Source organism: Nannobrachium achirus (genome assembly GCF_963921795.1).
Source record: "Nannobrachium achirus genome assembly, chromosome: 11".
Classification (NCBI taxonomy): Eukaryota; Metazoa; Chordata; class Actinopteri; order Myctophiformes; family Myctophidae; genus Nannobrachium; species Nannobrachium achirus.
The window spans coordinates 63,808,317-63,880,405 of record NC_137820.1 but is presented as its reverse complement, the minus strand read 5'-3'; the positions used below and the strand labels follow the sequence as shown (position 1 = coordinate 63,880,405).

General features: G+C 42.2%; 2 protein-coding genes and 1 long non-coding RNA gene across 3 annotated transcripts; 1 reads left to right on the top strand and 2 right to left on the bottom strand.

The window, feature by feature from the left end:
- The first annotated feature begins 328 nt into the window (after window positions 1-328).
- LOC308293943 lies at window positions 329-1,059 on the top strand. Its single transcript, XR_013962504.1, has 4 exons — window positions 329-395; window positions 485-562; window positions 810-894; window positions 1,019-1,059. It is a non-coding gene; the product is annotated as an uncharacterized lncRNA (long non-coding RNA).
- A 19,436-nt stretch (window positions 1,060-20,495) lies between these two features.
- On the bottom strand, window positions 20,496-40,026 carry LOC308294534 (putative oxidoreductase YjmC; the record flags this gene model as incomplete). The annotated part of the gene is made up of 11 exons (XM_080737267.1): window positions 20,496-20,555; window positions 20,767-20,877; window positions 24,146-24,241; window positions 25,100-25,218; window positions 26,896-27,031; window positions 27,459-27,557; window positions 28,956-29,009; window positions 29,549-29,610; window positions 32,777-32,965; window positions 34,434-34,582; window positions 40,019-40,026. The coding sequence occupies 11 exons, from the start codon at window positions 40,024-40,026 to the stop codon at window positions 20,496-20,498; spliced, it is 1,083 nt and encodes a 360-aa protein (XP_080593393.1).
- Window positions 40,027-50,188: 10,162 nt separating this feature from the next.
- On the bottom strand, window positions 50,189-57,381 carry ifitm5 (interferon induced transmembrane protein 5; the record flags this gene model as incomplete). Its single annotated transcript, XM_080736707.1, has 2 exons — window positions 50,189-50,410; window positions 57,172-57,381. The coding sequence occupies 2 exons, from the start codon at window positions 57,379-57,381 to the stop codon at window positions 50,189-50,191; spliced, it is 432 nt and encodes a 143-aa protein (XP_080592833.1).
- Window positions 57,382-72,089: the final 14,708 nt, after the last annotated feature.

Genomic DNA, 72,089 nt, shown 5'->3' with positions numbered 1-72,089 from the left:
GGATTTTTTAAAAATTGAAACATGCTTTTTTAATAATTCATCAATTTGCGGTTTTATGCAAATTATTCTTCTGCTTCTAAAACAAACATTTAAAGTAATATTTTCTCACTGTGCAGAGCTGTGCATAGCTCACCTGGTAAGGCCTTTGTCTATCATTCCAGAAGTCCCCTGTTCAAGCCTTACCTCATGCATTTAAAATACATTTTACAACATTTTGCCGTGAAAACCCTGGTACTGCAACTGAACATGGCAACCCGACCAAACATGGCAACCTTCTTAAGCAAGGGTATAAATAGTGGTTGAGTTGAGGCCACTCCCCCCCTCTCAGATTGTTTGGAAGCAGCATGGTGCTGGTGGTTGCTGCTACTCACTGCTACATTATGCAGCAGCTGCAGGTCTGTACACTGTTCATTATTCCAACAACTATTCCAATTTCTAACAGTTTCATTCATTATACTTACCCATACTATAATTTGGCTTTTAGATTTACCTCACCTGAACATACCTACCTGATCCACTCGATACACTGGCTGTGTATGATGGAGGAACAATGTGTCACTTGGTAAGCTGACCATGTGCTCTGAAATGTTATGTTGTTTTTGGTTTTGGTATCTAAATGTTAAACGATTTCTTTTGGAATGTAATGCTTGTATGTTAGCTGCAACGTTGATTATTGAATTGATGTATTTTGAGTTTAATGCCAATGCCTAGTTGGGGAGATTAATGGAATTATTGTTTCAAGCCTGTAGTGCAGCAGATTATTTGAATTTGTTGTTTTTCTATTCATTTGGCCTTTTTCTTTGATCCAGGCCAGGTTTATTGCCTAGAACTGAATCTGAAAGATGGCGAGCCTGCAGAAAGACTGACACAATCCTGTCTGACCTATGGTTATGGGTAGGAAAAAGCAGCCGCAGTGACACTCATTCCTAGTTTGATTTGATTTTGAAGTAATGACTTTGAGTTTCTTTATAAAGTAATGATGTTTGAGTGCATTCATTTATTGTTTAAAACCATGCAGGGGAAGCTCAGCCTCACACCTGAAGCCCATCTGACAATCAGCTGACAATCAGTACCAGCTCCCAGATTGCTTCATTGAAGCCAAAGAACGGCAGTGTAAGTGGGTTCATTATTCTGAACTGTGTGGAACGGGCAGATTGAACACCTCTTCTCTAACTTGTGGCTCAACTGTAATTATTCTGAAGCTCACCTCATTTCTCTCTGCCTCCCCCACCTAGGCTGGCTGGGTTCCAACACCCCCCAATTGGAATCCATAGTCTGCTCTGCCCACAGGACGGCAGCCCCATGTGAGCGCCTAAAGTTCCAAGTTTTGACCCCCAGCCGCCTTCCCCTCAACGTTTTTCAATAAAAACAATTTAAGTTTAGTTAAGTCTGACTCTGCTAGCCACTTACAGAAAATAATGCTGCCAAATATTTTGCAATTGCAAATCCTTTGTGTAAATAAACTGAAATTCATACTATTGCATGACTATTTCTTTATCATGTTTCACAAGCATCTGGGTCTACAATGCCAGGGGTGTAAAAGTAACTGAGTACATTTACTCAAATACTATCCTTAGTATAATTTTGAGGTATTTTATACTTCACTTGTATAGTCTTACTTCTAGGCTACTCCAGTAAATGCTCATGCATTGCATTGCATTGTGAGCTTGTAGATCTGCTATTTTCAAAAAATGTCAAGTTGATGCCAATACCTTTGTACTTTTATTCAGTATTACTATTTATCTCTATATATTCATGTTATTCCTGGCACCGCCCCTGTTATCCTGTTCATATCCTGAAAGAGGCGGGGGCTGAAAAAGCTGTCCTGAAAAACATCATTTGATTTCCTGTTGTCCTTGCATTAAAGTGTCAGTAGTTGGCGTTCTGGGCTCTGAATGTACCTGGGTTGCCATGTCTGCTTATAATAAGCAATTTGTGTCTCGTTAAGATTTTTATTTATCCAGCCCCCACCATGCAGTTGTACAGTGAAACCCAAAATTCAAAAATGGCAAAAATAAACTTTGCCAAAAATCTAAAAATAGAGAACTCGGGAACGGGAACAAAAGGCAAAACTCAAGAAAAAGGCAAAAATAACAAACACTGCACTAGGCTATGGGGCCCTTGCAACTCTCACTGAGATTTGTTCATCTCGCTCTGCAGCTATAGACAGAAAATCACACAAATCAGTACACAGTATCTCTACAGTGATGTGATCATGACGGATTTGTCCGATATCATATTCTATCTAATTGGCTAAAATTGAATTCCAAGGTTTGCAGGATTGCTCCTTTTTGAACAAATTGTCTCAAACGCAGCCTGCTATGTGTGTGAGATTTTGCACACACATTCCCACTAGGCCAAGGAACAGATGCCACCCTTCTCACATTGGCCTGTTATAGAGTCACCAGTGGGCCAAAAAAAACACCTGACCTGTTCGGAAGAACACTGCTTCTAGTTTCTCTTTGATGTCTTCTTTGCTTTCCCTTGATGCTTTTGCCTTGGCCACTTTATCGCTGCTTGCAGCTATATTTATTATTATTATTCTTCCGCCACTTTTGCTCTAGCGGCTAGACCGTGCAGTCGCTTTTTACGAAACTCGGCAGTATGGCAGAGGACTATGCCAAACGGCTAAAACGCGAAGCTCGCAACAATCGGCCAAAGGGTGGCGCTGTAGGAAGCCTTCGAAAGTGCAAACTTTGAACTGGTGTAGCTCATGCCCTGTTTCAGGTACAGCAATGAAACCTGTATACACTTATGCGTCTCCTCATGCCGAACAACTTTTACGCTCTGACTTTTGACCTCTGACCTTTACCTCTCCCACAATTTTGAATTCTATGAAAAACAGTAAAAATGTATCTCCTCCTGGGATTTTCGCGTAACGTGCGCGAAACTTTTTTTACATGAACTTTGGACCAATACGGTCTGAAAAGTTAGCCGGATTTTCTTTAAAGCGAAACATTATTTTTTAATAATTAACCGTATAATGCAGTTTCATGCAAATTATTCTTCTGCCTCTAAATCATACTGCAAAGTGACACGTTCATGGCAGTATGGCAGAGGACCATGCCAAACGGCTAAAACGCGAAGCTCGCAACAATCGGCCAAAGGGTGGCGCTGTAGGAAGCCTTCGAAAGTGCAAACTTTGAACTGGTGTAGCTCATGCCCTGTTTCAGGTACAGCAATGGAACCTGTATACACTTATGCGTCTCCTCATGCCGAACAACTTTTACGCTCTGACTTTTGACCTCTGACCTTTACTTCTCCCACAATTTTGAATTATATGAAAAACAGTAAAAATGTATCTCCTCCTGGGATTTTCGCGTAATGTGCGCGAAACTTTTTTTACATGAACTTTGGACCAATACGGTCTGAAAACTCAGGCGGATTTTCTTTAAAGCGAAACATTATTTTTTAATAATTCACTCAATGTTGCAGTTATATGCAAATTATTCTTCTGCCTCTAAATCATACATGCAAAGTGACACGTTCATGGCATTTGGCAAATATGTAGAGGATTAGTCCAAATATCACTGAAAGCAATCTTACTCCAATTGGCCAAAGGGGGGCGCTATACGAAGCGTTTGAAAACTCAAACTTTAAAGGGGCATAAGTCATGCCTCGTTTGGTTTGAAGACATGCAACTTGCTTACACGCGTGCCTTGACTCAAGCTGAAGACATCTGTGTCTTTGTTAAGTAAGCTCCGCCCTTCGATTTTCCGCCTTTTGGAGCAGTTCGTAAAACACTTAAACCCGCTTTTATTCCGGAACTTTCGCGTCATGTGCACGGAACTTTTTTTACATGAACTTTGGACCAATATCTAAAGATCTGTCAGATCGGATTTTTTAAACATTGAAACATGCTTTTTTAATAGTTCAATCAACATTGCAAGTTGTATGCAAATTATTCTTCTGCCTCTAAAACATACATGCAAAGTAACATTTTCATGATGAACTACCGTAGAGGGTAAGTCCAAATATCACTGAAACCAAAAAGAATCATATTTGAACTGGGGACCCCCCACCCTGACGTGAGTAGGGTTTTCCCATGATCTGGTCCTTAGGCTAGATGCAGAATAGAGCTGGGACGTTCGCGAACGAATCAAATCTTTTGAACGGCTCTTTGAAGTGAACGTTGGGATCCGGTTCGCGCAGTAGAGAGCCGTTCATTTGGGGGGGAGACCCCCTCCCCCCAATTCAACATCTCCTTGCTACTCCACTGAGTACTGACTGAGTACAGTGAGTGAGTGAGAGAGAGAGAACAAGTGGAGGAGCGAGTTCATTGTTGCCTGCTTGTTTTTTTTTGGTGTTTTATGAATAACAACAGTCAAGGTAGCTTAATTTACACACACATTTTATGATCGATGGTACTGTCTCACTTCAAATAGCCATAAATCCCACCTCTAATGCAGAATGGTTAGGCACAGGTGTGTGTGTGTGTGTGTGTGTGTGTGTGCGTGCGTGCGTGCGTGCGTGCGTGCGTGCGTGCGTGCGTGCGTGCGTGCGCGCACGTGTGTGCGTTATTCTTCTGCCTCTAAAACATACATTCAAAGTCACATTTAAATCACACTTTGCAATAATGTAGGTTAGTGCACTGTGCACTTGTGCACTTGTAACCCACGGTTCAGCGGGAATGTATCATTTTATTTTATTTTTCAAATGGAATATATTCTTATTTTTCACATGCAATGTTTTGACCACGGTCCCTGAGTCACAGCTGCAGAGCATTCGTAATGACCACACCCTGTATAAAGCCAGTCTTTTTTCAGTTTGTTCAGTAACCTCATTGGAGCTGCTGCAGGTTTGTACACATTTCATTTCAAGACTATTCAAGACTATTTCTAACAGCATTGCTCCATGTTATATTTAACCCACACTATATTGCTTTTAGATCCACCTGACCAACTCTGATATTGACACTGAGGCTGCGTGACTAAGATAATTGGTAAGTGAACATGTGGCTCGGAAATGTTTGTTTCTGGTTTTGGGATTGGAATGTAAAAAGATTCATTTCGGTAATGTAATTATTGCTTGTAGATAAGCAGATTTGTCGACCTTATTTAGTTTTAAGCTTGTAGATCGGCTGATTAGTTGATTTTTTTTAGTTTTTTTGCCTGTGAACTGAATCTTAATTGTTTGGTTTTCAGAAAAACTACATTTCCCAGAATGCAGCAGCTAAGATGGTTGCTTGTTGGGCGTCGGCCGATTGAATCCATCTGAACAGTTTGAACAAAACACTGCTGAGTTGAGTGTGTGCTGCTCTGTTAACCGGTAAGACTGTTTGCTTGTATTTTGTATGGTCTCTTTTACCGTTTTACTGTGTTATTTTGGTTCTATCGTTTACAGTGAGAATGTGTTTTATATTGTCAGGAGTGTGCAGTTGTGGATTATTGCCTGTGTCCACTATTGTTTGGGGTGTGGCCTCATCTCTTTCTTCAATGTAAGCATTTAACTAAAGAGATGTGAGTATTATTGCGACTGTTAGAAAACCTCCACCGGCTGTCACTCTGTCCGTGTGACATCATACTTTTGCCCTATTCATATCTCCGTTACCATTGCCCCTATCCATGCCAAACTTTGCACACACTCCTTGGCTGCCTGATTTCTCACATGGCCCTCCAGCGCCACCATGAGGCCGATTCTTGCAAAACATTTGCGAACACTGCTCCTACAGATTTTGGCCTAAAATCACGCAAATTGATTGTCAAATCACAACCTCCGTCCCTGATTTCACACATGCCCCTCTCTAGCGCCACCATCAGACAGATTTTTGCAAAACACATTTTACAACACTGCTCCTACAGATTTTGGCCTAAAATCACGCAAATTGGATGGCAAATCACAACCTCCAAATCAGCAGATCTGTTGACTTTATTTTGTTTTAACCTTGTAGATCAGCTGATTAGTTGATTTTTCTTATTTTTTTTATCCAGGCCCTGTTTTTTGCATGTGAACTGAATCTAACTGATGGCTTTGCTTGGTTTTCAGAAAAACTACATTTCCCAGAATGCAGCAGCTAAGATGGCTGCTTGTTGCAATCAGTTTGATTTGTCAGCACCTGGCCGCAACACAGCTTCTCCGAGTCAGGCAATCCAAATGTTTTTGCTCTTAACCACCGAGCTCTGCTTCACTGTGTAGCTGGCTCTCGAAGGGACTCTTCCATCGAGCAGTAAGCAAAACTCCACTATGTTCTCCTCTGTCGCACATTTGCTCTGTATTTTGCCACATTGCTAATGGTGGTTCTATCTGTTCCCATTGTAGGCAAATTAGGAGCTGCATCTGAGTCTTGGAAGAGAAATGGCATGTGTTAATGGAAGCAACAGCATACTGTGAAACATATGTTTCGAATGTAACCCCTGTTTGTTAAGTTCTGGAAAGAAGCATATTTTGAGTTAAAAGCCCCGGTTTTGGGAAGAACTTTATTTCATGTTTTAGGGGAACGCCCCATTGAATAAAACAACGCTTATTGCGTTTTCACCTTGAGAACTGTTTCCGTGTGCTGGTTTGGGTTCAGACTTAACAATACTTAATGTTTAAAAACTTTATTTGAAGACGTGTTAAAAGCCCCGGTTTTGGGAAGAACTTTATTTCATGTTTTAGGGGAACGCCCCATTGAATAAAACAACGCTTATTGCGTTTTCACCTTGATAACTGTTTCCGTGTGCTGGTTTGGGTTCAGACTTCACAATACTTAATGTTTAAAAACTTTATTTGAAGACGTTTACTACTTGAATTATTTGAAAACATTGTGATTTAAAAGACATGCCTGAAAATGGCTAGGTTGTTAACCCTCTGTTTTGAAGGTTTACAACCTGATGACCAACTCTTAAACAAAGACAACTAATGAAAAAGTTGGAAAATAAAGATATTGAGTTAAAACCTTGAGGAGTTCTTTGGAACTATTTTATGTCTGTTGCATATAGTCTTTTGCATACATGTTGTGTAGAGGTCAATTTGTGCTTTCACCAATAACTATGCCGATTAGTGTAAAATCGGCAGAGTCTCTGTCATTTATAGCGCCACCAGAAGGCTGAAAACGCATTCTTCGATATTACTCCTTCAGATTTTATCCGATAATCACACAAATGGGCACACAGTATCTCTACAGTGATGTAATCATGACGGATTTGTCCAATATCATATTCTATCTAATTGGCTAACATTGAATTCCAAGGTTTGCAGGATTGCTCCTTTTTGAACAAAATGTCTCAAACGCAGCCTGCTATTTGTGTGAGATTTTGCACGCACATTCCCACTAGGCCAAGGAACAGATGCCACCCTTCTCACATTGGCCTGTTATAGCGCCACCAGCGGGTCAATTTTTGCAAAACCCATTTTTGGAACAAAATGCCTCAAATCCCGCATGCAGCGTCCGATTGCCGTGAAAGGCCAAAGAACACGTGGTACCCTTTTGACTTTGGCCTATTATAGTCACCACTAGGCCAAAAAAAAAACACCTGACCTGCCGGAGACCTGTTCGGAAGAACACTGCTTCCAGTTTTTCTTTGATTTCTTCTTTGCTTTCCCTTGATGCCTTTTTGCTTTCCTGCTATTTATGCCTTGGCCACTTTATCGCTGCTTGCAGCTATATTTATTATTATTATTATTCCGCCACTTTTGCTCTAGCGGCTAGACCGTGCAGTCGCTTTTTACGAAACTCGGCAGTATGGCAGAGGACTATGCCAAACGGCTAAAACGCGAAGCTCGCAACAATCGGCCAAAGGGTGGCGCTGTAGGAAGCCTTTGAAAAATGCCAACTTTGAACTGGTGTAGCTCATGCCCTGTTTCAGGTACAGCAATGAAACCTGTATACACTTATGCGTCTCCTCATGCCGAACAACTTTTACGCTCTGACTTTTGACCTCTGACCTTTACTTCTCCCACAATTTTGAATTATATGAAAAACAGTAAAAATGTATCTCCTCCTGGGATTTTCGCGTAATGTGCGCGAAACTTTTTTTACATGAACTTTGGACCAATACGGTCTGAAAAGTTAGGCGGATTTTCTTTAAAGCGAAACATTATTTTTTAATAATTCACTCAATGTTGCAGTTTTATGCAAATTATTCTTCTGCCTCTAAATCATACATGCAAAGTGACACGTTCATGGCATTTGGCAAATATGTAGAGGGTTAGTCCAAATATCACTGAAAGCAATCTTACTCCAATTGGCCAAAGGGGGGCGCTATACGAAGCGTTTGAAAACTCAAACTTTAAAGGGGCATAAGTCATGCCTCGTTTCGTTTGAAGACATGCAACTTGCTTACACGCGTGCCTTGACTCAAGCGGAAGACATCTGTGTCTTTGTTAAGTAAGCTCCGCCCTTAGATTTTCCGCCATTTTGAGCAGTTTGTAAAACACTTAAACCCGCTTTTATTCCGGAACTTTCGCGTCACGTGCACGGAACTTTTTTTTACATGAACTTTGGACCAATATCTAAAGATCTGTCAGATCGTTTTTTTTTTTAAATTGAAACATGCTTTTTTAATAATTCAATCAACATTGCAAGTTTTATGCAAATTATTCTTCTGCCTCTAAAACATACATGCAAAGTAAAATTTTCATGATGAACTACCGTAGAGGGTAAGTCCAAATATCACTGAAACCAAAAAGAATCATATTTGAACTGGGGACCCCCCACCCTGACGTGAGTAGGGTTTTCCCATGATCTGGGCCTTAGGCTAGATGCAGAATAGAGCTGGGACGTTCGCGAACGAACCGAATCTTTTGAACGGCTCTTTGAAGTGAACGTTGGGATCCGGTTCGCGCAGTAGAGAGCCGTTCATTTGGGGGGGAGACCCCCTCCCCCCAATTCAACATCTCCTTGCTACTCCACTGAGTACTGACTGAGTACAGTGAGTGAGTGAGAGAGAGAGAACAAGTGAAGGAGCGAGTTCATTGTTGCCTGCTTGTTTTTTTTTGGGTGTTTTATGAATAACAAAAGTCAAGGTAGCTTAATTTACACACACATTTTATGAAAAGGGTAAATACTAAATTGTGATCTCAACTGTCAGCAGAGGAATGTGGTGCCACCTTGTGGATTCATGTTTAAACAAATTCTTCTTAAAAATATATAAATATACAAGGAGCCAAATGAGCCAGTCTTTTGAACGGCTCTTTTTATTGAGCCAGATCGATGGTACTGTCTCACTTCAAAGAGCCATAAATCCCACCTCTAATGCAGAATGGTTAGGCACAGGTGTGTGTGTGTGTGTGTGTGTGTGTGTGTGTGTGTGTGTGTGTGTGTGTGTGTGTGTGTGTGTGCGTGCGCGTGTGCGTGTGCGTGTGCGTGTGCGTGTGCACGTGCGTGCGTGCGTGCGTGCGTGCGTGCGTGCGTGCATGTGAACTGAATCTAACTGATGGCTTAGTTTGGTTTTCAGAAAAACTACATTTCCCAGAATGCAGCAGCTAAGATGGCTGCTTGTTGCAATCAGTTTGATTTGTCAGCACCTGGCCGCAACACAGCTTCTCCGAGTCAGGCAATCCAAATGTTTTTGCTCTTAACCACCGCTTCACTGTGTAGCTGGCTCTCGAAGGGACTCTTCCATCGAGCAGTAAGCAAAACTCCACTATGTTCTCCTCTGTCGCACATTTGCTCTGTATTTTGCCACATTGCTAATGGTGGTTCTATCTGTTCCCATTGTAGGCAAATTAGGAGCTGCATCTGAGTCTTGGAAGAGAAATGGCATGTGTTAATGGAAGCAACGGCATACTGTGAAACATATGTTTCGAATGTAACCCCTGTTTGTTAAGTTCTGGAAAGAAGCATATTTTGAGTTAAAACTTTATTTCATGTTTTAGGGGAACGCCCCATTGAATAAAACAACGCTTATTGCGTTTTCACCTTGAGAACTGTTTCCGTGTGCTGGTTTGGGTTCAGACTTCACAATACTTATTTGAAGACGTTTACTATTTGAAAACATTGTGATTTAAAAGACATGCCTGAAAATGGCTAGGTTGTTAACCCTCTGTTTTGAAGGTTTACAACCTGATGACCAACTCTTCAACAAAGACAACTAATGAAAAAGTTGGAAAATAAAGATATTGAGTTAAAACCTTGAGGAGTTCTTTGGAACTATTTTATGTCTGTTGCATATAGTATTTTGCATACATGTTGTGTAGAGGTCAATTTGTGCTTTTACCAATAACTATGCCGATTAGTGTAAAATCGGCAGAGTCTCTGTCATTTATAGCGCCACCAGAAGGCCGAAAACGCATTCTTCAATATTACTCCTTCAGATTTTATCCGATAATCACACAAATGGGCACACAGTATCTCTACAGTGATGTAATCATGACGGATTTGTCCAATATCATATTCTATCTAATTGGCTAACATTGAATTCCAAGGTTTGCAGGATTGCTCCTTTTTGAACAAAATGTCTCAAACGCAGCCTGCTATTTGTGTGAGATTCTGCACGCACATTCCCACTAGGCCAAGGAACAGATGCCACCCTTCTCACATTGGCCTGTTATAGCGCCACCAGCGGGTCAGGGTTTTTGCAAAACCCATTTTTGGAACAAAATGCCTCAAATCCCGCATGCAGCGTCCGATTGCCGTGAAAGGCCAAAGAACACGTGGTACCCTTTTGACTTTGGCCCATTATAGTCACCACTAGGCCAAAAAAAAAACACCTGACCTGCTGGAGACCTGTTCGGAAGAACACTACTTCTAGTTTTTCTTTGATTTCTTCTTTGCTTTCCCTTGATGCTTTTTTGCTTTCCTACTTTTTCTACCTTGGCCACTTTATCGCTGCTTGCAGCTATATTTATTATTATTATTATTCCGCCACTTTTTCTCTAGCGGCTAGACCGTGCAGTCGCTTTTTACGAAACTCGGCAGTATGGCAGAGGACTATGCCAAACGGCTAAAACGCGAAGCTCGCAACAATCTGCCAAAGGGTGGCGCTGTAGGAAGCCTTTGAAAAATGCCAACTTTGAACTGGTGTAGCTCATGCCCTGTTTCAGGTACAGCAATGAAACCTGTATACAATTATGCGTCTCCTCATGCCGAACAACTTTTACGCTCTGACTTTTGACCTCTGACCTTTACCTCTCCCACAATTTTGAATTATATGAAAAACAGTCAAAATCTATCTCCTCCTGGGATTTTCGCGTAACGTGCGCGAAACTTTTTTTACATGAACTTTGGACCAATGTGGTCATCGCACAGCGGCCGGATTTCTTTTAAAGCGAAACATTATTTTTTAATAATTCACTGTATAATGCAGTTTCATGCAAATTATTCTTCTGCCTCTAAATCATACTTGCAAAGTGACACGTTCATGGCATTTGGCAAATATGTAGAGGGTTAGTACAAATATCACTGAAAGCAATCTTACTCCAATTGGCCAAAGGGGGGCGCTATACAAAGCGTTTGAAAACTCAAACTTTAAAGGGGCATAAGTCATGCCTCGTTTCGTTTGAAGACATGCAACTTGCTTACACGCGTGCCTTGACTCAAGCGGAAGACATCTGTGTCTTTGTTAAGTAAGCTCCACCCTTAGATTTTCCGCCATTTTGAGCAGTTTGTAAAACACTTAAACCCGCTTTTATTCCGGAACTTTCGCGTCACGTGCACGGAACTTTTTTTACATGAACTTTGGACCAATATCTAAAGATCTGTCAGATCGGATTTTTTTTAAATTGAAACATGCTTTTTTAATAATTCAATCAACATTGCAAGTTTTATGCAAATTATTCTTCTGCCTCTAAAACATAGATGCAAAGTCACATTTTCATGATGAAATACTGTAGAGGGTAAGTCCAAATATCACTGAAACCAAAAAGAATCATATTTGAACTGGGGACCCCCCACCCTGACGTGAGTAGGGGTTTCCCATGATCTGGGCCTTAGGCTAGATGCAGAATAGAGCTGGGACGTTCGCGAACGAATCGAATCTTTTGAACGGCTCTTTGAAGTGAACGATGGGATCCGGTTTGCGCAGTAGAGAGCCGTTCATTTGGGGGGAGACCCCCTCCCCCCAATTCAACATCTCCTTGCTACTCCACTGAGTACTGACTGAGTACAGTGAGTGAGTGAGAGAGAGAGAACAAGTGGAGGAGCGAGTTCATTGTTGCCTGCTTGTTTTTTTTAGGTGTTTTATGAATAACAAAAGTCAAGGTAGCTTAATTTACACACACATTTTATGAAAAGGGTAAATACTAAATTGTGATCTCAACTGTCAGCAGAGGAATGTGGTGCCACCTTGTGGATTCATGTTTAAACAAATTCTTCTTAAAAATATATAAATATACAAGGAGCCAAATGAGCCAGTCTTTTGAACGGCTCTTTTTAGTGAGCCAGATCGATGGTACTGTCTCACTTCAAAGAGCCATAAATCCCACCTCTAATGCAGAATAGACCCAAACACAGCTGCCCAGCAATTTGCAATCAAACCACACCCAGTATAAAGCCAGACTTTCTGCAGTAACTTGCTCAGTGTGGTCCACAACACTGGAGGTGTTACAGGCAGCAGGTATGTACTCTTTATTTATTTCAACAACTATTCCAATTTCTGACAGTTTAATTCATTAATTATTTATACTTACCCATGCAATAATTTGACTTTTAGATACCATACCTACCTGATCCACTCGCTACACTGGCTGTGTGAATGAGGAACATTGTGACTTGGTGAGTGACCATGTGCTCTGTAATGTTATGTTGTTTTTGGTTTTGGGATCTAAATGTTAAACAATTTCTTTTGGAATGTAATGCTTGTATGTTAGCTGCAATGTTGATTATTGAATTGATGTATTTTGAGTTTAATGCCAATGCCTAGTTGGGCAGATTAATGGAATTATTTTGTTTCAAGCCTGTAGTGCAGCAGATTATTTGAATTTGTTGTTTTTCTATTCATTTGGCCTTTTTCTTTGATCCAGGCCAGGTTTATTCCCTAGAACTGAATCTGAAAGATGGCGAGCCTGCAGAAAGACTGACACAATCCTGTCTGACCTATGGGTAGGAAAAAGCAGCCGCAGTGACACTCATTCCTATTTTGATTTTGAAGTAATGACTTTGAGTTTCTTTATAAAGTAATGATGTTTGAGTGCATTCATTTATTCATTGTTTCAAACCATGCAGGGGAAGCTCAGCCTCACACCTGAAGCCCATCTGACAATCAGCTGACAATCAGTACCAGCTCCCAGATTGCTTCATTGGAGCCAAAGAAAGGCAGTGTAAGTGGGTTCATTATTCTGAACTGTGTGGAACGGGCAGATTGAACACCTCTTCTCTACCTTGTGGCTCAACTGTAATTATTCTGAAGTTCACCTCATTTCTCTCTCCCTCCCCCACCTAGGCTGGCTGGGTTCCAACACCCCCCAATTGGAATCCATAGTCTGCTCTGCCCACAGGACAGCAGCCCCATGTGAGCCCCTAAAGTTCCAAGTTTTGACCCCCAGCCGCCTTCCCCTCAACGTTTTTCAATAAAAACAATTTAACTTTAGTTAAGTCTGACTCTGCTAGCCACTTACAGAAAATAATGCTGCTATAATATTTTGCAATTGCAAATCCTTTGTGTAAATAAACTGAAATTCATACTATTGCATGACTATTTCTTTATCATGTTTCACAAGCATCTGGGTCTACAATGCCAGTGGTGTAAAAGTAACTGATTACATTTACTCAAATACTATCCTTAGTATAATTTTGAGGTATTTTATACTTCACTTGTATAGTCTTACTTCTAGGCTACTCCAGTAAATGCTCATGCATTGCATTGTGAGCTTGTAGATCTGCTATTTTCAAAAAATGTCAAGTTGATGCCAATACCTTTGTACTTTTATTCAGTATTTACACTGAACAGAGGCCACCCTTCTCACATTGGCCTGTTATAGCGCCACCAGCGGGTACATTTTTGCAAAACACATTTTTGGAACAAAATGCTTCAAATCCTGCATGCAGCGTCCGATTGCCGTGAAAGGCCCAAGAACACGTGGCACCCTTTTCACTTTGGCCTATTAGAGTCACCACTAGGCCAAAAAAAAAACCTGCCAGAGTCCTGTTCGGTCCTGTTTTTCTTTGATATTCTTCTTTGCTTTCCCTTGATGCCTTATTGCTTTCCTGCTTTTTATGCCTTGGACACTTTATCGCTGCTTGCAGCTATATTTGTCTCTTTAAGATCCTTCTGCCGTGGGCCGGCAGAAGACTTAGGTGTGCGTAGCATTCCTGTGCACATCCTCATCATCCATCTACTACTACAATTCTTTGTTATCCTATGTTAAGGCCCAACAATACTATCCTGTTCAGAAATATTAAGGCCATGTTATTTAATGTTAAAGCAATTTTACTGTTGCTGTTTTTCCTGGGTAATTGTTTAATCAATCAGTAAAGTTCAGTACTCACTAATAGGTAGGTTAAAACACAGTTTGCTTTGACACATGAAGATATGGTCATCTGGTGTGACACTAAGTCATCTGGTGTGACATTCCAAATAGTGAGAAATCATACCTTTATTAATGATGAAACCGAAAAAATGTGTATGGTTTACATAGAAAATAGTATCAGGAAGAGTCACAAATATTTGTGTAATTTTAAAGAAAGTTTTTGTCAGAATAAAATTAAAATATGTTGAAAGATCGACAACATGGGCCTCACACAGAGTGTTGATTATGAAAAAAATATACAGATTCAATTAATTTTCACAAAACTATAGTGGATCACAGGTTAGTTATGATAAAGGACTTTGATAAAGTGAGTAACTTAAGAAAGGTGTACTCCATTTTCATTTTATGAACAATTATTGTCATGTCACACCAGATGACGGTTTTAGGCACAAGTACAACAAACTGCTCAATAAAGTCTGATTCCAATAAAATATCTAAAAACAAAATGTGTTTCCATAAAGTTGAGAGTGAGTAGAACAAAAGTAAATAATTTTTATGCCTGCTATTTAAAGGTTTTTAAAAAACATGTTTTTTGGGGCGTCACGTCACTGACCCAAATACTAAACTAGGGGAAAGACACTCACAGAAGACATTAACTAACAGACTTACAGCAGGGTTACATAAGCAGGAACACACAGCAACATTGTCTATAACCTGACAAGAGAACACTGAACACAGGGTGATTTAAATAGACACTGACTAGACATGATAGGCTGAAAGACTAACAATACTCAGGTGGTGACAAGACAGGTAACAGTTACAAGGTAAAAGGAAACACTAGGACATTACTACACAATAAAGGTACGAATCTGATACATGACAGTACCCCCCTTTAAGGGATGGATCCCAGACATCCCAAAACAAAACTAAGTAAAAATGCCAAGCAGGGTGGGTGGAGGGGAGTCGGACGGAGGGAAACCGGGACACATTGGACTGGCATCATAAGTCAGAACAAAAACATTGGACTGGGTTTTCATGACAAAAGTCACATAGAAAGGCAGATGGGGAGACATGCATACAGACATGTAGACAAGCACATAGGCAAAAAATAAGACGAACCCAAAGACTGACAAATTAACTGACAAACTGATAGACAGGCAGACCAACAAGCAGTCTGACACAATATCTGAGTAAACAGAGTAGACTTTGAGCTAGAGGACAGGGTGTTAGACAAATGTACAAGCCAACTGGCAGATAGACATGCAGACTACAAACTGGGATACAGGCGGACAAACAGATGGGTAGAGTGACCAACGGGCTGGTTGGTCCACCAGAGTTAACAGTCTGTGGTAACTGAGGGCCAGATCAGGGAACAAAAGGGCGGGCGGTTGGAGAAAGTGTGGTACGAGTGGGCTCAGTATGTGGGCCGCTGGGCAGCACAGGGGTGTTGGGGCGCACAGTCTGTGGACACCTGGGTGAAACAAGCTCTGTAGTGCTGGGCTCTGAGGTGCCAGACGACACAGGCTTTGGGATGCAGGCTTTTTAATACCTCTAAAATGACAAATTCAATACCATTACCGCGGCAAAGGAATCGACAAATGTAAGGCCACATTCATAAATCAGAGACAAAGCAGTGTTTGTCTGTGGCAAAGCAGTGTGTCAGTATAAAGCTACCACATATACAGTAGGAATAATCAAATGCACATGCAAACCTGGCCAACCAATATTCTTATTCCGGTCTCTTCAACAATTATGTGGGCAAATATTGACCTTCACTGTAACTTTGACCTTTTAAATCCAAAGGGAAAACATCTCTCTCAATTAATTTTAGTAACAGCAATCTTAACAATCTATACGCTGTATTTCATTTCTACCAGAGAGAGGGGGGAAGAGAAGCAGCAAGGATGGAGAGAGGGGGAGAGGCCTGTCACAATTATTACATGGACACGGTTTCCTTCATGACATGTGTCGTAGCTCAACTGCCTTATCAATTTCACCATCTATGGCTAAGATCTCCTCTCTTGTCCTTTGCCCGTATCCTCGTTGAGTTAGACTTTGTTATAAGTGTTGCCATTTGTTCTCTGCCTGTTCTGAAAAACTGTCTGCATCCTTTTGGAGAGACTGGCATATTAGGCTTGTCATGATACTCGATTTCTAACTTTGATACAATATTCCGGGGAAAAACATCGATACTCGATACCATTTTCGATACCACGCAACCTCTGTGAATTTAGTGCAAAAATGTAAATTTTTATTTTAAGAAAAATACAGAACTTCTTGAGGTAGATGGTAGTACACTTTTTAAAAGGCCTGCCTTTGATGTGTTCACATTCTAAGTACAAATAAGGCTGTGTAATCTGTATTTTCATAGTAACAACTACCTTTTGCAAAGCATGTTGACAGTGTTGAATGAACATTTCCAAATAAAACATGAATGAAAACAATGCTCTTGAGGTATTGCAATTCAAAAGCCTGAGATACTAGTCACATATTCAAAGGGCATTTACTGTAAGTTCAATTCAAAATGAAAATTGTAGCCTACATTCTTTTGATTGTTTTTTTTATAAACATTTATTTTTCTCTTTGAATCAGGCCTTTAAAATAACAAGGAATAAACCAAAGTAGGATACACATAAAAGTAACGTTGTGAAGCAGAAGCACAACGGTATCTAAATTAATTTCTTTCTGACCATAGTCACTACCTCCTTGCCCACCACTGGCCCCCAACGTTGTGCTTAGGTTCCTTGGGAAACGCCAGGTCGCATCGCTAACAGGACGACAACACACTCATCAAGTTTACTGGGCTGTGGGCTCGTGTCTTGTGCGGAGTTAAATGCTTCAAGTTAGTTCTCATTGTAATTCTTTGTAGGCCTATTTATAGGTCGACGTGTCTGTCCTGGACGGAGGTGCTTTGATAATAAGTTGGTCATGTTAGCTCCGTTAGCTCCTTTTGTTGGCACAGCTAACAGTTTGGTGGCTGTCCTGTCTGTGTTCATTGGACTCTCCATAGTACATCCAAACAGCACTGCGTTTTGTTTACAATCGAAACGGGTTGCGACGGTTCCACACATGCCATCCTGGCGACTGGCGAGTCTTTAGCTTACATAAATAACGACGACAATAACGCAACAACGAGCACTGGGTAGAGACGAGGAAGGAGGAGAGCATTCTCTCTGTGTGACTGCTGCGTGCGCCGAGCGTGCGAGCACACACCCAAACACACACACAGACAGCGCATCTCTACCAGCGGCAGCAAGAGGTGGATTATGTCGGACGGCAACCAGGAATAAAAAACTACGGAGTCAAACGCAACTATAGTCTGTTGGCGACACGTTTATTCATTCTGCCCCAGATAAAATTCAATACCCCCACTCACACTATTCCATACTTTTTAAGACATTTTAAGGCCAGGCTGGGATGCAGGGCAAACTGGAGTGACTGGTTCAGGCTTGTTGGCTAGCAACGATGCTAACAAAGTTCTTACTTCCCTGGCTGTTCCATCCACTCGCTGTGCCCATTGTGGATGCTTTTTAATGAAACAAAAAGTTTCTTTCAAAGCCAACCTGAGAGCCATCTCTTGCTGCTTCACACATGTGGTCTCTTTAACAGCACTGACATAGCTGTCGACGATAGATAGGAGGTCGTCATCGATCTCCTGGAGTTCTGCTGGGTTCATGTTTGGTCGGGTTACTGTCACGGTGTGAGGCAGAAGTGGAGGACCCAGAAGCAGAACACGGCAGGCAGGCAGATCAAGTCCAGTATTTATTAACATTAAACAGCAAACACAGGGAAGTAGACTGAGACACTAACTATACTAGGAAATACTAAACTAGGGGAAAGACACTCACAGAAGACATTAACTAACAGACTTACAGCAGGGTTACATAAGCAGGAACACACAGCAACATTGTCTATAACCTGACGAGAACACTGACCACAGGGTGATTTATTGACTAGACATGATTGGCTGAAAGACTAACAATACACAGGTGGTGAACATAACTAATCAGTGAGGTGTGACAAGACAGGTAAAAGTTACAGGAGGAGGAGCTGGCTTGGAAATAATCTGAAGTAAACCCGGTAGCTCATTCAGACGACAATAATTGTAAACGATTTCTACCCGATGGCCCGAGAATATCAAGCAAGTTTGATATTGTCGGAAGAGCTACCGAGGCCATAAAAAGGCCATTAACATAATCCAATCGTGTCGGGGTACCGTACAAACCCAAGACCGAGTCCGGGGCCGACCGAACGATTTTCCCGGGGGGTCATCCCGACATCTGATCGGGATGAATCGGCCCCGGGATCTGCGCAGTGTGCACGGGCCTTAACAGGACACAGGTCAACTTGAATGACCTGATTGGCTAAGCTTTAACCAATTAGGCCTATTTTATGGCCAAGGAGTCATTTTAACTGATAACTAATGGTTGGAATGGATTCAGCAGCCCAAAAATACGCTAATTACACACCCCATATGATCATATTGGCAATTCTTTCTTTAATCCCAGGCCCAGGTATCCCGATACCCCCAACTTTGATTGGCTCCCACAAAGTTTCCGAAGGGAGTTGTGATTGAAAATGTTCAGAGGTGATAGACACCTTTATGAACACATCTGTTAAGACACCTTTATGAACACATCTGTGAAGAAAGCTATTGATTTAGAATTAGCCCTATTCACGGCCCGCCCACCTACTTCCGTTTCTCAGTTTTCCCCGGGTGCTGACTTCAATTTAGAAGGGGAAACTATACTGGACTTAAAGCCAGCAAATCGTTATTTCTAACGGTAAAGTAAATTATAATGCTTTGTGCCGTTTACTATCTTGTGTTCTTGATCATGCTAGCCGTATTTTATACTTTACTATTCGGAAATTGCATTAAATTTGCGATTTCTGTGCTAACTCTATGGGCTCTAGTAGGATTTACCCCTTCAAAACGGGACTTCAGCACCCGGGGGATGCTGAGTGGGCGGGTCGTGAATAGGGCTAATTAGTTCCCAGATTGGTCTAACACTCGGCTAACTTTCCCTTACTAACAGCAGCAAGATTCGTGAGTGAGCTGCTGTGATAGGAGGATATCAAATGGAACCCAACCACCTTAGAACCATTGTATATATCCCTGCTCTGCCTGCACGTAACCTTGATGCATGGCAACTGTTACACTCTTTTCACTTGTACATATTTTGTTCCGATTGTATTGTATTGTGTACACTTCTGCTTTGGCAATGTAAACGTATGTTTTCTCATGCCAATAAAGCCCTTTGAATTGAAAGTGTGTGTGTGTGTGTGTGTGTGTGTGTGTGTGTGTGTGTGTGTGTGTGTGTGTGTGTGTGTGTGTGTGTGTGTGTGTGTGTGTGTGTGTGTGTGTGTGTGCGCGCAATGCATATGTGCACGTGTGAGAGATGAACGTCACTCAGTCAATTTAAATTTCTCTATGAAAAATGAGGGTCAGATAAAAAGAAATAGATCTGTGAGGGCACTGTTTTGTGGTGTGAATGTAATCCTAGTTAAGAAAACAAGACTCCTTCAACATTTAGAGAGGAAGACCAAAACAATGGCAATGCTCATTCCACAAAAACACGACTATATCTAAATACAATTTATTAGAAATAAAACAATACGCTTTAGTCTTTCACATGTACAATACAATGACATTTTGTATTGCTTAGAACATGATAATGTATAATTAAAATCCATAAAATCCAAAATGTGAATCTTGGCTTTTGGTTTAAGACATTTGTGTTAATTCAAAATAGAAAATAATTATGTGTCCGTCATGTCTGTAACTGTGGTTAGTGAGCAGCCATAATGAATCAATGCGGCTGAGTAACTTTCCTGAATTCGACCAACAGACTGCTCAGGTTATCGTCACAGTCGGGCAGAAACCTTGTATCTCCAGGTTTCAAATGTGTACGTTTTTTCCGTAAAATAAAGCCCTGGCTCAACACACAAGACAAAACTAGTGAAAATAGCTGATCTACAAGCACACAACGCTTGTGTGCTTGTAGATCGGCTATTTTCACAAGTTTAGATCATTTTTAAAACGATAAATACAAAACGAACGGTTTTGGACGTACAAGGTTTCCACCCGACAACGACGTTATGCTTCCAGAGCTGCTGCTGAACTTTAAAATCAGGCTGTCTTGAGTCGGGTTGCTTGCTTGGTCCAGTTAGATGACATTATCACATGGAAGCAGCTCGGTGACACCGATTCTCTTGGCACAGTCGTTCTAACAGAAAGACAAATGAAAATGTTCAGTTTGAGAAACGTATCTGGGTTCAGCATCAAAGACGTTTTTAACTCAATCCCATTGTAGGCTCTCCACTCCATGCCACCTGCTTCCTGACTCATTCTCTGTACCTTTGACAGTTCATTGGATGCATAGTTCCAGTTACATACATTGAGACAAACAATCTGGTCCTAGCTTAGCTTTTCTTTACCATGACGTTGACCACGTTGAGGTGGTAGGGAATCCCTCCCATCTCCTCACACTTCTCCATGTTCCTTCTCTCTGGGTCACCAGCAGCTAACACAGGAGAACCAGGGACAGCCTGACAGACAGACAGACAGACAGACAGACAGACAGACAGACAGACAGACAGACAGACAGACACGTAGAAGGACAGAAGGTCACATCAACATAAAGGGATTCTTTGGTTTTATGATGATATAAAGCAGGGGTCTTAAACGTGTTTCAGGCCAAGGAATGCTTAGCTGATAGGGGTGAAGCAGGGACCTCACTATACAGTACAAAGTGTATAACTGTTTGACTGCAGTATCAGTGATATGATATGTAAATTAATGCTTGTTTGTATGTTTACCCAGGCTCTTCTCTATTAATATCGTCACTGTCGGGCAGAAACCACGTATCTACAAGTTTTTTCATGAAGTAAAGCCCTGCTTCACCCAGGCGCGGGCCTGCCATTAAGGCGAAAAGGCCGTCGCCTTACATTTATTCTGTTGAAAATGTAAATTATAGCCCCCAAAGCACCCCCAAGCACCCACAAAACTTAAAGAATGTTGCTCAACCCCCCTTGCCCACTCGCTGGGGAAGGCAGCCAGCCAGTTCATTGGGATGTAAATTGAATTCTGGTCGCCTTTTCCTCGCCTTTTGTTCCTGCGCGTCTTTTGTTATAATGGTGTTACGGGGCAGGGGAGGGGATTTTGGGCCATTATCACCTCTACCTGGCTGAAAGGTGGGATACTGTATAAAACAGGCTCTCAGACTAGCCTTGATTCATTACTGACTGAACTACAACATGAGACCACCAGCAAAGAAGAGGTTCACCCAGAAGACGCTCCAGTTCACCGCCGCCAGCAAAAGCAAGCCGCCTTCTGAAGACCTCCCTGCCGCCGCATTGGAGCCGCCTTCGCCGCCTTCCGAAGAGCTGCCTGCAGCCGCACGCAACTCACCGACAGCAGGGACCGAAGCAGCCTGCTTCCCGGACCCAGAACCAGGCTCAAGCGGCAGCAACTCACCGACAGCAGCGGGGGCCGAGGCGGCCTGCTTCTTCCCGGACCCAGAACCAGGCTCAAGCGGCAGCAACTCACCGACAGCAGCGGGGACCGAGGCAGCCTGCTTTCCAGAGCCCAGCAGCCCACTCACTGTCGCGGCGGCCGGAGCAAGAACCGCCGCCGCCTGCGCCTCGGCGGCCTGCGCCTCGGCAGCTGTACCAGCCACCACCAGAGGAGTGGATGGGCCAACGGACCTGTCTGCTATAGATGAACCGGCGACTCAACCGAAACTAAAAAGATTTCCATCTACAGACTTCAACGGAACACTCAGGAGTTTTGCAAACCACTGGTATGATAAATTCCCATTTATCGAGTATAGCATTAGTCAAGATGCTGTGTTTTGCAAGTTTTGTCGCCACTTTTCAAATGGAGACAATGATACATTTCGACGTGGATTTAAAAGCTGGAAGAACATGGCCCAAGGCTGTGGGAAGCACGATAAAAGCGACGGACACCAGGTAGCAGTGCAGAGGTCCCAGGGCTACAAAGGAACCCAGACCAGTGGCCATGGTACGGTCCTAAATCAGCTGACAAACCTTGAAGGGATTAACGTTGGAATAATTGAAAGCAATCGGGATCATGTCAAAGCTGTGTTGAGCTGTATTCTTACATGTGCCAAGCAAGGCATAGCACTACGTGGACATACAGAGACAGACACTGCTGGTGATGATGATGATGATGATGATGATGATGATGATAAGGATAGTCACAACAAAGGTAACTTCCGAGAGCTGTTTAAACTCATCTGCATGCATGATCCAGAAGTGAAAGCACGCCTGGCTTCGCTTCCTAAACGTGCTAAAATGGATATAAAAGCATCCTGACCGAAACAAATGCTTTATGTAAGAAACATGATGTTGTAAAGTGGGATAGATTTGCAGTTAGTACAGTCCGAGAACGCTTTGTTCCCTCTAAATTCAGTGATAGTATCATTACCACTACCCTGGGAAAACAATCAAGAGTCCAATGTGACAAGGATTTACGCATCATTTTAAACCAGATCGTAGACTGTCAACTTAATGAGTTGAATACCAGGTTCCAACCCGACTCTTATGGTTTCATGACGTCTGCTAGTGTGTTCTTAGCAACTCCCCGTGCTGCTAATGTAACTGATGCTGATGTAACTGAAATGGTAGAAACTCTCAATGTCTCTGGCAGTGTTTTGGGTGTTGCAGCAGTTGAAGAACATGAGCTTGCTTCATTTATGACTCACCTTGATATCAAAGAAAGCAAGGGAGACAAATGTAACACACTGCTTAAGGTTTTGGATGTGTGCCCTGATAGCGCTTTCCCCAGTGTCCACTACCTCTTAAAAGCACTAATTACACTGCCCATGACAACATGCTCTGTTGAACGTCTGTTTTCCAGTGTAAAAAGAATCAAATGTGCACAAAGAAGTACCATGACAACAGCTCGCCTAAATAGTTTGTGTCTCCTCGAGTTTGAGAGAGACTTAACTGATCGTCTGAATTACGATGAAGTTATCGATATTTTCAAGCTCAAGTCCCGCCGTCTCCTGTTTTGAGACATGTAGGCCTATTTGAAGGGATGTTTACTTTGAACTAATTTAGTTGTGTTGTAATTGCAAATTGAAATGTGTCACTATTTGGGCATAATGTTTGCCTTGTTTGTAATGCTGTGCTTTTTGAGAATAAAAATCCATACATTGAATATACTTGAATAGTGTTTATTTATTTATCCGCTTTAACGTATTTAAAATGTATTTATTTTTTATGGGCGCCCCCTCCCCCGGGGGGTGGGGGGGGGAGAGGGGGGAGGGGGGGCACCTCGTTGGCATTTCGGCTGGCATTTCGCCTACCCTGACCCTCATTCCTGGGTACGCCCCTGGCTTCACCATACAAGACTGTCGCACAAAGGTAGTGAAAACAGCAGATCTACAAGCACAGATCGTCTGTTTTCACTAGATTAAATAGTTTTAAAATTGTGAATACAAAACGAACGGTTTCATGGACATACAAGGTTTCCACCCGACAACGACGATATGTTGGATTCATGTTAATGTGTACTTTCAAACATGTAACTAATTAAACCAATCAGATAGAACACAATGTGTTGTTGCTGACAATTTGTTCAATCCACTCTTCTGAAGGTCACTAACGGTGTACCACAGGGCTAGCATTTACTCATAAGTTTAAATAGACAACTACTGTCTATATTCAGAAACCTTTCTCAAGGGCACATTAAAGGGTGCCATGTCACTGTTTAAAGATGTATGCCAGTTTGGGGATTATTGGATCCCACAACTAGTCTACAGACTGAAATAAGAGGGTCACATGTCCTCACAGGGTCCAGCTGTCTGTGGATGGACAGCACGTCGGTCATCCTGTCATTGAAGCCTGGAGCAAAGTTCTCTGGGTTGATGGCCACAAAACACTGACCCTGAAACACCAAGGGCAGAGAGATGTTACAGTCCAGTTCTGGGGTGAACATTTGGCAAAGAAACCTCACAACATAGCAGCATAACACATTGAGAGTTTATAGGAGGGGGTGTAGACCAGTGGTTCTCAACCTTTTTAGGCCGCAACCCCAAAAATAATCTTATTTGAACTGGGGGCCACCAAAATAATCATATTTGAACTGGGGACCCCCCACCCCGACGAGCACTAAGAGTTGAGGAATTACGTCATGTATAACACGGTTCTATTGTGAAAATAGCAGGCTATTTTCACAATTTCTGCCTCTAATGTTTGACAATTTGGCCAATGTTAATTTGTCATTTTAGAGGTATTAAAGTCCTTAAATTGTCACTTTAACTCTATACACTTAAACGTCATCTTGGTTTGTTTACTGTTGAGTGAGAAAACAACGTTGCACATTAAGTTAATCATCTGGGGACACCCCAAAATAATTTGGGGACCCCCCTGGGTCCCGATCCACAGGTTGAGAACCACTGGTGTAGACTATAGAGGCCTTGGTAGTCCAGTCAATTAATAACTAGTAACTATAGGGTTCAAGTGGTTAACCACACACAACCAGCAGCTCTGCCGAAAATGTAAATACTGTACAGTAGGCTAGTCTGTTCACATTGAAAACTTGCAATTAATCAGAACATAATTGATGAATCTATTATCAAATGTAAATAGATTATCTTTGCATCTGTCTAATTATTGTACCGTGTATCAATTAATGTGAAGAAGGTGATGAAAAATGAATGACAATATTAAAATTCCTGTATTTGAAAAAAAAACAAAAAACATGTTTGGTATTGTACATTGTTCCATTAAGTAAAGACCCTACCAGATTGGCGACTCTGTTGGTGACCTTCCAGGTGCGAATATGTCGACTATAGTTCGCTCCAGCCAGAATACCGCAGAACACCTCCACCATCATCCCCAAACCATAACCCTTATAACCACCTACAGACAGACAGACATTATGGGTTTCATGTCTCAGCTTTCCTAGGGAGTTAGTGTAGGACAGACAGACAGACAGACAGACAGACAGACAGACAGACAGACAGAGACACTAGGAAAACTGAAATGGAGACTGTGTAGGAGAGACAGACAGTATAAGACAGCAGAGGGGGAGACAGTGTAAGAGAGACAGACAGTAGGACAGCAGTAGGACAGCAGCGGGGGAGACAGTGTGAGAGAGACAGACAGTAGGACAGCTAAAGGAGACAGAGAATATGGTGTTATTATGACTTGACTAGGGTGACCAGACGTCCCGGTTTGGCCGGGCCTGTCCCGTTTTCAAGCTGCGTGTCCCGGTGTCCCGACAAATCTCTCTAAAACACTAATATGTCCCGGTTTTCAACATTCACTACAAAATTGTCCTGGTTTTAGGCAGAATTAAAATAATAGTTGCGTTTTCAGTGGTTGTACAGACATTTTATCATGTTCTTTTCATGAAAACATGCTCACCTAACCAATCAGAACACATGAACAAATGCATTGCGTGTCTAAATTCAACGCTGAGGCTGTTTGTCAATCACTCACTGCCAGTATGCAACCCTACGGTGTGTATGTGCGCATGCACAAACGTTAGAGAATGGGTATGCGCGTGCGTGGTAACATGTGCATTGCTTGAGGGTCCCGGTTTTAGGCAACAGTGGTTTGGAGCGGCTGAAAATATGGTGACCCTAGATTTGACAGAAGACCAGCACGGGTGCTGCATGCATGGGGCTCTTCACTGACAGAATGTATGAATAGTGTAATCAGGGTTTCCTGCAGGAAAAAGTCTTGACCAGGGGGGGATCTCATGGCCGACATTTTTTGATAATTAATTAATGAATTCGAGTAATTAATTCATTTAATTTTTAATATTAATTCTTATTTTTGCCCTATAAAAAACACATGAATGTGCCTATGATGACGGAAAACACAACTACATGCTATCATCCACATTTATTCAACATTGAATAACTACGTTTTTCACAGGACAGTGTAACTTGTTTTTTTCCCCCAGGTTAATCAACCAGCACTCGTGCCATATAAATAGAAGTCTACAGCACAGTAAAAAAACAACAACATTGGTGTAAAGTAACTAAGTAGATTTACTTAAGTAGCCTACTGTATTTATACTGTACAAAGGAGATTTTCAGGTATTTGTACTTTACTTGTGAGTAAATGAGAAGAGGAGGGTCTCTCTCTCTCTCTCTCTCTCTCGACGCAATCTACGACTCGCTGTGCAGCTGTGTCACTGTCAAGTTGACCTAGGCTCGCCTCTCAGAGAACTTCAAAAGAAGTTAACGACCATCAATTAAGCAGCTGCATGCGCTGCTCTGCTCTCCTGCCAGTGAGGCACAAGTAACGAGTAGGCCTACCCTTATGTTTTCTTCACATGGCTGCCATGTTTGAAAGATAGGGTTGGTATGGGGGTTTAACATGCAATTTCGCGATCTTGATCATGCCTAGTACATTGTTGGAGGTCCAAAAAGTTTTTTTGAAAAAAAAAAAAAATATTTTTGAAAAAAAAAAAAAAAAAAAAAAAAAAAAATGTTTTCTTTTTTAATACCCTTGGGGGGGCGGGGGGGTTTTCTGGCCGGGCGGGGCGCCTGGCCTGTAAAGTGCTGCAGGAAACCCTTTTCATACCTGTGTCTTCAGAGCCTCCAATGGGAACCAGTCCTCCACCGTTCAACACCTTACTGGGATCAGTCACCATCTGGCCCTGGGCGTCACACCCCCACCCCTCTGGGATGTCATCTCCACGACGGTGATGGAGTTCTACCTGCACACGCATCTGAGTTGTAAGGTTCATACATGTCTTTTTCTTCTTTTTTTTTTGTCTTGTGCATCATACAAATTGCACAAATGCATTTTGTTTTTCTTGCTACTAACCAAGAAAAAGACAAAACAGATATCCAGCAAACTAAGTTTTGTTTGTGCAAATTAATGCCCTAGCCTAGTTCATTATACAAGAGTGTCACACATAAGCTCTGCAAAGATCTACAGCTCACGGCGTGTCACGACACGCTGTGAGCTTGAAGATCTGCCATTTTCACAATTTCTAAATGTTTAAAAATAATAATAAAAATAATGTCCTTTTGGACATACAGTACAAGGTTTCCAGCCGTCAACAACAAAATGAGAGCCTTTTTATTTCTGTCTCCGAGGCAGCCATGTTAGCTCCTAAATCTGCCAGTTTATCAACCTACCTTTCCCAGAGCAACTGCAGAGGTTGCCATGTCCAGGACAAAGCTGTCTCCATCTTTGGCGGGTGCTGCCACGCTGATAGGGTTGGTCCCCAGGGTGCACTGACGTGTGTTTGCAAAGGGGGGGTTAACAAATAAGGAACAAGGCCAGATTGCGTGTGTGTGTGTGTGTGTGTGTGTGTGTGTGTGTGTGTGTGTGTGTGTGTGTGTGTGTGTGTGTGTGTGCACTAACGCACACAGGAGCGTGCATGCGTGGTTGTACTGTATATTCACAGACTGATTCACAGAGTCCATGTGTGTTAAGTGGTTATGAAATATCCATATTATCATAATTAGGACTCTTATTTGACTGCTTCTCTACCATTCTCTCAAAGAAAAAATCTCAAATAAATGACAATGAAAGACATTGTAAAACATATTCCAGTTACAGTAGACCAGGGACAGTAAAGGCGCTTTTCCACTGCAAGGTGGAACCAGAACTTTCAGGAACCAGAACCTATTTTTTTGGTTCTGGTTTTGTTTCCATTGCGAACGGCCCGGTTCCAGACGAGGTTCCTGGAACCTCCTGGAACCTTTTTTCGGTCCTGCTCCTGAGGTAGAACTAAACTTGAGTTCTGGGAACCTATGGGCGGGGCTAGCAGCGCTCCTGCTCTTGATTGGTTGAGCCGAGCCGCTCGAGCGGAGACTACACAACACAGAGGAGAACTGGGAGAAATCCCAAATCTCTCACAACACAACACCGTCATTTTTAAAATCCTATTCCGAGTCCGACAGACAGAAACACACAAACAGTATGGACGCGACGCCAGTCTACACTTCTACATTCATTCGCACGACTCGCAAGGCAGCCCGCAGACGAGCTCAGGACATGACTGTTTCCATGTGTCACTACACAGTGTGTGTGCGCGCGCGTGCGAGAGAGAGACGCTGTTTGCATTGCATCGCATTGCATTAATTATTTAATAATCTTTACGAGTGTGATATGCGCTCACTCCGTTCAATGAAAATAGGACTAAAATAAAGGGATTGCAAAGCTCAACGTGGACCACGCGGTGGAAACAGCGGCTCGCGCTGTCGTGTACACACACTGTGGACACACACGCACGCACACGCACACACACGGGAGTAAGGAGGTGCTTCTCCCTAGAGCACAGGCAGCGTACCGAGCAAACGCTCAGTACAGTTATAATAGCACTGCAGCTTGTTTGAACGTTCTATTGTTATATATTTTTTTTATCCAGACGTATTTCTTACTACAGCTGAGCTGTTATTTTAGACTTTAGATTCCCGAATGTGCTGCTGTTCAAATGACCAGCTGTTTTGTCTCAGCCAAATCAGGCTACCAGTGGAGCTTCCCAGTTGGGTCTGGTTATATGGAAACAAAAGCAGAACTTGGTTCTGGAACTTCACGGGTTCTTGAAAGTTCTTGGTTCTGGAAAGTTCTGGTTCTGGTTCTGGCTTGGCCCTGCAGTGGAAATGCGCCTTAAGTTGTAATCTCACCTCTTTAGCCCGAGTTGGAACCACCAGTGGAGAGGTGTTGGTGTAAGACATCCCCTGTGATGGACACAACACTGGTAAACAAATATTTATACCACTAAGAGTAAGATATTAATGTCAGATTTACACCTAAATCTATCCACCTAGACTAGAGTAGTGTTTCAATCTCTGTGCTGTTGAGGATAATAAACCAATTGTAATACTCAGAATCATCACTAGAGGGAGGCTAAAGTCTGCAAAGGGGTTCTTGAGATAACCTTGTTATGTGTAGACTAGGACATGCCACAGAAGATACTTTAGCCCTCCTTGACAAAAAGTTAAGGGTATTTCAAAAGATTTGGTGTCTGCTTATTTTGTAATTTTTGTGTTTTGCGTGTCTTGAAAGTTTAAATTATTAATTTAAGACCGTTTTTGCTCCATCCCTTTGATTTGAAGATGTCAGGAGGCATCTCTTCACCCCTTTGCCCCAACGTAGCATATATTCCTGACACTGTTGTAGAGCATTCCTACCATTCCAGTTAAAAATCCTAAATGGTAGGTCATATAATGAAGCCAGGATCATGATAAACCAATAGAAGGGAAACGTTTCCACTTACAATCATGTTCTCTTTCAGGGCCTGCATGGAGTAGTATCCAGCAATACCATAATGATTGGAACCTACAGAGATGGAGGTTAAATTAGTAAATAAACAAATAATAAGTGATGATAATAAATACACAAATATGTATTTACATAATTATAAGAAACTCGCAGGCCTAGTCATCACACGAAGCCCGGCACAAACATCGTGCAAACCCTGCACGTTGCGCTAAGCTCAGCACGTTACTCGAAACCCAGCTCAAACGTCTAGCCCTGCCAATCACTCAAGGAGTCTGACAGACCAACCAGAGAAGCTCAGACCTCAGGAAAATTCAGAAATCCCTGTGCCTCCTCCTCAGACCCATTTTCAGATTCTGTTCCGTAAGCCCCTATCAATTGTCATTTGGCAGGTTCCATCAAGGAGTCATCTGAAGCTCGCACCACAAATCTGGGACCCCATTTGGTCTAGCGCTCCCAGAGTTATGCCCCGTTGACAGTAAACAAAATCATTTTCTGATGTACAGCTTTTATTTTCTGCACAAAAAGTGTGTTTTACAGAGAAGGTGGGGTGCGGAGAGGCTTCCCACCCAGGAGAACAGACTTTCTTTCAACAACGCAAAATTGCCTTTGTTTAGGTGAGTAGTGAAGTAGTTTTGTTTATTTTTAACAAGTCGAGCCCTTGCAGGGCAGTGGAATTCCTTGTCCTGTATCTGAGCCGAGTGCCTGGCAGGGCGTTAGAGAGAACTCGCTAAGGCTCTGGATCAGGGCTAGGTTTAGGCATAGTCTTAGGCTGAGGTTAGGGTTAAGGTTAGGTTTAGGCACAGTCCTGCTGAGGTTAGGGTTAAGGTTAGGCATAGTCCTGCTGAGGTTAGGGTTAGGGTTAAGGTTAGGTTTAGGCATAGTTGCAAACACGACAACTGTCAATCAAATGACATCTGGCCAGTCACAGCGGGGTTTGCCTAGGACTGATGTGGGATCCATAATTGGAACCTACAGAGATGGAACCTACAGAGACTGCCCCAGTTCCAGTCACATCTATCCATACTGTCACATCTATCCATACTGTCAATTTCTCCCAATTTGAACCTGTCTCTCTCTCTTCACTCTCCGAATTAATCTCTCATCTAAGACCCACACATTGTCCCTCAGACTGCATCCCCTCCCGGCTCCTCATTGAGGTATTTGGTGCGGTTGGCCCATTTGTTTTATCACTTTTAAATCTATGTCTTACCTCTGGTTGTGTCCCTACCGCTTTTAAGCATGCAGTCGTACAACCCTTACTCAAAAAGAAAAACCTTGATCCAACAATTTTATCACATTTTAGGCCCATTTCCCAATTGCCATTTTTATCTAAAGTTCTGGAAAAAATATTTTATAACCAACTTCAGTGTTTTTTAATCTCGCAAGGCATCCATGAGAAATTTCAATCCGGTTTTAAACCTGGCCACAGTACCGAAACCGCTCTTTTAAAGGTTTTTAACAATTTGATTTTAACAGCCGACAACGGAAACCCCGCCGCCCTGGTGCTCCTGGACTTATCAGCTGCATTTGACACCGTGGATCACAGAATCCTATTACATCGCCTGGAGCACCAGGTCGGCATCACCGGTATGGCTCTATCATGGTTTTATTCCTATCTCTCTGATAGGAGCTTCTCTGTCCAATTAGGTCAATTCTCGTCACCTCCAGCCCCCCTCACATGTGGGGTGCCACAGGGCTCCATACTAGGCCCTATCCTTTTCCTGCTTTATATGCTCCCCCTCGGTCCCATTCTGTCCAAACATAACATTTCCTTCCACTGCTACGCCGACGATATCCAATTATACCTGCCCCCAAATCAAATTCCATCAATTCATTCCAGCCACTACTCAACTGTTTGCACGATATAAAAACCTGGATGGACGCTAACTTCTTAAACCTAAACGAAAGTAAAACTGAAATCATTATATTCGATCAACACATGGCCCCATCACTCACTATCCCAGACCCCCTTCTTTCAAACATCCACACATCCGCCAAAAACCTCGGTATCATCTTAGACAGCACTTTCAAATTTCATAAACAAATCAATTCTGTTGTCAAAACCAGCTTTTTTCAACTCTGTCTCCTCGCCAAGGCCAAGCCATATCTCCCCAAAAAACAATTAGAAATTGCAATACACGCCTTCATCACCCAAAGACTTGATTACTGCAACTCCCTATACAGTGGCATAGACCAGTCATCCCTCAGAAGATTACAACTTGTCCAGAACGCCGCTGCTCGCCTGCTGACCGGAACTAGAAAACGTGAACACATAACCCCGGTCTTAGCCTCACTTCATTGGCTCCCAGTAAGATTCCGTATAGACTTCAAAATCCTCCTCTTCACATTTAAATCCATAAACGGTCTGGCCCCCAAATACCTCTCAGAGCTCCTGAAACCCTATGCCCCCACCAGAGTCCTGAGATCTGCTGATAAGTAACTACTGGTTGAGCTGATTCCCAAAAAAACGACCAGAGGGGCCCGCGCTTTCGCGGCTGCAGCCCCCAGGTTATGGAACAACCTGCCCCTTTCAATTAGGTCTGCTCCTTCCATAACTGTTTTTAAATCTCAGGTTAAAACTCACTTATTTTCTCTAGCTTTTAATCTCACCTGAGGTCTTTTATATATTTTGCTTTTATAACGCATATATGTGTGTTGTTTTTTTTTTCTTGTTGACACCGGTTATATGTACTGTATATATGCTCATGCTTTTATTGTTTGCTCTTTCTCTGTACAGCACTTTGGTCAATTTCGGTTGTTTTTAAATGTGCTTTATAAATAAAGTTTGATTTGATTTGATTTGATAATAACGCGTCAAAGACGTCCACACAATCACAACACCAGAGGCAGCTCCACTAATCACGTTCAAACTAGATTAGGCTCAAACAAAGGATAAAATGTGTTCTCCTGCTATGCCACCAAAAATTGGAATGCCCTACCAACGGCCTTAAAGGAGTGTAAATCCATAACCTCCTTTAAAACCGCTCTGAAAGAACACTTACAGGTGGCTGCAAATCGAAACTGGCCCCTGTAAAAAGTCAAAGCCCACCAACCTGTTTTCTGTACATATTATTTGTATTTCTGATTTCTGACATGTTTTGCATATTATTGTTGTATATTTGCCTGTAATTTAATGTGTCAATGAAATGAGTACAAAGGACCCCAAAGTAAAAAGTGCCAACTTGCGCCCTGCGCCACAAAGGTTGATGCTAGGGTTACTGACCATGTGCAACCACCCAGCCGATGCCCACCTCCTTAGCCTTCCTGATGGCCAGGTCCATGCAGAAGTTCCCAACCACTGGTCCCAGCAGGTTCCTGCCATCCACCAGCGCAGTGGCAACCGTCTCCTTCTCAACCACCGGCTCCCCCTCCTTCTCACAGATCTGCGTCTCGATGTCTTTCACATACATGTCTACAACAACACACAGTACTCATGTCTTTCACATACATGTCTACAACAACACATAGTACTCATGTCTTTCACATACATGTCTACAACAACACATAGTACTCATGTCTTTCACATACATGTCTACAACAACACATAGTACTCATGTCTTTCACATACATGTCTACAACAACACACAGTACTCATGTCTTTCACATACATGTCTACAACAACACACAGTACTCATGTATTTCACATACATGTCTACAACAACACACAGAACTCATGCTCACAACTATTGTTACAGCTCCCAGCATGCAGGCCGATAGAAAACTGTAGTGTAGAGCGGATGTTTTCATATGAGATCTTTCATTTTTATTTTTGTATTGTCAAAACAATCATTCCCCTACCCTTTTCCCCTCCCACTTGAAACCTTGAAAAGGATTGACTACAAAAATGTACAAATGTCTAGAATAATTAAAAACAGAAAAGAAGGTGGATAAAGTAAAGAAATTAAGTAAATAAACAACAAACACATGCTTCCCTCTATGCACAACCATTCCAAAAGCTCCATCCTGGCTGCTGTGTAATCCCACCCAGCGTGAATCCTGTGTATTTTTGGATGCGTTTGGATGCATTACTTACCAATGACCAATAAAGGAAATTGCATGGTACTGGTTGTGCACTCCTGTTAGAGTATAGTTTGTCTATTTAAAGTACAACTTCGTTCTTTTTACAACAATGGTTCATATTTTAGATTGTATCTGCTTATATCGTTTTAGCCATTTTTGCGATTTCAGTGGGTGGGACACAATAAGCCATCAATGTCTTTATTACTATTATTTTACAGTAACACTACTAGCCCCCATAAGTCACATCTGCCCATGAAAGATTGCGGTGCATCTTGGGAATGGGCTTTGTGTGTCTAATAAGACATATTTAGCCACTTGTACGCATGCCCCCAGTGCCCCCACCCGCTGAAATCAAAATCTTTAAAATCGCTAAAACAATAGAAAGCAGTAAATGAAAACATTTTAACACTCATCTTTTCTTTTCTCTAATTACAATTTTCTCTAAAATATGAACCCTTGTTGTAAAAAAAACAAAATACGCTCTGGATACGTTTCTGTTCTAAATTGTAAATTGACCTGAAAGAATATTCCTGTACCTGTTTGGATATCATAGCTACACCAATATCGTTCATGTGAACTAGTTTGTTTATGCTTATTCATTGTAATTATCAAAATCACTGATTTATCGCTGGTTGTCCGCGGCGGCACCACATTTCAGTGACCACCACCACCAAATGTGTCGGAATTTTTGTTCCCTCCTCCCCCTACAATTAAAATCCATTTTTACTTGAGCCCCTGTGCACTATGGACACTATTGTGTCCGCGGCTTGTTACTGGGGGCTTTACCCAAGCTTTTCTTTCTTGAATGAAACGCCTGGGTTCCCGAGGCTAACGAGGGTGTGAGTGATGTGCATCCTAACCCATCCTGTTGAGTCCATGGCTGTAGTGTCCTCTAAGATCTCCCTCCACTAGAACCTCGGCCAATGAGCAGGCATGTTGAGGCTTGGTTCCCACGGCAACCATACACTTCTCGATGAAGCTCAGCACATCACCTTTAGGGATCAGACACCTGGGCACACAAAATGAAGACAAAATATAAACTTTTTGGAATATCTTTTTTAATGTACACTTAAAGGAGTAGTTCACCACTTTTCAACCTGTCTTCATATAATAGGTCCTCACTAATGTTCATGATAAAATATATATATAAAAAAAAAAAGAAATTCTACTCAGTCCAAGTCTCCTAGGAGAGCTGTGGGAAGTTCAGAATCCATCGTCTTGTGACATCATCATTTCCCCCCCCCCAAAAAAATCAATATTTTTGAAAATAATATTTGGATCTTTATTATCACGAGAACAATGGCTTCCACTTTAAAATTGCAACTTTTCAGGAATAGAAAGCCTGCAGTTTCTATAAGCTGGATTGGCAATCGATGATGTCACAAGACGATGGGTTTCTGACCTGCCCACAGCCCTCCTCTGAGAAAAATAAATAAATAAAAAACATAAAAAGCTATTTTTAGTGAGGACCAATTATATGAACATAGGTTGAAAAGTGGTGGAGTGCCCTTTAACAAACACCCACACATTTCTTGATGGATTTGATTGTTAAATCATGTTTACAGGAAGTGATATAAAATTGTCTAAACTACATTGGAGTGGCTTGAATAAAAACTAACTGAAAGACCACAGGTTCTGTCTCCATAGCTGCTATACCTACAGTATGTATGTCCTGCCAAAGCGCTATAAACCTCTACTGTATCCATTTTCCCTACTGTTCTCTCATTATTATTTATTTTGTCTCTTCTTTCCCCAAATATTATTTTCTGTGTCCAACATATCCATATTTCATCTTTTTCCTGGATGAGCGCAACAGCAGAAAGATAAAACACCAGAATGTACACATTTACAAGAGTAAATGTCTCATGTTCATGTACACTAACATAAGGTCTACATGTGACAGTTTGTGTAGAAGATATGTTGAGTGTCAAAAACTCCACATCACCACACAAAGATGACTTTTAGTTTGAAATAAAAGACAATTTACGTTTTAGTTACCGTAACTTAATTCCATTCATTGTTCAATAATTCTCAATATCCTCTCGACGTTGCCTGATCTACTGTATCGCTCATCCAGCCTGTTCGAGACTCTATGGCAAAGCGTTTTCCCAGAAGATCGATAAAGCCAACAGAAGCTGGTCTGGTAAAATTTGAGTGTTAACCCCACATTACTATCTTGTTTAGATAAGATAACCTTATTGATTCCTGGGAGCAAGGGATGGCTAGAGATGAAAACACACATTTATTAAAAACATAACATTTAATTATCTAAGGTTACATTAAATTAGAGCCATAAGACACCAACTCCCTGCACTATACAAAGAACAGGATAATAAAATCCTAACTATAGAAAAAGAATTCTGTCTAAACTGTATTTTTTAACATACATAATGGAAGTATACAAAAGATTCCTACTTTTGATTATTTTGACATTTTAGGCTATTACTCAATGTTCTCTTAAAGAGAGAACAGTAATTAAGGGTAAAGGGATCAGAGACAGTGAGTGGACACATAACATTCAGATGATACAAGAGAAATCTTCGGAGGAAATGAGCAGAACCAGAATACAGAGTTGAGGACTGGAGTGGATGGTTTTGTGTCTTGATGATGTCGTGCTGTCTTTACTTTTTCAACACAGAACTCAAACCCGCAGTAGGCCTATTCACAAAACAGTCAACACAAAGTATCTACATTTCTAAATTTACATTAAGCGTTCCTGTGTCTCTCTGTTTCAGCAACATAACATAACTTCTGAACTTTGCTCTACTAGTCTAAACTCCTATGGGCCCCTAACATATTAACATGAACACACAGGACAGAGGTTGAGTTAATAGTGTGGTCTACTATCATCAACTGTCTCAGTGTTGTGTTATGACATCTTGTTGGCTTAATGCACAAAGTATGATGTAGTGACGCTTAAGGAATTCCATTTATTCATAGTGGTTAATCCTATCAAACAGACCATAGATAATTGATAAAAGATTTTCACTCTGAATAATTACCAGTAAAGGTTTATCTATATATGAAATAAAAAGCTATACCGCTCATGATCACACAGAATACAAAATTGCATGTTAAAGGAAATAGAGTAGAATATGAAACAGAATACTGTATGCTACTTAAAAATAATTATTGTGATTTTCACACTTTACATTTTCAGTTTCAGGTTTCTGAATGTTCCTGTCTGTAATATTTCCATGTTTGTTTTGGCTCAGAGACATACAAAGAAAAAAAAAAAAAAAACGCTTGTTTTACTTTGTCCACAGGAAGATAACACAGACAAAATCCATAGACAACCTCCCATATGATGCACCACTTAACCCACCACATAAGTGCCACCTGTCTCACCATACCTGCATGCATGCATTCTCAACCTACATTAATTAAACCTGTTGCCCTGCATGTTTGACATATCGTCCTCGATCCTAAAGTGGCTTCTTGGGTTTGGAAAAATGCTGCTCTAACCAACCTAAGATGAAGCCTGTAATTACACTTTTGATGTATGTGTGGAACCAGCTAATAATGATAGGCTATCTTCAATTCAGAACATTTATTCAGAGACACCATAAAATTATACTTTTGAAGTCGCTGGTCTACTTCACTCACCATGCTCTATAGGCTTGTCGCCTCACTGCTCTATGCACAGCAGCCATGTTGTAAAGAAATGTGGCCTCTTCCTTACTTTCATAGGTGTTACCAATGATACTAATGAAGGCTCTGTTCCATTCTGCTCAAACAGAGGTAGCTGATGTTGTGCATGTTGGCTCACTGGAGAGACTTACTGCTACACCAGTGGGTCTCATGTTGTCTTACAGGAGAGACTTACTGCTACACCAGTGGGTCTCATGTTGTCTTACTGGAGAGACTTACTGCTACACCAGTGGGTCTCAAATTGGGGTCCAGGGACCCTCATGGTTCCTTGAGGGGGTTCCGAATTAGCCTGGTTAATAAACCAGACTGCACAACACCACCCCCTGTTGGTAGTGGTGTGTGTGATAGAGTCTGACGCTTGCAGTCAGGCAAGTTCCAAATAGCCCCTTAATTACAGCTGTGTAATTCTGAGAGTGTACAAATGGAACCATAAGGACCAGGCACGTGCACACATAGACATCAAAGGGGGCTTGAGCCCCTGCCCTTTTATCCATCTGTAAAAAGTGCCCTCTCTTTTACTATGGTGAAAGAAAGGCAAATGCCCTCTTTCCATGCCATATCCGAAGGCAGCATTCAAGAGAATTGCCTTGTCCAAACTCTCCTGAACTTGAATGCAGCATGTTGAAAGAACTGCCCTCTCTGTGTAGAAATACATGCCGTTACGCCACATCTCCAGTATTGACTTGATTATGCTTAGTTCAGTGTGGTATCAAACACAGAAAATAGCCGACCTCCAAGCTCATGACGTGTCGCGCTGTGACGCGTTGGTAAGCTTGGAGGTCTGCTATTTTTGGTCCACCAAAAGGCCCTTTTAGAAATTTCACCCCCTGCCTTCCCCCTACATTCTGTGCACGTCCCTTCTGTGCAAATTAAAAAGTTTGAAAAACACTGTGCTACTCTAAATGGAACAAGTGTTCATTATATTGGTAACACCTGTGAAGGAAAAGGCCCAATTTCTTTACAACATGGCTGCTGTGTCCTGGCCATGCAATAAGCACCAGCTGTCTGTATGACACTTGTTTACCCATGCTGTTGGAGCCAAATTACACTGTTTATTTTATTGTATTTTCATTTAAATGAATGGTGTGGCCTTGGTAATGACGATGACGTCATGTCAATCAGTCAGTGGGTGGTTATCATGGTTACCATTTCATACCTGGCAGTGGGTGATTGTGTGCAGGTGTGCAATGAGGAAGGCTACACAGTTTTATCACAAGTGAGTTTAATGTTTATGGCTATATGTTAATAAATCGTTTGACATATATCCAAAGAGACACATCTTGCTCTGGACATTGAATTATTAACTAGAAAGATGCAATTCTGGGAAATCGCAAGTGTGGTTGCCATGACACGAGTCACACTTGCAAATGAATTCCGGCTTATCATTTGAATTTTCCACATTCAAGTCAAAAGGGAAAATGTATTCACTAATAAATGAACGGTCAATTGGCCATACGGTATATGGAGATCTTTGTGTCAGTCCTTGTCCCTTTTATGCCCATATACGGTATATGGACGTGATGTCATCAATATTAAGCCCATATCTTGGGATGCCCATATATGGATATACTGGTTGAATCTGCATTTTCCCATTTGGCTTCTATGTCTCATGTGGTCTATGACATCAGACATCTCCATATTTGGGAAAAGTTGAATTAGTGTCCGACTTTACTAGTACTATATAGTACTAGTACTAACTGCACACATCTGACTTAAACCTACCCAGCTGCCCCTCGCTGTATTGTCTACCCGGTACCCGCACACGTAGCCACGTAGTCTAATGAGAGGTCGGACTGACGTGTGCCCCCCGTATTGTCTACAGGTAAAGGCTCTCCTCTACACCATGCCTTATTGTGAGGACATAATTATGTGCAGGCAAGGGGCTGGTTTAGGCAGACAAGATAGTCTGTCTCCAATAAACACCCAACCGACTTGATATGAAGCCATTGTTTCACTGGCAGCCTGACCTACTACAGCAGAGTTACTTTAAATGGCAATCTTATAACCATGGCTGCAGTTTGTTGTGCCGTACTGAGGTTGCCACTGATAAAATACCAGCCAACAGAAAAGGCTACAGTATGATTTAATAATTAATAATATGCTAACATTAAAACAACTTGATGTCTGTGCATCTTTAAATGTTGACTACTTAATTCTCCTACTTTTTGACCAAACTCTAATCAGATGTTGCTGTTTAGAGAAAAACAAATAATGCTTTGTCTTGAAATCAGACATGTTGCAGAAGCATGATAAGGACATCCCTACGTAGCTTAATATTATATACCCTCTCATAAAGAGTATTCTCTACACTCTATGAAAAGTGCCTTGAGATAACTTTGATAGCGATTTGCCACTACACATGACACATTACAAATGACTTGACTTGACTGTATTCAGTATTTCATTTGCTTCATTATAATGTTCCTCATTCAAATCAAATATCAGGTTATACGCAACACTCCACCATAGAGCAGAGTCTGAGTGGCACGAGGGAGCATGCACAATTGAAAACCCCAAATAACAATCACACTGACAAAAAACCCAATCTAATCCGAGTCTAAGAAGAACAACACATATCCACACATATTTTAATCAACATAGCTTAAGTCATGAGTGATGCTCAGTACACGTTAACAACAAATATTACTATCATTACTCCAGGAATCCAAGTCATACACTCCCACTGGAGCTGTGCTTAAATTCACAACAGAGATAATTGCCTACACGCCCAGTGGTTATCATTCCAATGGCTGAGGCCACATACTGTAGTTAAGGACTTGAGTGGACCGCTTACCTGCTCATGTTCACGACCTTTCTGTCTATTAGTGTCAAGGATCTGTGTATCTCTGAAGTAATTCCACCAAACAAGTTGACCCTTCACACAAACTGGTTATTAGTGTTGTTACCAAACGCAGGTATGCTGCAGTGAACTTGGAGCATCAGGTATGTCTGTGGGTGTGTTGAGGGGAGGAGAGAGACTCAGCCGCCCGGAGGCTGCAGAAATTCCGGATTGACAAGGTCAATATCATAAAACCTTGAGTTACGTAACATGTTTAACATAACTGACAGGTAGACAGACATGACAGCTGTGACAGACAGACAAGTCGGGCAGTGAATATGCACATTTTCTGAATTGTGTGTTTTTGAACTGTGACGGTTCACGTTTAACAACTTAAATCCGTATTGTGGAGAAAGCTTTTGCTGAAAATAGCAGATTGACAAGTCGTGTTGTGAGCTATCAATCTGCTATTTTCAGTTAAAGTATTCCAAACAATAACGGAATCAATCATAATGGGGTTTAAAATGGACCTCAAACCATGGACCTCTAACCATCCTTTCCACAAGAGACACAACCAAAGACATTGAATAACTGGACACATTGTGAAACATTTCCAGCACAAAATAATCATCTGAGAGCTCTCATGCAGTAAGACCCTCTTATTGTCCCGATCCCGAACAAGTTCGGCTTTATTTCAATCCAATACATATTTTTTTTTTAATTATTTTACTTACCCTGAGCTGCTTGTAGAGCCGTGGGTGGTCCTGGCTCGTCCTACGCTTTCCAGCGAGCCATTTTACATGGTCCGACGATATATTCCATTAAAAATGGTTTAAAATACATTTTTGAGCCCCCCAATGTTCACCGAATGTTCGGCGCCGCCGGCGGTACAACGTCCAGTGTGCCGATCCCGAATTAATGCGGCTTTTTTAATGAAATGAATAAAATGATCCGAGGCCTACTGAAGCCCCGGCCTAAATTTTCCATCCAGTGACCGAGATCCGGCCGCCCCCCGGCCGGCCGTAAACGAGTAACGCCGCCGCGAATCGCCGCCGAATCCAATGCAAAACGCCTTGCTATAGAGAGAGATATCTCTCTATAGCGCACAATGAGGGCCTCTACAACTCTTTTTCCCGGGCTGAATCAGGGGCCCAGCATGTCCCTGTTTAAGCTACTCGACACGGAAGTAATGACACAAGATTGTTGATAGGCAAGATAACATTAACCTGCTCATGAACAGGTTAATTATGTTTACTCTTTTACTACCTTCAAATAAGTGATGACAGCAATTATTCCACATTTCCCCGCTTCCTCTATCTATTATATCTCAATTAGAATAATGGACACATGACAACCGCAGGCATGATCCTCCCTGTGTAACTTTCATTATGTCAACATTTAAAGCAAGATGTAAATATCACTGTCTGTCATTTGCACAGTTACTGTACATAAGATGAACACAGCAGCCACATATAGCTCTCAGCTGTTATAGGACTATCCAACATTGGGCGTGAATCCACTGAGAGGGGTATGAAAAAAACAAAAAAACATCAGTTTTGTCATTTAAACGTAAACAGGTGCCTTGCTTTGGAGATCAGTGTTCTTTTTTCTTTTTTTTTTGTAACCCATTTTTCACCCATGTGCCAAGTGCCTAAAGCTGTAATCCTGGGCACTGCACTCCCTCTGCCAACCTGGGGAGGCCCCCGAACTGAGCTCATGCTTCCTTCAGTGCGTGAGGAGTGAGCTGGCCAGGGGGAGGTGTTATAGAGACCAGGATTATTGCATGTTTTTGGTGAGGGTACCTACCCTGGGGGACACAGGGAGAACATGCAAACTCCACACAGAAAGGCCCTGTTGCCAACCCCACCTAGGGTGTGGGCGCTGATGACGCGGAGGAGAGAACACATAGCCACAGCGTCCCCTGGCTGGAATCGAATCCAGGACCTTCTAGCTGTAAGGTGACAGCGCTACCGACTGCACCACCGTGCCCTCTGAGATCAGAATGTTTGAAAGGAAGAACAAGAATCTCACTCCTGTTGCATTGGTCTCCCACTCAGCTTCCATGCTGTCTGTCTACAGTAGGAGAAAGCTGAGAGGGAGACTGCCGTGTAGGAGTAGTCTCGCGTGGCCAGACAACTATTCCACGATCTCTGAATGCTATATGACGGGAGCATTCGCAAATTGTGGGAGTCAACTGGCCACGCTAGACTAGTGTAGGAGACATGGTAAAGATCTCTTTAAGAGAGAGATAGACAAAAAAAGATAAGCCTGCCTATGTAGGCCTACATGAGTGATTAATGAGGCCATGCCTGGATTGTAATTAAATGCAGTGTCACGATAGTTTAATGCGAAGGCACCTAACTTTGAGGTGAGCTATCTTTTGGGTGGATTTTGATTGTTGAGGGTTATTACTTGCGCCAGCAGAGTGCGCAAGTACTGCGTTTGGCTGCGTATGTATGTAGGTAGGTAGCTGTATGTGTGTTTAAGCCTGTAGCCCAATCAGGGAGCAGCATTTCTGGCAAGTCATCATTAACAGCCAATGAGGGACCAGTATTCCTGGTGATGCCAGTGGTCCAGAAAGAATGAATACACTTCTCGGCACCGGAAAATGCATTCGCTGTCCCTCCAGTGGTGGGCGCACCTCATGGCACGCTCTGCTTACATTATAATGAAGAAAATGTACAACATGTACAGTATATTTATTTATTTAATACTTGCGCCAGCAGAGTGCAAGTTGGCACCTCGACAGAGTGCAGTCTTGTTTAATTATTCATTAAAAAAAAAGGGACACGGAGTGACGGACATAGACATATCTTATCACAGACATGTTTGTCCGTGCACGCACAATGGTGATGACTCCTGGCTGGAACTGAGACAGTGTAGACACGCAGACATGCAGTAGTAAAGCTGAGAGGCAGACAGTGTAGGAGAGACACAGAGGAGAGGTCTAAGGGGATTTGATCCTAGTCCAATAGGACACAAGGCAAGAGTCCAACTGTCACGTGTTGATGTGGTGAGAACCCACACGCAGGACAGCCAGGCAAAGGTAGTGTTCAAAACCCATTATTGGATGTTTAAATACCCTGAATTACTAGCCACACCCATTTTTTTTAAATCTGCAGATTCAGGAATTATATGGAGTGAAACCAAATGAATATTCAGACTGAGTGACAGGCTAGGAGATCTCTGTATCTGTAAAAAAAAAGAAATCCAAAACTGGTCTCAAGATAATGAATCCATCAACGGTGAAGAACCCTGGGCAGGTTTCGTCCTGTTCTGCCATACAGAACAGGTCCTCCCTAAGGGAAGTAGGAGGGCATAGACCAGATATAAGCCTCTGCGCTATGTAACCCTGAGGCCACAGGTTTGATTACTGCAATAGCGTGTGTGGCCGTTAACAGTCTTCCAGCCATGTGTCATGTTGTAGTGTAGGCACATCCCAAGGTCCTACCTGCTCACTCGCTGGATAATGAGCTCCACCCACCAGCGCAGAGACAGGTTTACTCTATGGTTTGACTCAGAGCCTTCTACCTTCGGAGAGTTGCGTCACTCCCGTTCACTTCATGGGGCCAGGTCTTCTACGCACATCTATTGGCGTATAGTGACAAACGGCGAACCGGAAGTTTACAGAATGCATTGAAGTCTATGAGGTGTAAAGTGACAATGAACCACGTGACCAGCGCTGTTTCTGACCCCGCAGTGGCAGGACTCTCTGATTAGACGACTCTGGTTTGAATGCTCCCCGCAGTGCATCCGGAAGCAGGCCAGGGGAAGGTGATAAAAAGTAGATTCTTATCTGAATCTAAAAATAGATTTCAAAATAAAACAAAGGCTTTGTACTACTACGCTAACCTTAAACCTCAGTTTGAAATATTTGCACTGTGAAAACTTTGGAAATAGTGTGCAGGCTACAAACTTCTCTCAATCAGCCACCAACCGTAGCCACTTGGGGGACCCATCGCTCTCCACATCTCCACTCCCACTTTTAGTCTGAAAATCATCTGTGACTGATTCCATTGCCAAACTGTGAAAACCACTATTTCTTTTACATTTTATTATAGTTTGCTAATACAAGCATAGAATAAGAAAGTATGATAAAACCTAACAAAGTATCAGTCAATAATTTAATAATAATAAATATAAGATGCATTCTGACTACCTGGGGAGAAAAGTGTGATGCACATGAAACAATAATGAAAAGACAATGTATAGGCCTTTTAAAATACTGATCATACTGTAGAATAATGATCGTTTGACATACAAAAAAACATTTTGTCTTAAAAAATCAAGATTACAAAAAGACAGTTTCTCCATTATCATGGTTTATTTGACAACAAATGTAGCCGCCAGATGCTTCAAACCAATGTGTGATAAATCATGATATAATAGCAGTCCACTTCCTTGTGTTGGTACGGTGAATCCCACACTCAACAACCCCTCAATAAACCATAACCTGCTTTTTACTAGCCTCGCATAGTCAGGCTTTACTCATCTGCGAAGAGAAAAGCCTGGTGACAATAGAAAGCAGAAAGCGTTCAACTTCCGCCATAGGAATTTCACCGGAAGCTGTATTTTTTTCACGGTGCGGTGTTCCTGCAAACGTATTCCCTGCACGAAATTAACTCTGGTCTACGTCTCCTGCTCCGTCAGTTGCGCTCGCAATAAACAATATACAAATAAAAACATTGATTCAAGCAATGTTCCTATTAAGAGTTAAGAGCTACAATCTATTTTAGTCTTTTCGCTGGGGAATGTAAACAGACCCGCACCGCATGACGTAACGTCCGTTAAACGCAGACTTCCGCTAGAAATCTTGGAACACACCGGAAGGCATATTGTCTACAGGGTGGCTTTTTACAGGATCAGGCCACAGACGGACTTAGTAGTTGCCCTAGGGTACAAGACAAAAATGGTTGGCAGACACGCAGGGATTGTTACTAGGCGTGATGAAGCACATGCTGGAAAGAAACAAAAGTATCAAACAAAACAGAGGAGCATGTGGCACAGTAAGTAAGCCTTGCCGAGCCATGAGGCAGGAGGAGCCTTTCTCCTGTTTCTGTAGCGGGAGGCAGCTTGATGTACAAGTACACCCCCTGGACATGACATGAAATTAAAAGAGTTTGTGAACCACAGGGCCGGAGTCACCTATAATGTCTCACATCAGTCACTCATAATGAGACAGCTCTATTACAGCGGTAGGTATGACTTACAAACAACTTGGTAATGAGGTTGCAGAAGGTATAGGAGACACAGAGCCTGGTGATACTGAGTGAGACAACTCACCCAAACAAACCTGTGTTAATGTTAATGTTCTGGTGTCAGTGTTTCCAAACACAGACGGCTGTGATGCAGAGATGATTGTTGAACAGAGGAGACGTGGGGTTTGGAATGGAAGGCCTGCAGTCATTACTCTGTCAGAGGAAGGACTGGTCTGGGAGCTGCCGACTGAATGCTTATACATGACACGTTCGTTCAAAGTGTGTGTGTGTGTGTGTGCAGGGGCGTCAGACCAAATTCTGGGCCTTGGGTACAAGGATTCACTGCGGGCCCCCCAAGAATGTTAACTATTGAAAAATAGCAGATATACAAGCTTGCAGCGCGGCACCGAGTGCCGCGCTGCAAGCTTGTAGATCTGCTATATTTGAAAAAAATGTGAAAATGTCTGCAAAAAAACTATGTTTCTATGTCAGTGGTGCTCAAACGTTTTCATGTCAAGGACCCCCAAGATGATATGTATTTGGCCACGGACCCCCATCTCAAAATATTTAGTCCCAGGGACCCCCAGAAGCAAAACTTGAGTTACAAATGTTTGCTTAAAAATACATAGGCTATATTCAAAGATTTGCACACATTTTCACGACTTCGAAAATAGCAGATCTACAAGCTTGCTGAGCTTGTATATCTGCTATTTTTCAATAGCTAAAGTTACTAGGGCCCCTCCACCTTGGGCCCTAGTAACTCAGTCCCACTTTCCTCCCCCTTGTGACGCCCCTGTGTGTGTGTGTGTGTGTGTGTGTGTGTGTGTGTGTGTGTGTGTGTGTGTGTGTCGTGCATGAGTGAGAGCGTGTGTGTGAGAGCCCCATGGTGCGGCTGCTAGCTTCTAATTGTCTCCATCTGCGAGCACTTGAGTTTCACCGCTGAGAGGAGAGAAGAAAGCTAACCTGTCATTTAAGTGGGTATATATAACACAGAGGCTACTAATATCACACAGACATACACACACGCTTGCTTGCTTGCTCACGTGCACGCGCGTGTGTATGTGTGTGTGTCTGACCATAAAATAATATGGTCAGCTGTTTCGTAAAATGAATGTACTTAGTGTATATGTGATATAGTGTGTCTTTCTTTCTCTTATTGGCTATAGTATTTATGTGTCACAATCAGGGCCGGATTAACGCTTTTGCGGTGCCCAGTGCAACAACCTCGTTTTGGTGAACCCTCCCGGACCGCTTCTCAGGAGGGGGTGGGGGGGCACTTAGTAGGCTACCCCACAATCGGATCCACAACAAAACCATAATAGCCCAACCCTAATACCCCACAACACGCCTTTAAAAAGCAACCATTCATGGGGTTGGCGATAGGGCCTTTCTGTGTGGAGTTTGCATGTTCTGCCCGTGTCTCCTAAGGTTGATACCCTCACAAAAACATGCAGTAGTCCTGGTCTCAATAATGCCTCCCCCTGGCCAGCCGGGGCGCCTGATGAAGGGGAAAGGAACTGTTTGGAATAACGTGTTCCTTCCACGTGCTACGTCCATCCCAGGGAAATCCCCCATCAGGTGAAAAGAAACAACTTGGACTACCCATGCATTGAAGGAAGCATGAGGTTTGTCCGTTGTCTCCCCAGGCACGGCAGAGGGAGAGCAGAGCCCAGGATTACATAGGCAATTGGCACTGGGTGAAAATGGGTTACAAAATCGTGGGATAAAAATTATAAAGTAGAAAAAGCAACCATTCGAGTATCTACTTGCTTATACCCATCTCTTTCTCTCCATCTCTCTCCCTGAAGTTGAGGAGATCGAGCCCCCCACCCCCTTCTCTTCCTGCCCAGAGAACAGCTTCCCATAATGAGATGTTCTGTATATAGATGTAACACCGAGAGAGAGAGAGAGAGAGAGCAGATCACAGCTGCTGTTCGGTCCCACCCTACAGCACAACCCCACAACACAGCCCTCCAGATGATCCTGCACAGTACCGCCCAACAACCAGACCCACAGACCTCTGCCAAAGAGCTGCCGCTCCACCCTAAAGATGCCTTTAGACGTCAGGGTCTTAGGACGTTTAGGGTCTGCTGCGCAGCTTTCACTTCTTCTCTGGTAGCCAGATGTACCGTAACTCTGGTAGTTTTCTTCTTCTTCTTCAAGTGATGCAGGCTGATTCATTTTGTTTGCTCAAAACTAGAAAAAAAGACCTAGAACTTCATATCTGAGTATATAGGAGAGACACAGACTGTCAGGCCTGGGCTCTATTTTGATTGTCTTAAGTACCAGCTCTTATGCCTTAACTTCAAGGCCTGTCCATACTGTCTCCGACCACCAAACCTTTCGTCGGGAAGGTCCGGTTCAACTACAAAATGATGTCACTCGCATCCTCTGAAAAGCATTACCCCGAATTAGAGTTCGGAAAGCTGCACGTCGGAAAGTCTGAACTCTTTGACGAAAGGTTCGGTAGTCGGAGACAGTATGGACAGACCTTTGAGTTAAGGCATAAGAGCTGGTACTTAAGACAATCAAAATACAGAATGAGTCAGAGAGACAGAGATAGAAAGAGGCACGAGGAGGCAGGCAGGGACATACAGGAAAAGAGGTTAAGAGAATGGAAAAATAAGAGAATGGGTGAACAAAAGGGAGACAAAAGAGACAGAAATAGATTTATAGAGAAGATTACATTGTTACACAAACTTAATGTTTGATGTTTGCTCACAATCTCACAAACTGCACTTGAAAAACATCAGAAAACCTGCCAGTCCGACTCCCCAACCGACATACAGGCCTATAAACAGAATGGAATGAACCAAATTAAGTTGTTTGTTTTGCACTTGAGACTGTGTTCAAGTCTGTTTATTCACTTCTCATGTTAAAATTCACAGAGGATAAAAACATACGGATACTGAAAACTGTAAAATTGCAAATGTCACTGCTAATAAAACAACACTCCAGGTAGATTGAAACAATAGTAAATGCTGATATTAATAATACTTAAAAACAAAGAAAACACATGTAAAAAGAATAGAAATAAATGATCAACAGTACGATGACTAGATGAGATGGTTGATAACCAAGTGGCTGACTGGTTTACCGCATTAGAATCCTTCATGTTTTAACACTGCGCTAGTCTGTGTCAAACCAAAAAACAATGACTTCAACGTACATGTACGGTAGGTGGAATCGTTAAATAGACATCACTGTCCTCGATATACAAAGCACATTGGATTTGAAGTAATCTGTTTTCACAGAACCGTTCTGTTCTGTTGCAGCTGTTTGTTTCTGATGACTGCAACTCTAAAGCAAAATGTCTTCTTCCATAAATATAATAAATAACACCCAATAACCAAGAGTACCGGTTCATCTGTCTCAGTGTGACCAATCAGCTGTCAGCCTCTCACCTCAGTGGTTCTCAACCTAATTATTTTGGGGGTCCCCAGAAGACGTTGTTTTGTCTCTCAACAGTAAACAAACCAACATAAAGTTTAAGTGTAATAGAGGGTATCTGCACATTTCTAAAGTGACAATTTAAGGACGTTTTAATCTAAAATGACAAATTAAACATTAAACATTGGCCAAATAGTCAAATATTAGAGGCAGAAATTGTGACAATAGACAATCTACATGCTCACAGCATGTAGATCTGCTATTTTCACAATAGAACCGTGTTATCAAAATGTTATGCCTCAACTCTTAGTGCTCGTCTTAGTGCTTGTTTTAACTGGGGGTCCCCAGTTAAAATATCATTATTTTTGGGGGTCGCGGCCTGAAAAGGTTGAGAACCACTGTCTCACCTCACCTCATCTTTTCTTCGGTTTTTGTACGATTTCTCTCATACGTCCATCATGTCAGTGGTTCTCAAACCTTTTCATTTCAAGGACCCCCGTGACTCTAAGAGCGTACACACAAAGATATGACACCTCAGAGAGTGTCACTGCACCCCACTTTGAGAACCACTGCATTATGGGATGTCACCTGTGTGTAAGTGTGTTACAGTATATTCCTCCATTTCTCATTGGTTGTTTATCAAGTTCTGTATCTGTTCCAACATTGTTCAAATACAATTAATTATTAATGATATTTGTCTTGATTTTGGGATACACCAATACTGCTGCCAATCCCGATAAAGAAAATACAGGAAATTATAATTAGTATTCGTTCATTATAAACAAAAATGCTATCTGACTCCGTCTCCTATACATTTCATAATGTAGGTTTTTTTCCACCCACACTTATGTCTCAAAATAGGTTATTGGACACTATAAATAAATGTCCTCCATATATTTTAGGTAAAGTTTGTGCTTGATCTGAGAGCATACATTTTGTTCTCACAGAATACATGTTTTGATCAATTTCTCTATTTGAACCACAGAGTCGAATAATCTTTTTTACCAGTAGGCCTATATGGGTCAGAACTCAGTTTTTGATTTGATGATCCATGATTTCCACTGATCAATTATTATACAGGAACCATGTCACATTGAAGGGGTCCTCGTCCTCCGGAAGACCCTGTCCTACTGACCCCTGAGATGCTCTTTCACGTCGCACCTGTCTCACCATCATTCAATCCATTTCTCTTCAACCACTTAAACCCTATACATGATTGACTGGAGTCCCTCAGGGCTCTATACTGGTGTGGTGCTTTTCTGTTTTGGCTGTACATTGATGAATATCTTCGCTGACAATAGGCAATCGACAAGATCGTTGTGAGCTTCTAGGTCGGCTATTTTCTGTGAGCAGTTTCCCCCTCTATACGGATGTTGGAGTATTAAGGGTTCAACTTTCAACTCTTCTAGACTTCTCAAAAATGTCAAAATTCCTCAAAATAGGAGATCTACAAGCTCACAACATGTTGCATTTGTGATGCCTTGTGACCTTGTAGATCGGCTGTGTCTTAAATAGCCTAAGTATAAAATAGGGTATATAAGTGGTTAATGGTTAAGTTGAAATGTGATCTTCTCTCTCCTCCACCCTCTCTCTCTCTCTACCAGCTGAAGAGATTCATGAAGCTCTGGAATCCATCCTCTCCGAAGAAGTCGAAGGATCCCTCTGAGGTCCCCAGGTGGATCAGCAGCAGGACCAGCAGCACGATGGCCAGCAGGGGGACCAGTAAGTTCCATCCAGCAGCCAGGATGTTGTACCACTTGGCCTTGTCAGAGCACTCCTGAGCCAACTGGAGGTTCCCCTGGGTCTTCTGATCTCTGGCCTGGGGGGAGGGGAGGGGAGGGAAGGGAAGGGAAGGGAAGGGAAGGGAAGGGGAGGGGAGGGAAGGGGAGGGAAGGGAAGGGGAGGGGAGGGAAGGGAAGGGAAGGGAAGGGAAGGGAAGGGAAGGGAAGGGGAGGGGAGGGAAGGGAAGGGGAGGGAAGGGGGAGATTATTTATTTGGTTTTCCATTGTACTGGGGGTAAAGAGTTGCGACTGCAGGGAGCAGTTACTGTGAAAACCTGCCGCAATTGTGTCACACGTTACTCTTGCCTGTAATGCTTGCCTGTAATGCCACTTGCACCTGTAGTGCCCAGTTCTCACTGCAGCTGTGTGCTGTCTCACTGATTGACAGGGCATGCAGCTAGTCTCTGCGTATGTGTGTGTGTGTACATTACCAGATTTACACTGACAATCTTTTTAAGTCTGTTGTTTCCCCACACACTTCTCGCCCTTAAGGCGTCTTACTCGTGTTCTAAGCAAGAAACACAGAGAGAGGGAGGGGGCAGGGATCAATAGTTGCAGCCCTATAATACTCAAAGATACTTCAGATGAATTGCCAAGAGGATTGAACCGGGAACTCTACCTCCTGAGTCACAGTCACAGTGCTGCGCAACACAGAGAGATGGAGAAAACACATACAGACACACACACACACACACACACACACGCACACGCACACGCACACGCACACACACACATCCTATGCCCCTGTCTTCTTCATGTACTGTACAAACCCAGGTTCAAGACTGTGTCTTGGTGGGCAGGTCTACTAACGTTGGGCTCCAGTAGAAGTGCACTCTCTTCAAGTCGAGGTCCTTCGCCAGCCGCTCTATCATTTACCAGCTGCACTTACCCATTAGGAAGATGCCAATTACTCCATATTTAACTTAGTAGAGGCTTTAATTTGAAAGGAGTTGACTTTTCTGGCCCTGTCATCCGCAACTGCAGCCATTCGTAGTCCATCCACAGAAATATACAGGACTTATAAATAAAGATCACAAGCATAGCTTCACATACTGTACACACACACACCCACACAAACTCTTCTGTGGTCAGCTTGCAGAGGTTGTTCTGTTTCAGGTATTCACACTGTTTTGTGCTTTGATAACTTCTCTGCAGTGTGAAGTACAGAGAGTCCAATACTGCAGTGTTTCTCAACTGTCTTTACTTTTCTTTCCTCTTGTATCTGACAAAACCTGAGACACCCCATACAGTATGTGCGCACACTCACGTACAAACTTGTGTTTTCAGACATAATATAAGTATTATACTTCACGTATGAAGAATAGTGGTGACACTGATATTACCTGAGTGGATGAAAGCAAGATATGATATGAGCCATAGAGATGACCAGGTCTGGAATTTCGTCATTTTAGGGGCAAGGCCACTTGGCCTTTGGGGTTGTCAATTTTTTGAGGGCACAAAGGCCAAATGCCAGGGCAGGAGGGCCATCAAATAAAACAAGATTTTAGTCCATTGAAATAATTGACTGAATTTAAGGGTTACGGATAAGGAAGGAATAAATTGGTATTTACACTGATCCATGCTCAACTCTGCACAAATCAAAGATACTGGATTGGTTTACAAATGGGGACTCAAGAAGACAATGGTGTCTACATGACAAGAAAGAGACACTGGTGTCTAAATATTGACAAGACAGAGACAGAGGAGAAAGTAGTACAGTCAGCTGCGCTGGGGCATTAAGGCCACTATCCTCAGACCTTAGGTCATGCCATTGGTTTGAGGGGCACAAGGCCAAACTGAGGGGCAACGACAGCCATGGCCTTCATGGCATCCCTGAAATTCCTGCCCTGGTGATGACACTTTTGATTGAATGGAACACAACCGATGGAATGATTAATTCCATGTTTAAATGAACACAGATGATTCAGTCTATTTATCACAGAGAAGTTCTAAAATAAATATAATCCAGATGAGAAAAGCATGATTCTGGTTACAGTCCCCAGACAAGCTATAGCGCACACAGTACGAGAAATGTATTTAGGTCTGTTTTTGCTTCTGTAGTTCCATTCCTGTGGCAGAGGGCACTTTCCTGCCAAAGGTTTGACCACTCCAGTTAAAAGTGGAGGAGACATTTCTGTTTTTAATGTGTTGCTTTTCATTTCATAACAGAACATTTTTAAACTTTTCCCCCTCTTATACATTTTAGTATTGATGACTTTCTTATCCAGAGACTTCCAAAGAAAACAGCCAAAATAATGTCCAGTTCCTAAATTACAGCAAACCAGCTGTAAATAGTAGAAACATATCATCGTTGTCAGGTGGAAACCTCGTATCTCCAAGTTTCAAATTTGTTTGTTCTTTCACAAAGTAAAGCCCTGCTTCAGCATAAAAGGCTGTTGCACAAAAGTAGTGAAAACAGCAGATCTACAAGCACACAACGCCTCGCGGTGCGAGGCGTTGTGTGCTTGTAGATCGGCTGTTTTCACTAGTTTAAATCATTTTTAAAATGACAAATGCAAAAGGAACGGTTTTGGACATACAAGGTTTTCACCGGACAACGACGATATGAGACAATATTACTGTGATCCTAGAAAGATCATGGAAGGAGGAAGTACAGAACCACAACGGAGGCGGCCGTAGCTGAGTGGGTACAGAGAGGCTGCCTGGGAATCGCAAAGTTGCCGGTTTGACCCTCGGCTTGCCTAGTGTCCCTTAGCAAGACACTCAACTTCCCCCCATGCACTCATCTGAGCTGCCATCTGCTGGGTGAAGCCGTAAAAGCAATTTCCCCTCCCTCCACTGGGGACCAGAAAAATAAAAGAGACATTTAAATAAAGGCTACGGCTATCATTACAGGGCGTAGGGGAGGATGTTGTGGGAGGGATGTCAGGTACAATTACATGTGTGGTGGAATACACTACATAGCATGTCACTGTTCAAACAGCTCCAACCAACTCTAGTTTTAGAATACATTTATTCATTATTATCTTTTCTTGCTTAAATTAAAAGTTAAGCCAAACTGCCAAAAAGGAAGCTCTTCAATTGCAGCAAACCATTTAGAGCTCATCAACTATTACAGCACCACCTTAAAGTTAATTGTTTTATACTTGACCGGTGTCCCCCAAGGCTCTAAACGAGGTCTCCTCCTTTTTCCTCTGTATCAAATCTCTTGGCAGAAAATAGCAGATCTACAAGCTTACAACAAGTATAATCGTATTAGCCCCTTTTTTTCTTTTTTTTCTTTTGGTGGTGAAAACCGGGACAATTTTATAGTGAATGTTGAAAAGCCACGGCTTGGGCCATGAGGCACCAAGCCTGAAACTGGGACAATCCCAGACAAACTTGGACATCTGCTCACCATACAGTATGGTACCTTAAACTTTCCCAGTGCCTTTAAGCCTAAAAGTCTGGCCCGGACTGCTGGCGTAGTGCTCTGGGTACCTAGGCCTGACAACGTGTCGCTGGATCGAATCCCGATTCCGACGACCTTTGCTGTGTGTCACTCCCCATCTTCCTGTCAATCCATTGCAGGGGTTCTCAAACCTTTTTAGGCCGTGCAAAATAAAAATATTTTAACTGGGGACCCCCACCCTGACAAGCACTCGGAATTGTAGGTATTACAGATACATATTGTGAAAATAGCCGATCTAAATGCTCACAACGCCTCGCAGTCGCCTCTTGCTTACTTAATATTTGACATTTTGGCCAGTTTCAGTTTGGTATTAAAACGGTCTTGAAAGTCCTTAAATTGTGACTTTATAAATGTGCAGATACCCTGTATACACTTATACTGTATTGTGAGGGCAGCCTCAGCAGCCTCACATTGAGACGGCCTACTGTTGTGTGAGGGCAGCCTCAGCAGCCTCACATTGAGACGGTATACTGTAATGGTGACTTTTCTATTTCTTATTTATTTCATTGATCTAGTCACAATAGTACATTATATATACCGGTATATATATATGCAAAGTGACATAACCACTCACAACTTGAATCAACATATTATTGTTTAGTTGTGGCTTATTTATTTGCATTGGATTTTGACTGAGTTCTCTTTGAGTCACCAGTTCTGGGGGAAGGAGAATGGACATGATTGGCTGGCCAGAGAATGAGAACAGCTGCTCCACATTCGGCAGCAATGATGGGGACAACGGGGTTGTGCCACTCTCTCTGCACTGGGGGGGAGACAGGGGTTATTTGCAGTGGTTATTTGCAGCCTTGTCTTTATTCCCCCCCACTTGTTTATAGTGGTTCGACCCGTCCTTATATATATGTTCCCCTCACCCAGCATTCTGGTTAGATCAGTTATTGTTTAGTTGAGCATTTTGTTTAGTTCGTAAGTTTGATCTCCTTTGTTTTGGGCCCACCTTTTGTTTGACATTCATTTTTGTTATTCCTTATTTGAAACTAAAAAAGACAAAAAAAAGAAAGAAAATAAAGGAAAAAAAATAACATTATTTTAAACCAACACTAAGGGTTTCCTGTGTCTCTCCTTCCGACCAACTCGGTCCCTAACATGTATGTTGGTTTGTTTACCGTTGAGGGAGAAAAATAAAAAAGATCTTAACACTCATCTGCCTAGTAGTTTGAAACTGTGTGCTACTTCTTTTTTAAATAGACTTTTTTGAGGGGGGTTCCTTGTCAATGCACTCTAATGGTTTGCTGCAGCAGTGGAGGACTTTTCCCATCTTGTCATTGTTGTGGGCCTTGTTTGGAGGACCTATAGGCCTACCCACTGTTTTCCTGTGGTTAAATTAAGAGTTGCTATGCTCCTTAATATGCTAAATACGTTACATGACCTTTGAAACTTGTTAAACGCCCCGTGGCAACTTGCTTTAAATGGTTTCCTGTTGAAATAAGCTTAGTCTTTTCATGGATCTCCTTTTAGTAGACCTTGTACCAGTGAACTGTACCGTCATGAATCTGTACATTTTCCTATGCAAAACTTCTAATAAAGCCTTCAATCAATCAATCAATCTATACAAACCTGAACATGACCCAGGTGTTAATGAGAACTGAAATCGCTGAGTCAGTGAGTTCTTTTGTCATGTCACTGTCACTGTCACTGTCTGTCTGTCTGTCCCTGTCGATGTTCTGTAGCACTGTGCTACAGTGCCGCTCTCGCCCCTGGTTCAACAGACTTGGCAGGGAGGGCTTGAAGCTTCTTGCTCTTCTGTTGGAGATGATTACAGATACTGTCACTATTTCAGGCCTGCTTCTTTTCCACTGTGGTGACTGGGCTCGCCACACCACACTACGCCCTGTACTTTACACGGCTCCACACTAGCCTTGGATAAAGTTAGGTTGACTCTTTTACAAGCCCTACATAAAGTGAGACTGACTGTTAACCATGTACTGTAGATGTCCTTTCATGTCTTGTTGCTCTTAATGTTTTTTCGCAAAGCACTTTGAAAGTTGCCATGTTACTGATGTGCTACACCAGGGGTCTTCTTCAACAGGGGGTCCGGGACCCCTAGGGGGTCCTCAGAGTTACTACAGGGGGTCCTCCAAATCTTTGTGTGATAGAGACCTTTTTTTTTTTTACTCCTTTTTTATATTAACCATTTGACCACTGTCAAGTGTCCATATTCTGAAAACCTTAGCCAAAAATAGCAGATCTACAAGCTCACAACGAGATCTACAAGCTCACAACGCCTCGCTGCGAGGCGTTGTGAGCTTGTAGATCGGCTATTTTCGGCAAAGACGTTTGTTTGGTGTAGAGGGAAAAAAGAGGGGAGTACAGAGAGAAATGTCAAGTTATGAATTGACGATTAAAGTGGTTAAATACTAATAAATCTGAAAACACAAATTGGAATGAATCCAAAATACACTGATGATTGTGCTGTCAAACAATGAAACTACTGTATATGGAATCTATGAAAATGTTGTGGGGGTCCCTGCTTCATCTCTCTCAACTAAGGGGTCCTCGGCCTGAAAACATTGAAGACCCCTGTGCTACACAAATAAAACTTGCCTTGCCTAAATCAAGTTTTGGTTGACTGTTAACATTTTCTCTCCACGTTTCATACATTTGAAAGATTAAAGGACAACTTCATATTTTAGATTGTAATAGAGAAAAGAAAAGATGAGTTAAAATGTTTTCATTTACTGCTTTCAATCGTTTTAGCGATTTTAATTATTTTGATTTCAGTGGACGCGTACAAGTGGCTAAATATGTCTTTTTAGACACAATAAGGCCATTCCCAAGATGCACCGCAATCTTTCATGAACAGATGTGATTCATGGGGGCTAGTAGTGTTACTGTAAATAGTTATAAAGACATTTTTATTATTATTGTGTCTAAAAATACATATTTAGCCACTTGTACGCACGCCCACAACCAGTGAAATCAAAATTGCAAAAATGGCCAAAACGACAGAAAGCAGTAAATGAAAACATTTTAACACTCTAATTACATGCATCTAAAATATGAACCCTTATTGTAAAAAAAAACATCCTTTAAGAATTTACAGCATACTATTGATCCTAGAGCTTGTTGACGGCCTTTGCCCCAGAAGGGGTAGTAGGGCTATAAGGAGTGCGCAGGAATAACGTGTGTGTGTGTGTGTGTGTGTGTGTGTGTGTGTGTGTGTGTGTGTGTGTGTGTGTGTGTGTGTGTGTGTGTGTGTGTGTGTGTGCGTGCGTGCATGCATGCGTGAGTGAGTGTGTGTGTGTCATTAGAAAATCCAAGTGTGTTTTTATAAAGTCAAGACAGTCTCAAAAATATAAAACAGATTAAATGACTTGTTTGCTGATCATTCTCTCTCTCTCTCTCTCTCTCTCTCTCTCTCTCTCTCACCTTAATGGAGTAGATGAGTGCCATGAACCCCAGGCAGCAGAAGTTGACGTACAGGGTGTTGCACAGTGACCAGAGCAGGTAGTCTCGCGGGGGACACTTGTTGGCCACGTGGCCCATGTTGACCACCGTGGAGCCGTTGGCCTTGCGGCCCGACTTGCAGTTGGTGAGCGGGGTGCAGTCGGACGGATAGTTGTACGAATGATTGTCCATGGCGATGTCTGGGTCGGTCTCTCGATCACTCGGGTTGTTCGGGGGGCGCTCGGTACAGCAGGCAAGAGCTTACTGATTGATGTGTATTTGTGTTGGTCCCCTCGGAGAGGCTGAGAGACACAGATGAGCTAGCTTTTCCCTTGCTGATGCGTGCGTGTGAGTGTGTGGCAAGGACTCCTGAGCGGGCAGGTGCCCCGTGTGGAAGGAAGGGGCTTATATTCCCCCTCAGAGGGAGGGTGGGGACTGGGAGGAGGCTGGGTAGTGGCAGGGCAGTGCTGGGTGGTGACTGGGAAGAGGACCCACTGGGCAGGGTGCTGAACTACAGCGCTGTTATTATGTGGTTAGGCCTGGGAGAGAGAGAGACAGGAGGGAGGGAGAGAGAGAGACAGTCAGGGATGGAGGGAGGGAGAGAGAAAGACAGAAATGTGAGTGAAAGGTTGTGTGAGAGAAAGAGAGAGGAAGGAGAGAGAAAGAGTGAGACAGACAGACAGACAGACATGCAGGGTGAGAGACAGAGATTTGCAACAGAGGAGACATGGGTGAGAGAGATATGAGAGATTTGAGTGTGTGTGTGTGTGTGTGTGTGTGTGTGCGCGCGTGCGTGCGTGCGTGCTGGGTGGATATGGTGTCATAGGCTATATTGTACTTACTCAGAAGAACCACCATGGAGATTAATTTCCTCATGTTGCTCATTCCACGTGTTGTCCTTGCGTTTCTCATTAACAAAGTAGTTCTGTGTACAGTATATGTTGCAGGTTTCTCATATATTCATCTCTGCTGCTCCACCTCAGTTTCCTCTATTGTGGAATGTGGATATCAGACATTTTGCAAGGCATTGGTTCTCAAAGTGGGGCCCGTAATATAGTGTCACAATCATCTTAACCACTTTATCCATGTTAGCTATTCTAAAATAGCAGATGTAGGCCTACAAGCTCAGAGCTTGTACGGTACATCTGCTATTTTTGAATTTCTTTTTTCAATTTGGGCGTCCTCCAAAAGGGAAAATGTTTGAGAACCTTTGGACTACAGTAAGCTTAATTTAGTTGTAGTGCAACAGTGTCGCTGGCCAAAAAGGACATATCTGCAAGAGGCCTTCATATGAATTCAAAGGCATCAAAGCTTTGAGACAAATTGAAAAAAAATAAACATTCTTCTTTGTTGTACCACGTAACCCCCAAAGTGTTACTATCTTTTACAGTTCTCCTAGGCCTGTTTCAGCAATGAAATGTCAGCTTTTACTTATTAATGTTGTGGAACTAAGTTTATTTCAATGAGTAGTGTGAGTAGTACATGGACAGTGGTACATTAAATGATAAAATATATTGTTGCTGTCTGTCAGAAACCTCTTATCTCCATTTTTTCATAAATTAAAGCCCTACTTTATTATACAACAGACAGCATCCCACAGTAGTAGCAAAAGTAGCAGATCTGCAAGCAACACACTTTGAGCTGGTAGATCTGCTACTTTTGGACATAATATGAGATAATATGGTAAGAACATGGTAATCAAGGAGAAGGTAAAACATCCTGGCACACTGGCTTAAAGCTATTTTATTAATGGCACAACGTTTTGACCTTATATGTCTTCATTTACAGACAGACAAAGGATGAACTGAACATGGTAATACCGTGGAAACAAGGCTTACTTTTACAGAACCATTTCAGCTTAAGTTCTTCAGCCAAATTCTGACCAGCAGGTAGCAGCAGTACCACAAGTTTGATCTGCCTACTAGACTGCATGGCTCATATAGGAAATACCAGCTGAGGTAGAGAACGCTTTCTTGGATGAGTTGTACCATCAAGGCTTTCACTAAGGTATGCGTTGCACAACACTGGCTCTCAACATGGTTCTCTGCAACTCATAAAGCAGGGGTCTTCAACGTTTTCAGGCCAAGGACCCTTTAGTTGAGAGAGAGATGAAGCAGGGACCCCCACAACCTTTTCATAGATTCCATATAGTTTTGTTGTTTGGCAGCACAATCTGTGTATTTTGGATTCATGTCAATTTGTTTTCAGATATTTAATCACTTGAACTGTCAATACTTAATAAACATGACCTTTCACTCTTTAATTAGTGTGCTCTTTTTCCCCTTCTACACCAAAGCTCTTTGCCAAAAATAGCCGATCTACAAGCTGAGTGTCATGGATCAGATGGTTGAATCCACAGACATAAAAATGTAGGCGCCTCTTCCGGCTCTCTGGTACCCGTCCCGCCTTGGTGGGAATCTTTGATTGACAGGTTTGGAATTCTTCTGTGTGCGTGACAGACAACAAGATCGGTAGGCAAATCAGAGGCAGGTTTGAATGGAAAAGTCCCGGAAAAGACGCGTTGTGATTGGCCAGTAGTTTTTTGAGTGGCAGCCTGCCCTCGACACTTCCTCTTTTGTGCCCCAATCAACTGCAGCGGGTGGACGAGGTATCTAGCTTTTTATATCTGTGGTTGAATCTGTTATTATGTTATGCTGTAACACTTTCACCTGGCCACTCGGTGGTGCTATCGTCCATGTTGGCACTGGCAGACAGAGCATTTACTAATTATTTGAGACACCTGTTTAGTTTTCACACCTGTAGTCTGATTTTGTTTGAGAAGACAGTCAGTTCTAGTTTGAAGCACTATGCAGCCATTTCTATGCTTCTCTCTCTCCCTGTCTTTTGGAGCATACAGAGATCATATCTTTTCACTCTATTGTTCATTAAAGATTAGAAGATAATCCCTGAAACTGCATGTTGAAGTTTTATCAACAAGAGTTTAGCTGTTGTGAGCTTATAGACCAGCTATTTTTGGCTAAACTCCTCAGAATAAGGACACTAGGGTTTAAGTGGTTAATATAAAAAAAAGTTTCTATCACACAAAGATTTTGAGGACCCCCTCTAGTAACCGAGGAACCCCTAGGGATCCCGGACCCCCTGTTGAAGACCCTATATAAAGTGTACAAATAGGCCTACAATACATTTGTAATTTCTCTGAGTTAAATTTACACTGAGGATTGGGGACCCAGAGGTACACGTCGTATCAACTGGATGTCTGTGTTACCAGTGACTAGTTGAGCCTAAGTGCAGACTCAAACACAGAGGCAAGAATAAATCAAACGCACGCATGGGAGCAGATGTAACACTGAGCCCAATGCATATCGTAATGGGGGTTTCCTGAAAGAATCACTGAACTAACCTCTTCTACTCAGTAAAATCCTGTTAATTTAACCCTGAGAGTTTACAAATAAATTAGAACCAAATGGACTCGTCAGTGAAATCCTCTGTTAATTTAACTCTGAGTGTACAAATAGAACCAAATGGACTCGTCACGAGTTACGGACCGACTTTTTGGCAGTCCCCAGTATTGAGGAAAACTGCTCAACATCCTGATCACAGCCCAAAGTGTGTGTGTGTGTGTGTGTGTGTGTGTAGGGCCGTAGCGCGTCTAATCGGCTACTAGGCGAGCTCTCTCGAATGCGCCCCCCCACTCCCGCGCGTGCACAGCGCGCGCACGATTTTTGCACGTGCGCGATTTTTGCGGGTTTTGCCGTGAATTTAGTCGGTTTTGGGCCGGTTTGGATGACTGTTCAATAATATGACATTTTCTCGGGTTTAGGCGTGATTTTTGCCCGTTTTGGGTCAGGTTGGGTGGATCATTAACTGTTCAACAACATGATGCAAAAATGTCAAGCAAGCCAGCCTGCTGGAAACAAGATCACTTACCCAACCGTCGATGCTTCAGGGCAGGCAATTCATATACTAATGAACAACAAGATAAATCCGTTGCAATTCCAGGGCACTGGTAGGCCTAATTATTAGTAACTTTACAAAACAGTGACGCTTCACTTCAAGCTCCCAGCCCTGTGCTGTGCGCCCCGGGGGCGGGGGTAGTACCAATCTCATTCACCTCGCCCTGTTACGGCCGAGCCGACTCGAGTGAGTGCACAGGCAGGCAGCAGGCTGCAGAGTGCAGCCAGACACTGAGAGCTCTGCCTAAAAAAAAAGATTGACCCACATAATATGTAAGCAACTGGGTCGTATTGGTGAGATAATACCAATAGAGGGGGCGCCGAAATGTTTTTTTTCTTTTTTATAATATATTTTAAAAAAAACACTCCATTTCGGCAGGCGCCCCCTTGAGATCGGCGCTCTAGGCGACCGCCTATACCGCCTATAGCTAAAAACGGCCCTGTGTGTGTGTGTGTGACGCCTGAGAAGTTACATGTGTGTCTTTTCACCAACTGGAGAAGAACTCGGAGAATGGAAGGATTGTGTACAAGACCATGACTGAAGTCCTGAAGTACATCCTTCTGGACATGAGGTGGACAACCGAAATGGCTTCCAGTACATGGACTTCTATTGCTGTGCTGCGTGTGGGCGTCACCCTTGTTAAAGCGAGGGGGACTGTTTGTTCCTTGTGTCATGATCATAGCATATGATGAATGTGATATTGCATTCACTGCCATTTACCCTGGAGTTTATTGGACAAAATCACAGTAAGAAAATTAACCCCATACAATGTGAGCCACTTCTTCAATGTGTACTGCTTAGTGCTTACTAAAGTGCTGGAGAGACCCTGAACAAACATTCTATATGAATACTATCGAATAAGGATCTATTAAAGGATCTATTTAATACAAGGTGGAAAGAGTACTGAAAAATCCTACTCGAAGAGTATTGTTACTTGAGTGAAATACAAAGGACAAGTAAAAGTACTAGTCCAGGAAATGACTCAAGTAAAAAGTAGCCCATTTAAAAACTACTCCTTTGCTGAAAATGTAGGTGGGCAACAACAACTTGGACCAAATCCACAGGTGTAGTAAATGAACAGGATTAAAAGACAACGGAAAGAAAGTTTTTCAGACATGTGCACTTTTATTGGGCTCTTACTGGTCAGTGTAGAGTAATGGGGACAACACGCCCCACAAACAAACGTTTTACACCTCCATACAAAAAAGGTAAGCTTCATCCCCTTGCATGACGAAATGACAAAACAAACTGGAACCCCAAGTAAATATATATCATTTAAGGCTGATATATATACAAAAACACAAAGTACAAAAACAAGTATCTCTCTTAAAATACAGTATTTGTTCCATTTTGCCATAACATAAAGCCTCATACAGTATGATGATGAAGCCCAAACATGTTCAGTTATTCGTTATGCGTAAGTCCTATGATGTCTGACATCTGACCCTTCATACCCTTTTATGCCCATACATGGAGATCCCTGTCTGTAGAACCAGCCACACAGATATGGGCTGTCTTGGCCATATATGGATTCTGTGGAGTGGAGTGGAGTTGTGGAGTGGAAAATGGGCTTAAGTTCTCAGTGGTTCTCAACTTGTGGGTCGGGACCCCCAGGGGGGGGGGGGGGGGTCTCCAAATTATTTTGGGGGGTCCACAGATGATTAACTTAATGAAACATTGTTTTCTCACTCAACTGTAAACAAACCACATACAGGTTGAGTGTATAGAGGGTATCTGCACATTTCTAAAGTGACAATTTAAGGACTTTTTAATAGGCCTACCTCACTAACGTAAAGATTGTTCTTGTCAAAATTAATATTGCAGGCCTGGAAATCCGAAAAACCCCCAACAATTGAAATGTGGTTAAGGGAGCTGGGAGATGTGTTGCATCTTGAGAAAATACGGTTTACTCTGTCAAATAAGGAACCCCTCTTTCTGAAAATCTGGTCGCCCATTATAAATTTGCTTAACAAGCTACAACGAAGAGCCTAACTTAATGTTGTGCAGCCCCTTGGTAGCTTATGCTTGCTAGAACTACTATCTATCTTTCAGTGTTGGCTTGTGATGATGCTCTACGGCCCTCTAGTGTACTGCCATCAATGTTTATTTTTGTTTATTTATTTTCTTTTTGTCTTTTTTTTTAACATTTCTTCTGTAGTTTGTCTGCTTTGTCTGTTATTTTTGAAGTAGATGACTGTATCTGTATCTGTACATATTGTAAACATTTTTCTATAATGGATATGCCTGTAATTAAGAAAAAAAATGAAAATTTGAAATAAACAGATATATATATAAAATAAAATAAAAAGATTGTTCTTGTCGGTGGGCTCGTTGGTCTAGGGGTATGATTCTCACTCTGACGGACGGAAAAACCCCCAACAATTGAAATGTGGTTAAGGGAGCTGGGAGATGTGTTGCATCTTGAGAAAATACGGTTTACTCTGTCAAATAAGGAACCCCTCTTTCTGAAAATCTGGTCGCCCATTATAAATTTGCTTAACAAGCTACAACGAAGAGCCTAACTTAATGTTGTGCAGCCCCTTGGTAGCTTATGCTTGCTAGAACTACTATCTATCTTTCAGTGTTGGCTTGTGATGATGCTCTACGGCCCCTCTAGTGTACTGCCATCAATGTTTATTTTTGTTTATTTATTTTCTTTTTGTCTTTTTTTTTAACATTTCTTCTGTAGTTTGTCTGCTTTGTCTGTTATTTTTGAAGTAGATGACTGTATCTGTATCTGTACATATTGTAAACATTTTTCTATAATGGATATGCCTGTAATTAAGAAAAAAAATGAAAATTTGAAATAAACATATAAAAAAAAATAAAAAAAAAGATTGTTCTTGTCGGTGGGCTCGTTGGTCTAGGGGTATGATTCTCACTCTGACGGACGGACGTCTGTGGGTCAGGTGCTTGTACCTCTCAAAGAGCGTATCGGGTAACCGAATCCCGTAGAAGACGATGCCGTTGTTGGCGTCTTCTTTCTATGGGAGAACAAGACAGAGGTTATTAAAATGGGCGTAAAAATGGTCTAAGAACATATGGACTTATGAATCCTCTTCTTTCTTTTTTACCATTTTTTCTCCGCAATTTTGTCATTATGCCAATGAATTCCTCCTTGTCACTGCTGTTGTATCCTAGTGACTCACCTGCCAGCGAATTGCAAATGATATATTTATATCAATTGGTTTTAATGGTCACGTGATGTTAATACCGACTGGATTCCAATCTGGATGTGGCACAGATCCGATTATGGCCAGTGTAAATGGGGCCTAAAGGGTGGCACAAATGTTTCCTGTTCCAGTTAGGTTTCCCAATAGCTTTGTTTGATTGGCTCAGCAGTAGATTTGAAACAGAATCATGTGTTTCAAGTTCAAATCTGATGCTGAGCCAATTAAACAGCTATGGAAGAACAGGAAACAACTCCCTACTAAAAGCTTGGGATTTTGCACAGAGCCTTACAGATCTTCTCACTCCGCTGCAGAGAAATCGACTTGCTCTCCACTGATTGAGGCTTCCTCATCCTGCCGCAGATACATTTGTTTCTCCTGTGCAGCACGGGGGGCTCTTCTAGTGAACTCGCCGCAGGAGTTTCGCGTGCGTGTCGATTTCGGCTCCACAGCTTTCTTTCTATTATCGTCGAGGGCCTTCTGACAGGCCTTCATGATTGTAGAAAGACGGTCTCCCCTCCACTGCGGGGCTTTAATTTTATATGCCGTCTTATCTTCATCCGATTCTTCGTCTGAGACAAAGTTGGCATCTGCGCCTTTCAGGTACTGGTGGTCTTCTTTGGTAAGAATCTTCTGCCCCACACTGACCCTTTTCTTGAATAGCTGTGTAACAGATGGAAAGAGGTGGTTATAGATTGAGCATTTTGCATCGTTTGGGGATGTCATTTATCTTAAAGGTCCATTTCACCTCTGGGACAACCCAATCTTATTTTATTGTTGTTTGGGACACGATCATCACAATCCTGAGTTATCTGTGTTCTTAGATATTTTAGTATTTCAGCATGTACCAGTGATGCGTTTTGCATCATATGATGCGTTTTGCATCACGAGTACATGCTGAAATACTAAAATATCTCAAAACATAGATTGAACACAAAAATTAACTCAGGATTGTGTTGATCGTGTCCCAAACAACAATAAAATAAGATCGGGTTGTCCCAGAGGTGAAATGGCCCTTTAACTCACTGCCATTGACTGATTTTTCAATTCTAAAGTTATAACACAAGGTGGCACCAAAAGGTCTGGCATATGGAAAGCACATTTTGAAAATAGTCTGGCAGGAAGTGCATTTTAACAGGAAAATGGCCACTGTGTGAATATGGTCTATTATATGCAACCTGTAACTTATATTTACTTTTACTATAGCTGCACAAGGGGGCAGCATATACAGTGGTACAGTAAGCTTCATAGAGTGCCATCTTGACATCAGTACACATAACAGTATAACATTTACGTGACAGAATGTTGCCTTGTGCATATAATTAATAGTCTCTGAACATCACCACTTAGGTCATCACTAACAATGTGACCCAGATATCTGACCTCATCTACAACATTGAGACCAGTCAGATAGAGGGGATTGCTGCCTTTTTATTCTTCATAATCATGACAATATTAATGAATAATGAATTGCATTTTTATAGCGCTTTTCCAAGTGCTCAAAGCGCTTTACAATGGTTCATTCATTCATACATTGGGAAGTGAAGCGGCTAACATTCAACGCCAGCGTCCTCACTTCCCACATTCACACACCAATGGTGGCAAGCTTTCACCAACCAACTCATTGGAGGCAACGTGGGGTTCAGTGTCTTGCCCAAGGACACTTCGACATGTTGACAGGAGGAGCTGGGATTTGAACCTCCGACCCACGGATCATTGGCCAACCCACTCTACCTCCTGAGCTACAGCCGCCCAATATTATTTGTTTTGATTAAAAATAATAACAGCTGTCCATTATCTCAGCACACTGAGCAACTCCTGTAGTCCAGCAGATATGGGAGACATGACCTAGATCAAGTATCACCATTTTACACCAAGTACCACCTCAGAAAACATCGGTTTGTCTAAGTACCACCATAATAACTGATGTGTAGATTTCATCCTATTCAGCTATGCAACGTTTACACAGGAGGCCAATTTATTCCTTGCATTCATGGATTTTTTTATTTAGTTTAAGGCATTTCTAAGCCAAAACAGCCCCAAAAGATTATGGTTTAGTGGGGGCTGTTTTAGCCCAAGGAATGTTTTTTGTGCAAAACAAATGCTTGCAATGGATTCAGAATCAAGAAAAACCCATAGTTCGCACATACATGGAGCTACAATTGCTTTCAAACTGGATATAGGAGCAAAGGCTAACATGATAAATGAACTTCCCATCAGAGCAATGACTGTGAAGCCCTTCTTTTGTTCTAATCCAATTCTACTCGAGGCCTACAATGGACAGCCCATCCCCACAAGAGGAATATCCAGACCAGGGACGTGCTGGGCCCCTGATTAGGCCGGAGAAAAAGAGTTGGAGAGGCCCTCATTGTGCGCTATAGAGAGAGATCTCGCTATAGCGCTGCTGCTACTCAAAGATTTGCCATTTCAGATCATGACAAGTGACAAGCCAGTGGGCCAATTACTGTACATAAGTTATATTTTGTCGTTGTCGGGTGGAAACCTTGTATGTCCAAAACCGTTTGTACTAGTGAAAACAGCCGATCTACAAGCACACAACGCTTCGCACCGCGAGACGTTGTGCGCTTGTAGATCTGCTGTTTTCACTACTTTTGTGCAACAGCCTTGTATGATGAAGCAGGGCTTTGCTTTGCGAAAAAATGTAAGAATTTGAAACTTGGAAATACAAGGTTTCTGCCCGACAGTGACAATTTACTTTGTTGGACGCCCAGCCCCCAAAATGGAACGAAGGCCGACATTTTATTTACATTTTTTACCTAATGGCCGGCCTGGACCGGCCGGGAATGAACCAGCCGTTCGGGAGTTGTCCCGCTTTTCCCAATGGCCAGCACGTCCCTGATCCAGACTACAGGTGAGAGTTAAAGGAAATCATCACCTCCTCATGTTTATAATAGTTCCAGATGGACATCATTCACTGGGAGATTTATGTTGAGATCCCAACAAGAGATGAAAAAATAATTGAAATGGGTCGGTGCAAAAAGTACATTAAATACACTGTTGGCCGATAGTCGTTTCAAAGAATGCTTTTTGTAATATGCTCTGCACCTGAGTGTTCCACAGAACTATGGAGCACATACTGGATGGAGTACAAGGAGCACAGGTCTACGTGATGGATGTTGTAGTTGTGTGGGGATCCACACTAGAGCAGCACAATGAGAAACTTATCAAAGTGTTGCAAAACATCCAAAAAGCATGGACTAAAGCTGAACAGAGCAAAATGTCAGTTTGGTGTGAAAGAAATCACCTTTCTAGGAGACAAGCTTTTGAGTGCAGGTAGCGAGCCTGACATCTGCAAGGTGAAAGCTATACTGGACATGCAGAGACCTGAAGATAAGCAAGGTGTTTTGAGTGCCGGGAACGATAAACTTCATTGAAGTTCATACTGACTTTATCAACAAAAATAGTGCACCTCAGACAGCTGTAACATCACAAGTGTGACTTTAAGTGGACTGACAGTCATGAAGGAGTTCCACACCATTCTCACAACAGAAACAGTGCTGACAGAGCGTATTCTGGACCAAGAACAGTGCATTTCTCATATACACTGCAGAACAAGTGTTGGCTTCAGTATGACAAGGGCTCGCACCCCCAAAATAATCACACTTGAACTGGGGACCCCCCAACCCTGACAAGCACTAGGAATTGAGGTATTACATTTTGACAGTTCCACTGATAAATATTGTGAAAAGATGTAGATGCCTTGATGGCCTATATATTTTTTTTAAATACTATAGTTTCTTTCTTCAGAATATATATACTTATCCTGGTTTGTTATTGTCAATTCAGAAAACAATGTTGCACAACTTTCACTAGGTAGGTACTCATCTGGGGACTTCCAGTTTTGGAATGGAACACACTTTTATTCACTGAAACAAAGGCGGTTTTATGATGCTGAAAGCCGATGGAACCCCACCTTTTGTGTGAAATCCACTTTGGCCATGAAATAGAATATGCCCAGCAGACAGAATCTTTGATTCACTCAATTGTGTCACCTTATGGACTGGACAAAATGCTATTGGCCAGATCTGTAGAATAAGATGTGATCTAGAATAATGTTACAACAATTATGATCTAGAATTAGATCCTAAACCTGCCTTTGTTTTGGTGAGTAGTGAAACCATTTATCTGCAATGACCACTTCACTGTTATATCCCTTACATAATAAGCTACTTGATAATTCATGTGATCCAACAATTGCAACAGTAATAGAGAGAAAGGCAATAACTCACACGATCCCTCCTGCTGGTTAGCGCCTTCCTCCTCTTCACGTCCTCCGCTGTCCCCTCCAACTCCATCTTATACTGGGCTTTTGCGTTCTCAAACGCCCTGTTACAGGCCTCTAGTGAATGAAACAACACATACAACTACATTAACTCTAAATGTATAATATGAAGGCATCTCAAGAGGATAGTGAAATGAACAGACCAAATTTACAAATCTGCTAATTGCAACTCTAGCAACTCTAACTCTAACCCCAACCCTCATTATTAAATGTGTTTAATCTAAAGTGGCACCAATCTAGAGTTGCACCACCAACCACTGACAGCCTGTATGACAGCTGTATGGAAAGATCATGATCTTTCTTTCTTGTGTGTGTGTGTTTGTTTTCTAATTTCTTTTTGGATGTACAAGATGCCAATGGTATATATTTAAAAAATAATCTATAGTTTAAAGTTGCAGCAAAGGGAGACCCCTGTTATTTAGCAAACACTATACAAATCATTACTGTTATAATATAAAATGAACCCATTTAACAAACACATCACTTACACCAATATTAACTCTTTGAGTGCCCCCTTTTTCACCACTAGAGGGCCCCAATGACCAGAGAATTCTACTTAGACAGTGCTGGTATATGCACAAGCCCTGCAGCCATGACATGCCTGAACACTTTCCTTTGTGCATGTACAAGAAGAGGATGAAGTTAGCTTGAAGTTAGCTATTGGCTACCAAGCATTTTAGAAGATCTATTTTCTGCAATTTAGCCACGATTAAACCTTGCACACCTCATGCATGGGAAAAAAACAGAGAAGAATGAGCTCTAAAAAATCCAATGCAATCCTGGATTGCATTGGAGTGGATTTGTGCAGTTTGTTCACAGCTTTCAAACAAAAAAATCCGATTGGAAATCCGTTCAGGCATTCTTGAGATAATAGCCATTATGTTTTACATGTTATGTAAACAAAAATGGCTGCCCTGTATGTTAGATGGGGTTGTATGGGGGTGGAACATGCAAAATCGCGATTGAAATCATGTTCACTAGATTTGATGGGGTCCAAAAACATTTTTTTTTTTTTTTTTTTTTTTTAAAGCCGAACTAGTTCGGGATCGGCACTCTGCGATACGATAATAAAGCCGAACTAGTTCGGGATTGGCACTCAATGAGTTAAATGTATCTTACATATTACATGTTGCAATATTAGTCAGTGTGCCAGCTGAGAGCAAAGAGACAGTGTAGTGCCTCAGTAAACCAATAAACCAATTTAAGGACATGTCTCCAAATTAACGTGATATGACACTTACTTCTAATGAGGCTGGTGGACCACTGGCAATCATCATCTTTTAGTGCCTGCATCACCGCTTGGGTCACCGACTCAGTGCCGTTCGGAAACTGTGTGTGACAAATACAAACAAATATTATTTAAGTCTCCAAGGCAGTAATCAAGAAAGCCATTTTGGGGGTGAACTACTTCTTTAAGATACCCCTCATGCTGCATATCATGATACAAATTGTGTAAATTAGTGTTCTGTTATTTCACAAACAAGGCATTTTCTGAAGGAAACATAATGTAAACGTACTGATCCATTGGCTGGATCTGCCATCTTCGGTCCCCTCCCAAGCCCCTGTAGATTTCCTTGACCGAGGCCTGCAGGGACAAACAAAGTGGTGTCCAGTCATGTGCCATGGAGAGGACAGAGACAATTTAGGCTTAGACAACATACAATAGTGTATTAACCATAAACCATCATTAAGACACCCTAAGGGCAAAAAGTGACCTTGCCCTAAGTAAATACTTGTGTAGTGAGAAACAAGAGCAGACCACGTACAGAGGCAATAATAGCTTGTATTTATATAAGAAAGAGATTCTAAGAGGTTTACCAAGTATTGAAGGTTTGAGGTTAATAATGTCTTAAAATACACGTAAGAATCCAACATATCTCTTATAAATCTACTCAAAGCTGACGATAGTCAAGTCCATGAAGCCATCTGAAATCTTTTTTCTTTCTCTTTTTTCATTTCTTTTTTATTTGGTTTCATTTTACAATCTCAAGACTTATAGATCTTTTAGGGTCCATTTGGTTACAAAATCGCCATCATTTAGCTGGGGACCACCTCACCCCTTCAAGGACCACTATTTGGAAAACACTGGGCTATAATTATAACTGAAAATTTAGAAACCAAGAAAAATGTGTTCTGTAAATGTCAAATGTGCACTGTTCAGATCATGTCACCCACCGGCTCATCTATTGTCCAATTACAGAGTGAAGTGCATGCAAAGATGCCATGTGGTTACTTCGCTGTGTTCCTAGGTGGCATAGTGCCAGTCAGTTGTTGTCTCCACCAGCGAAGGCATGGGAGAGACTGTGTTTCCGTCTCTGTCCATGTGTCTGTGTCCCCGTCTGTGCGTCCTCCAAGTAGGAAAAACCCTTTCCCTGCATTTTTCACAGCCTTTTATAGCGCCACCAGGAGGCAGACTTATGTAAGACATATTTTTGGATATTACTCCTTCAGATTTTACCCAAAATTAACAAAAATCAGTACACCGTATCTCTACAGTCATATGATCAAGCCGGATCTATCCCATATATATATACATAAATATTCCAACCTGATTGGCTAAGATTGGCCTCCAAACTTTGCAGGATTGATCCGCTTGGAACAAAATGCCTCAAATCATGAACACAGCATGCAATTGTAATGAAATTGGCAGTATCTCAACAGTCATGTGATCATCACCGTTAAAGGCCAATGACTCTGACATCACTGTGATGTCAAGGGAACCACTCTTAACAGAATGGGTTTGCCACTTTGATCACACCTTGGCTTCACATTGATGGCACACTAACAGAATCACTTTTATGCCCATATATGGAGTTCCCTGATGTAATCAATCGAAAGCCCATATCTAACAGATGTAATCAATCGAAAGCCCATATCTAACAGGACTTCATATGGGTAAGCATGTTTGGGCTCTCACAGCACATCTCCATATACAGTACATGGATCTCCATATATGGGTACCAGGGGTCTCCATATATGGGTAACTGGTGCGATATACATCACTGGCCAGATGGCAAAGAATTGGCGCGACCTCTGCCTTTAGGGCGAGGTTGCTTGTCGCCCTGAGGCATCTTACTATAATATATTGTGATACCGGCATACAACATTAATATGCAAGAATGTTGCAACTTCACCGTCCCCCACTCGTAACAAGCACAAAATCAAAGTGTGAAAATGCGTCCTTAGTTACAAAATTGTATACAATATGTAGTGGGGGGGTCCCCCCTGCTTGACATCGCTCAGATGAGTCCTTGGCCTGTAAAATGTTGAAGATAAAACTAAATAAGTACATACCGCCAACTCAGAAGGTATTTTTGTGGGTCTGGAATCCTCCCGCCCATCCATCTTCTCCATTAATACATCAAGTTTGGAGTTAAGGGTTTCCGAAAGTTCGTCTACCCTTTTACTCAGGCCTTGAATTTCGCTGAAGGAGGGAGGAAGGGAGAGGGGGGGAAAGAAAGAGAGAGAGAGAGAGAGAGAGAGAGAGAAAGAGAGAGAGAGAGGTTAGGAAT